A 72089-nucleotide genomic window follows, 5' to 3' on the forward strand; every position below is an offset into this window, starting at 1 on the left:
CACCTGATCATTCATGAACCGTTAGTATAGCTTAGAATGCATCCTGTGCAGGACGCATAGCTGCAGCTCCCGCTGTCTCCCGCATAGCTGCGCTCCCCACCTGCCTTCACTTGTCAACCCCCACCTAGGCTGGCACCCGGTGCACCCATGGATGCACCAGGTGCCAGGCTAGGTGAGGCTGAATGGTGAGGAGGCTGGGAGAACAGCAGGAGCCGGCAGCTATGCGTCCCACAGGACGCATTCTCTGCTTTGTGTGGGGCGGCAGAGATCTTCAATCAACTTAATTGAAGATCGCAAGATAAGAGGATACTGTATTTGTGGGATCATTTCTGAGGATATTGGCGTGGGAATTTTTTTTAAAGGTACAGGTAAGTATTTCTGGTTAATTAAAGTGGAATATAACCCAGTATTTCTTCTTTCCTCTAAAAGATTATTTACAGAATATAATATACTAGCACAATGTTTTTTTTTTAGTAAAACAGCATTTAAAGGGTTACATTACAGGACTGACTTTTTCTCTTGCAGGGGCTGCCACATCCGAACAGGTGATTAGCTTATCTTCTGTATACATTCTTTACTTGATACAATTAAGTAAACATTCTCTGGCTGTGCAGAAACTTATGCTAATGAGTCCTGGAGTGAAACACAGGTCAGAAATCACTGATGGCTGCATTTAAAACAGAATTACAACAGTTATGAATACAATGCACCAGCAGCTTTCAAAGTAAATAAACGGAAGTTATAATTTATAAATGAATTATAATACTTGTACACAAAAGCAAATATGATAATTGTATGGGTTATAAAAAGTAGGAAAACACATTTTTGTTGAATATTTTGTCAGAGTTTTAAACCGCTTTAAAAACATTAAAGGACTTTTTTAGTCAATGTGTTTTTATTTCATTTAACCCTTTGTGGAGATGGGTAAGGGGTACTTTGTATGCCTATACTCATTTCTCCTGGGAGGGGGGTGGGCATCAGGGGTCCCCTTCTTAAAGGGGACTCCCAGATGCCACCATAACCCCCCCCCCCCCTGGAGTCGACGAGACGTCCTCCTGGGGCACCGGAGCTGGGGAAGGGCTCGGGGGGAGAGGGGAAGGCTTGGCCGCCCCTCTCCCCCGGAGCCCCCCATACCATGGACCATGCGGGCTGGTATAGCTCAGGGTGCGAAGTGGCCACGTGGCCGGGGCTCCGCATTCTGGCTATCCCAGCCTGCATGGGGATAAGGGGTTACAGAGAGCTTGGTAGGGGGAACCCCACTTCATTTTTTTTCAGATTTTCCACACTCAGCACATAAAAATAATAAAAAAATGTTTTTATTTTTTTTCTAAATATTGTTTCCTGCTATCTTTTTAACATATCCTGCAAATTCTACCGAACGGTAAGGTAAGGGCCCGAAACTCACCAGCCCAGAGGCCCATAAACTCCGTACAAAGCTTGAAAATTTGGGGCCGCTCAACCGTACCGTTCGGCAGAAACCTGCGCTTTTGTACCCTCAAAACCTAGGCCCCAATGAAAGCCTATGGGAGATTTTAGCACTTTTGCACCCCCATAACTCTGGTTTGCAGTTATGTAGGAAACCCAAAATTGGAGTGCAAGTACAACAATATGCCTGCCTTCTACCTGCATGCGACATGTCATGAGCTTCAGACTTTGCTAACGGCCATGGCAGGGATTTACGTTTGTCATCAGTACCATGTCAAAAATAAACAGGGTTTTGGGTTAGGGGCCCAAAGCTCACCAGCCCTGAGCCCCCTTAAAGTCCGTACAAAGCCTAAAAATTTGGGGCTGCTCCGCCGTACCATTTGGCAGAAACCTGCACTTTTGTATCCTCAAAACCTAGGCCCCAATGAAAGCCTAAGGGAGATTTTAGCCCTTTTGCACCCCCATAACTCTGGTTTGCAGAGATGTAGGGAACCCAACGTTGGAGTGCAAGTACAACAATATGCCTTCTACCTGCATGCGACATGTTTTGAGCTTCAGACTTTGCTAACGGCAATGGTGGGGATTTAAGTTAGTCACCGGCATCAAACAAGCTTTTGTGACCCTAGGCTATGACCTCTTTGGCCTAGGGGCCCCAAACTCACCAGTCCCGAGCCCCCTAAAAGTCCCTACCATGCTAGAAAATTTGCCACTGCTGAGCCATCGTCCTTTGAAGAGATTTGAGATTTTTGAAAGTGAAATAGGAAGCCCAATCAAAGCCAATGGCAAAATTCAGCACATTTGCACCCCCATAACTCTGGTTTTCAGAGATGTAGGGAACCCAAAGTTGGAGTGCAAGTACAACAATATGCCTTCTGCCTGCATGCGACATGACGTGAGCTGCTTCAGACTTTGCTAATGGCCATGGCGGGGATTTACATTTGTCACCAGTACCATTGCAAAAATAAACATGTTTTGTGACCCTAGGATATGATCTCTTTGAGTTAGGGGCCCGAAACTCACCAGCCCTAAGCCCCCTAAAAGTCCCTACAATGCTAGAAAATTTGCCACTGCTGAGCCATCGACCTTTGAAGAGATTTGAGGTTTTTTAATAGTGAAATAGGAAGCTTAATACAAGCCAATGGCAAAATTCAGCATTTTTGCACCCCCATAACTCCTATTGGTTATCACCCGCTGACTTAAGCAGTTAATAGCAAAGGCCCCTTACATCCTAGCAACACCAAATTTGCAGGATATGTAAATAAGATAGCAGGAAACAATATTTAACACCCAATGGGCGTGAACGCGGCGACAGCCCCAGGACCGCCTAACGCAAACTGGTGTCAGGTCCTGGAGTCGGCTACTGCAGGAGATCGTGCACACATCTCCTGCTCAGGGGGCGGAGCTCCACCCTGCCTTCAGTATCCGAGCGGCGAACGCCGCTCGGGACACTGTTAGACGGTGAAGCCGCCGTCTTTACACTTAGTACAGCGCTGCGATCAGCAGCAGCGCTGTACTGGGGACACGGCTGTCCCCCTGGGGGACAAGAGAGTGATCGGTTCTCATAGGCAGAAGCCTATGACAGCCGATCACCAGGATTGGCCAGCTGGGGGGAGGGAGGGATTTTAAAAAATTATTTAAATAAAGAAATAGTAAAAAATCTAAAAAAAACCCACAACATAAATATTTATAAAAAAAAAGACAAACACTGTGGGGGGGGGGGGGGGGGGATCAGACCCCACCAACAGGAAGCTCTGTTGGTGGGGAGAAAAGGGGGGGGGGGATGACCTGTGTGCTGTGTTGTGCGGCCCTGCAGCTCGGCCTTAAAGCTGCAGTGGCCAATTTGTAGAAAAACAGCCTGGTCTTTAGGGGGGTTTAACACTGCAGTCCTCAAGTGGTTAAAAAAAATATTCTTTTTTTATGTGCTAAGTGTGTGAAATATGAAAAAAAGATGTCGTTGGCCACGGTCGCGTGGGGCTTCGTACCCTGAGCTATACCAGCCCGTCCATGGTATGGGGGGGCTCTCGGGAGAGGGGCAGCCAAGCCTTCCCCTCTCCCCCCGAGCCCTTGTCCAATCCATGGACAAGGGGCTCTTCCCAGAATCCCCACCTCCATTGCCCCAGGAGGAGGTGGGGCGACGACACCCTGGGGGGGTTCATGGTGGCATCTGGGAGTCCCCTTTAAGAAGGGGACCCCAGAATCCCACCCCCTCCCAGGAAAAATGAGTATAGGGGTACAAAGTACGACGAAAAAAAGTCCTTTAATGTTCTTAATTAACCAGAAATACTTACCTGTACCTTAAAAAAAAAATATAACGCCAATATCCTGGGTAAATGATCCCATGAATACAGTATCCTCTTATCTTGCGATCTTCAATTAAGTTGATTGAAGATCTCCGCCGCCCCCCCACATAGCAGAGAATGTGTCCTATGGAACGCATAGCTGCCGCCTCCTGCTGTCCTCTCTACCTCCACACCTCTCACCCTCACCTAGGTTGGCACCTGGTGCACCCATGGGTGCACCAGGTGCCAGTCTAGGTGAGGGTGACAGGTGAAGGCAGGTGGAGAGACAGCGGGAGCCAGCACCTATACGTCCTGCACAGGACGCATTCTAAGCTATACTAACCGGTTCATGAATGATCCGGTTCTTTTTAATGAATCGGCTCCTTTTTAATGAATCAAATGAATCGGCTCTGTAACTTTTTCTTTGAAAATTTTAAATCGATTTTCTCAAAAAGTATAAGGTCTTTTTGATAATTTTTTGTTTCCTCTTGTTCCCACTGTTCTTCTTAACATTCCCAGCAATTTTGGTGTTTCTAGCTTTTAAGGGGGCTTTGCTATTAACCGCTAAAATGGGCGGGCGTTTAATTTTCACATGGTCAGAAGGAGAATTTTAAATTTGATTTCCTCAAAAACTATAAGGTCTTTTTGAAAAATTGTTTTTTCCTCTTGTAGTCACTGCCCTCCTCTACATACCCAGCAAATTTGGTGTTTCTACTATGTAAGGGGACTTTGCTATTAACCACTAAAGTCGGCGGACATTAACCACTTCAGGATTCTGCGTACGCTTAAGTACGCCCCTGAATCCTGAAGTGGATTCCATGGAGCGGCCGTTCCATGTCAGTTCACAGAGGGTGTCTCCGTGAACACCCTGCGAGCCGCCGATCGCGGCTCGCAGGGTAAATATAAACACACGGGGAAGATCTTCCCTGATATTTACATATAGGAGATCGGCGATCCCCGGCCTCCGATTGGCCGGGGATCGCCGGCATCTGATAGGCTAAAGCCTATCCCATCAGGTGCAGGACGGAAATCCGTCCTGCGCCGCTCACAGGGGGAGGGAGAGGGAGGGGGAAGGAGGCCAGGAAGCGCTGCGGAGGGGGGCTTTGAAGAGCCCCCCCCGCAAGCGCAAGCAGCCGGCGGCGATCAGACCCCCCCAGCAGGACATCCCCCTAGTGGGGAAAAAAAGGGGGAAGTCTGATCGGCCTGGCTGCTATCTGATCGGTGCTGCGGGCTGGAGAGCCCACGCAGCACCGATCAGCAAATAACCACGTGGTACAGAAGTGGTTAAAGTCTATGGGAAAAATGCGAACAAAAAACTATTTTGAAAAAAATGTATGGGTCACTGCTAACGCGAACCACTGAAGTTTGCGCAAATAAATTCGCCGGCGAACCGTTTGGGCCATCTCTAATCATAATTAGTAACCATAATTTCACAATTGCATGTAAATTTGTGTAATTTTCTGCCGAATTCAGCAGTAAATAGCAAAGTCCCCATACTTGCTACTGTCACTAAAATTTCTACGTCTGTTAAGGGGAATATTGGGAACAAGTCAAAACATTTTTTTTTTTTTAAAAACTTGTACTTTTTGATAAAATCAATTTTAAAATTCAAAGGAAAAATTGTTTTTAAACTCGGCAAAGTGTCATTTAAGTGTAATTCCTTTGAATTTTAAAATCGATTTTATCAAAACAAGGTTGCTTGTTTCCACTATTTCCCTTACCATATGTACCAATTTTGGTGATGGTAGTATGTATGGGGGCTTTGCTGTTAAAGGACAACTGAAGAGAGAGGGCGTTGGAGGCTGCCATATTTATTTCCTTTTAAGCAATACCAGTTTCCTGGCAGTCCTGTTCTGATCCCCTGCCTCTAACAATTTTAGCCACAGACCCTGAACAAGCATGCAGCAGATCAGCTGTTTCTGACATTATTGTCAGATCTGACACGATAAGCTGCATGCTTGTTTCTGGTGTTATTCAGACATTACTGCAGCTAAATAGCTCAACAGGGCTGCCAGGCAACTGGTATCGTTTAAATGGAAATAAATATGGCAGCCTCCATATTCTTCTCACTACAGTTGTCCTTTAACCACTAAATTCAGCATGAAATTACATGTTATTACACAAATTCACTAATGGATTATGCATTATGCAAAATCAATTGAATTTCCAAATTACGTGTGGCCAATATTGTAAAATTTTGCGTAATCCTAATTAGCAGATTACAGCCATCATTAGTGGTGTGGTCTGTAACTAGCTTATAGTTCACCACTCATGTAGTATAGTGTAGTGTGTGGCTGCACCACTATAACAGCCAGCCAGCCTTTTACTGTGCTAAAAAAAAAGCAATTGAATGACCACACTGCACTCAAAGGGCTTAATTCACGAAGTCAAATAACATGCCTTATTAGAGTTAACACGCTTTATCCGAGTTAACACGACTTATCAGAGATAACACACTGTATCAGAGTTAATAAGCCTTATCAAAGTTAACACGCCTTATCAGAGTGAAAGCATCTTATCAAAGTTAACACGCCTTACCAGAGTAGCATAGCGAGCGCTACAAACTTATGCCTACTAATTGGCAATGACGAGAGCTCCACTCATCCTGCCCTGAGCCCCTGCGGGTCCAATCACTTTAAAGGTCATTATCCCTGCACTTTGATTGGCCCAATAGGCTGCCTGTCACTTGACAGGAAAATTCACAGACAGCCTATTTGGGCCAATCAAAGTGCAGGTATAATGTTCTTTAAAGTGATTGGACCCACAGGGGCTCAGGGCAAGACAAGTGGAGCGCTTGCTATGCTACTCTGATAAGGCGCGTTCACTGTTATACACCGTGTCAACTCTGATAAGGTGTGTTAACTTAGGTAAGGAATGTTGACTCTGATAAGGCATGCTATTTGTCTTAGTGAATGTAGCCCAAAGTGTTTAACATCACAGTCTTTGCAGTGCAATGTTAGGCTCACACACTATGCAAACAGCAGATTAAGTGATAGGAATGTAGTTTAAAATGTTGTGTTACATAACCAGACATTGTCATTCAAAGTGTTTCACATCATTGTTGAGTTTGTACTGCAGTTTTAAGTCCATACTCCGCATGCAGTGATTATTTGTGTTTACACATTTAAAAAAGCTTCTGCGTAAAATACGTACATTAAAGCTGGGGGGGGGGGGGGGGGGTGTTAGCCTTTGACACCCCTCTGCCATGTCACTACCCGGGTTTTTGGACAGTTTTGATACCCTTTTAAAAGAAATTTTGGCTGAAAATATGCCCTGAAGTTTTTGGAATCTTGCCTGCCATTAAAGTCTATGTGGTTCGCTGCAAACATTCTGTTTGCGACCTTTCGTGGAAAAGTTTGCAAACAGTTCAAGAACATTTATTCGCAATGTTCATCCATCACTACTCTTAAAGTAAACGTTAGGCAAAAATAAATGTAAAATGTATTGCTACAGTCTCATTTTTTCAAGTCATCATTAAATCGGTAGCCCCTTCTTGTTAACGGTCTGCCCTTTGTGCTTCTGCTGTAGCCCCTGTTCTGTCCACTTTTAGCACCCTCATTGTGTATGCTTCTGCATGACTGTGCACACTGGCCCCTTGCCAGAGTGTTTCTACTGATTCCGAACCACTCATGCCCAGGTCACTCTCAGCCTCAGATGCTGCGCTCAGCCATATAGGAGCATGCTCTATGAGGATGTGCATAGTGGACAGTGCATAAATGGAACCTCATTGAAGCAAGCAGATATGTTATATTAAAGAGACTCTGTAACAACAAAAAGATCCCCTGGGGGGTACTCACCTCGGGTGGGGGAAGCCTCCGGATCCTAATGAGGCTTCCCACGCCGTCCTCTGTCCCACGGGGGTCTCGCCGCAGCCCTCCGAACAGCCAGCGACTGTGCCGACTGTCAGTTCAATATTTACCTTTGCTGGCTCCAACGGGGGCGCTGTGGCGACTTTCGGCACGGAAATAGATGGAAATACCCGATCTCCGTTGGGTCCGCTCTACTGCGCAGGCGCCGGAAACTTGCGCCTGCGCAGTAGAGCAGACCCGACGGCGATCGGGTATTTCCGCCTACTTCGGCGCCGACAGCCATCAGAGCGCCTGCGCAGGAGCCAGGAAGGTAAATATTGCGTCACGGCTGTACGGAGGGCTACAGCGAGACCCCCGAGGGACGCAGGATGGCGTGGGAAGCCTCATTAGGATCCTGAGGCTTCCCCCACCCGAGGTGAGTACCCCCCAGGGGCCGTTTTGTCATTACAGTTCCTCTTTAAGCATGCTTCTTTTTCAAATTCTGCAGAGAGAGCTGGTGCTGCGCAGTTAATTGGGGAACACCGGGCCACCATCATAGCGATAGAGCCAGTACCGCTGTATGGGGTCCAAGTTGGGTCTGGACAGTGGCTCTGACACACAGCCCCCAGCTGTGATTATAAAGCTAAACCTTACTCCTTTCTGCTTCCCCTGGTCTCCCCCCTCCTTCCCCCAAGCCGCGCTGCCACTAACATTGCAGACCTGCAGATCAGCACAGCGTCTTCTCTGCTGTCATTTTAATCTCTTATTACCTGGATGAACCAGTGATTGCTAAATGTCTGTATGACTTTCAAAATAGAATAAGTAAATGAATGTTTTTATATATATAGTGGAAAGTACAATTCCATACCATTCATATTATTACTAGTGTTCAAATCCGGGTGTCCTCATTCGGAAACCGGGAGAGTAAGAAGAAGTTCAGGCACCCTCCACATTAGCTAATTGTGGGAAGAATTCTAGCTAAGTTGAAGTTGGGGGGAAGGGTGATGTGCAATTTTGTGAGGGGGGGCAGTAGGTTTGGCCAATGTGGGGCCCAGGGATTTCTGATGGCAACCCTGTGGGAACTTGAGGGTCTGTGAACTGTATGAAGGTCTGGGTACTGGGTGCACATAGGTGCACTGCAGGTGATCAGTAATTATTTAGCATAAACAAACCGACTGGGAGTACAGGTAATATTTGTTCACAAACTATGTCCCAACAAAGGACCTAACCTATATGTACAAAATAAGTGACGTAAGGAGTCACTGGTCAATCAGCTGGATTGTGGTCTTGTAAACCAGTGATCAACAGGTCTCCAAATAACATATATACAAGTATGGGGAGAGACTTGACACAAGTATCATAACTGTCAGTCTCACTTTAATACTGATACACATATATATGCAAGAAAGAAATAAAAGTACGTTGCTGTAAGGTGCGAGGTCTTTGCTGACCCCCCCCCCCCCAGTGCTGGCAATCAGTCAGAGGATACTGGGGTGTAGCTAGTCCCACCACGGCAGAGTACTGTTAAAAGTGATTGCAAAAGCACATGGCAAAATAGGAGTATGGTAACATAACTGTGGTGGAGGCTAAGTGTGAGACTGCCATCAATCACAGAGAGACCTGTATGCTTCTACACAGAGCTCTGTCTTGGGCTATATTGCTGTGGGATTTTTTGTGGTGGGGGGATACTTTTTATGATTTGTACACTGTGTGTTCTATTTCCTGACGAAGCTCTTGTTTTATAGAGTGAAACTAGTCCTAGTCGAATGACACTAGCACTGTAAATTGTATATATCACCCATTTCTACCCCAGCTCTATACCTTCTGTGAAGGCATTTGTTTCATGGCTACAATACTACTGTGTAGGAGCATACAGGTCTCTCTGTGATTGATGGCAGTCTCACACTTAGCCTCCACCACAGTTATGTTACCATACTCCTATTTTGCCATGTGCTTTTGCAATCACTTTTAACAGTACTCTGCCGTGGTGGGACTAGCTACACCCCAGTATCCTCTGACTGATTGCCAGCACTGGGGGGGGGGGATCAGCAAAGACCTCGCACCTTACAGCAACTTACTTGTCACGGACGGTTGCGGGGCCGCTCACGCGTCCTGGAACCGCCCGTGAAGAAAAAGCGATCGCACTCGATTCTCTGCATCGATTGCGCTTCAGATCAATAGAATCTGGGTTGATTGTGTAGGAGCATCTACAGTCTTTTCTTAGCTGAGAGAATCCCTGTAAAAGCCTGGGGGGAGGTGTTATTTAGCTTGGACATATTCCCTGTGGAAGGCAGAATAACATGGAGGCATGAATTCCCTTTTCTGTTCTGGAAACCAGGTGACACCTAGATGTTAATTAGCCAGAGGTGTAAAACACCAAAAGTTTGTTCAGCTAGAAGGAAGCTTCCCCCAGGAGCCAGCAAAGAGCACAGCAGGAGATCAGACTACCCAGCCAAACCGTCTCCATGGTTTAAAATGGTGATGCATGTGATGTATGGTTTCTGCTTATTAAAGGAAAACCGAGTATCACCCAGAGGTGGGAGGAGTGTATTCGGATTCGTTGAAATTGGACCAACGTCTCGGTATACATATCATAATCATACCTCGTTTGGTTAAGGAGTTATGGACCCCTCGGTAACCATACGGCCTAACACCCGCATCCAAGGTATCATATTAATCGGTAGGTTCTGGGGATCGAGAATATGTAATTATTATTTGGGTGCCGGCCGCGTAGGTCGGTCTATGGAAATGTCAGGGTTATGGGGCTTGTGAAAGCCCCTGCCCAGATGTGATTACCATAGTCCGGCCCGGGGGCCGACTCTGGAAGCCCGCCTCTGAAAGCAGCTCCATTAAAAGTACATGAGCTGCCCGGGCTAATTATTCCTCCATTTTTCCACCTTCATGAACACACGGCCACCGTGAGGAACAAGTGGTGGCCATTTTGATTGAACTTAGCTGAAACAAAGAACTCTGTGGAACTTGAAATCAAGGACTTGATGATTTTCCCACAAAAGGACATTTTTCATGAAACTAAGTATTTTTTCTCCCCTTTACTTTCATACTGTGTTATCTCATGTCTCAATAATTGTTGATTTTAATAATTTTCTGTATATATTAATTATTTATATTGCTTTCAATAAACCGACGCTATCGTCAGTTGTTGTTCCAGCTACCCTATTATTCAGCATACACAGGAACTGAACTCAGATCTCTGAAGAGATGCTACTATTGTTGATATCTAGACAGAATAGAGTGTGTTTAACCGTTTTATTCGCAGGACTAGTCAGTCAGCGGGCTCCTCTGTCCCATGGTAACAGAGGTGGTGGCAGTTATACCCGGAAATAGTGTGTAAGGTTGTAATTACCGTACCTCACAGGCTCCCTTCTGGTTTGTCTGCGGCCAATTCCCAACGGTTCCTACGCATTGACTGTGACCAGAGTTCGTACGATCCGTGCGCTGGCACCGTTTGGAAGGCATTTCGCGGTCTGACCACTAGGGCTCCTGTGACAGTACTTTTATTTCTTTCTTGCATATATATGTGTATCAGTACTAAAGTGAGACTGACAGTTATGATACTTGCGTCAAGTCTCTCCCTATACTTGTATATATGTTATTTGGAGACCTGTTGATCACTGGTTTACAAGACCACAATCCAGCTGATTGACCAGTGACTCCTTACGTCACTTATTTTGTACATATAGGTTAGGTCCTTTGTTGGGACATAGTTTGTGATCAGTAATTATTACCAACTTTAGGGGATGACCTTCAATCAATATTTTGATTAAGTCAATCAGTTGAGGTCAGTTGTTAATTCCATTTTGTCTAATCCAGTCAAATATCAAATCAATGAAAAAGATTATACAGTAGATGTAGATCTCGGTGGAAACCATAACTGGGATTTTTACATGTGACTGCATGGGATGAAATCATATAAAATAATCCTACCTAATAAAAGGCAAGTGTCCCTGCGTCCTGTCCCTGTGTCAGTGCTTTTACGCTACTGCGCATGTCCTGCACTGACAGCCGTTGGGACAGGACACAGGACGGACCAGGGGGTGGGTCGGTGGGCCGGATGGGTCCCCATTGGGCGGGTGCATGCACGGCCCATTTTTAAATACTACTACTACTAATAATAATAATAATAATATGTATTTTACAAATTAAACTCTCTCCTCATCATTTTTTTTAAATAAAATTAAAGTCAATATAATAGTTGGCAACTAATAAATTAATTCAGTGGAATGGCTTAGTAAAGAATTAAGATAGGTTTTCTTTGATTTCATTACTGCCTTTGGAAGAGTTATACTATGTGAGCGTATTGACCTGGGATAAGTTATCCTATATATTCCTTAGGAAAACAGCTGTTGTGTTGTCTCATCCATTAACAAATGCCTCAGCCTCACTTTATATCCAATAGTAAGCTGTTGTGTCTAATCTTTAAAGAGACACAGGCACACAAGGCGGCATGTTGCGTTTTTCATTCACAATGGCTGTGGTGGCACATGAGCTTTCTTCTCCTTAAAGTTTCCTGCAGCCCTCTTGACTGTCTCTGTCACCCTGTGCCAGATGGGAAGTGGGAGCCGGCCACACTCTTTGTGGTGGAGAAGCCCCCAGAGCCTCAGCTACTGGTTACTGACGCTTCATAAAAAATTCAGAGCTGATTTAACAAGTGTGCTGAAATTAAACGTGTGTCATGTTATCCTCCCTCCTTTCAACTTACAGAAAGCAATTGCAAAGCAGCCTGCTATTGTTCTCTGGCACCCAACTATGCCCATGAATGTGTATGTTAGAAATACGATGCCTCAATGCACTATTAAAAAACATTTACCTATCCTACTACCATAAAAAATATAGCATACTGACAACTTACCAAAAAAGCATAAAAAGGGACTTTGGAAGACTGCATGAAATGAACATTTTCTTCAATTTCACATCAGAATGTTGGAGAATAGGCAAGCAGGCTGGTACCAGAGCCTTTTTCAACATTACAACCAGTGTCACAGGAGAAAACAATTAGGGTCAAAATGTTATCCTTCCCACTTTACAAGAGTCTCTGTAGGATATCTCTCTTCAGCAAGGAATGGGCAAGCAAGCATGGACTTGGGAAGACAGAGTATTGAGTAGTTTTGAAGAGATCCTGAAGCTAAGAAAGGGTTACGGAAAAAAGACTATGGTGAAAAACAACATAATCACACAAATTCTACAGCAAAAACTGTCTAAATTTTCTAGATGTTTTAGCGATTGGAAATGTAATGCAAACCTGAACTGAAAATATAATGTCCTTATGATAAAATGAATTGTATGTGTGGTGCTAATGGTAAATAGAACATTGGCAACATAGTCCCATATAATTATTTTCAGTTGAAATGCTTTATTTTTAAGACTGCATTCTAAACCACAATCATGGCAGTCTGATGTAAAATCTGCTTTGTTCAGCTGCAAGAAAAACAGAACAGAAGTAAAGACCCTTTGAACTCTTTAGCACTAAAACCTTATCAGCAGTGCTGCTTCAGCCTTTCAGACAAGCTCATTTGCACAGACAACAACTCTAGTTTTTTTAAAGGAACCCTGAAAAGAGAAACGGAGTGGACTTGCCTGGACCCTCCTCGAGCCCCCCCAGCTCACAAGGTCCCTTAACGTCATCTGGGTCCCCTCAGTAGTCCTGCTGGTGGCTCTGTTAACCCAGTGACTTTGCAGAGTCACGCATGCGTGGCCTGTCCATGCGCTCGACTTGTTGCTGCGCTGTCACCATCAGCATCCTGCGCATGCATGGTTCTTGAAAGAATGAACCGCGCATCCACAGGATGCTTACAATGATGGGCGCATGATCGCGCTGGGTGCATGGACAGGCCACGCATGCGCAAAGTTGCCTGGTTAATGGAGCCACCAGCGAGACCTCAGAGGGGACCCAGAGGGCACTGAGGGACCTCCCGGGCTATGGGAAGCTGGAGGAAGCCCCAGGTAAGTCCAGATTCCATTTATTTTCTCTGTTCAGGGGCCCTTTAGCACCTGCAGTGCAGAAAAACAGAGGTACAGAGATTATTTCTTAGTAGGGCTAGTTTTATATGTTCCTATGTTTATCTCTTCATTTCCAATGGCACTTCAGGTACACTTTAATAGTGGAGGGGAGAGTAAAGTAAAGTAAAGTGTACCAGAGATGGAACATTAGGCTTCATTTAAACTTACCTGGGGCTTCCTCCAGCCTCATGAGCAGCGCTGAGTTCCTCGCCGTCCTCCTTGGTCCCCCCGTTCTGGCACTATGACTGCCAGTAATCTGGTCAGTGGCCGCCAGTGGATGTCTTCTGTACATCTGTGGCGCTCCGTAATAGTACTGTGCAGGCTCTAGGGGACGGGAGAGTGACAAGGGGTGCTTCTGTCGAGCCGTGCATTGGCAGAAGGCTGCGACTGCCCGAATTACCAAGAGTCATAGCGGTTTAATAGAGGTGCCGAAGAGGATAGCAAGGAACTCAGCGCTGCTCATGGGGCTGGAGAAAGCAAGTAAGTATAAATAAGCGCTAGTGGCTGGATAGTGTAATGGTTAAGGGCTCTGCCTCTGACACAGGAGACCTGGGTTCGAATCTCGGCTCTGCCTGTTCAGTAAGCCAGCACCTATTCAGTAGGAGACCTTGGGCAAGTCTTCCTAACACTGCTACTGCCTATAGAGCGTGTCCTAGTGGCTGCAGCTCTGGCGCTTTGAGTCCGCCAGGAGAAAAGCGCAATATAAATGTTCTGTGTTTGTTTGTTTGTTTAGTGAACCATCTCTGGTTCTTAAACTAACTAAGCTGCTAAGCATCCCTATTTGCTAATGGAGCCTTCTGTCATGTTAAAGAGCCTAGGTATACACGATACAATTTTCTGGCATATTTACTGCCAGACTGACTATTTCCAACAGGCCCGACCTGATTTTCGATCGATTTACCATAGAAGTGAATGGATAATTAATCAGAAAACCGATCGGAAATCAGATCAGACCTGTTGAAAATAGTCGATCTGGCAGTAAATCTGCCAGAAAATTGTATCGTGTGTACCTAGCATAAAGGGAAGTTTTACAGATATCAGACAAGGGACAAGAAATGGACACTTTTATGCTAGGTATACACAATGAGATTTTCTGGCAGATTTACTGTCTGATCAATTATTTCTAACATACCTGATCTGATTTCCGATCAATTCTATGATCGATTTTCCCGTAGAAGTGAATAGAGAATTGATCGGAAAATCAATCAGAAATCAGATTGGACATGTTGGAAATAATTGATTTGACAGTAAATCTGCCTTAAAATCTCATTGTGTGTACCTAGCATTAGAATCATTACTGATATCCATAGCATTGTCGAGGAAATAAGCTTGGGATAAAAAGCTGTTTTATCATTTAGTTTTCAATGAATACAGTATAGCCTCTAATTATGTACTTAATAATAGGATCAAATTAAATTGTTAAGGCAATGGAAAATTGATATATACAATAACATACACAGTATATATATATATATATATATATATATATATATATATATATATATATGGGCAATTTCATATATTTTGAAAATACATTTCGACATATGGCTCAGTTCACATCCACAACAGATCTCGAATGGCCATTGTTGTACACTTGGGGTCCAGAGCAGATGCGTTTCCACCATGTGTTTCTGTGGGAAATGCATCTACTTGTATGGAAAAATTGTGCAGGTCGGGAGTTTCAGTTGAGCTTACTGAAACAGATTCATTGCGTGTTGACAAGTGTGAACAGATCCAATTAATAACATAGGATTTGTAGACTGTCAGTTTTTGCAATTCAGCAAAATGTACAGAACAATGTCTGTTTTGCGTTCTGATATGAACTAGACCTTATTTTGCAGCCAGTTATGACTTCCAGTCATGTAAAATGATTTAAAAATGCATATTTACAAACATGGCAGTAGTATTACAAACCTTTATTGTACAGTTTGCGCTGTTCATATGCAGACATAACCATCTGAAGCAGCTGATCTCGGCGCAGAGCTACGCCAATCATTTCAGTGCTAGCGCTGTGTAGCTGATTTAGGTGCCCAGAGTTTCAGCCAGGCCTCACACGGATCAGCTGAAAAAAAGCTAATTCAGCCGCCGGCAATGGCCAGCACCTGAATTACGTGTCTCCCCCAAGTTGCTACAACTCGGAGGGGGAATAGTATTAGCCTAAGTTCATGCAGGAGCAGGGTAACCCGTATTTCGGCTTCACCCTGCTCCAAAATTACACTCAACCATAATAAATGTACCCCAGTCATCCCCCTTTGCTGCAGGTCCTCACGTAATCACTTGTCTCCCACAGCCAATACTCCCATAGGTTAGAGAATACAATATGGTTTAAGGCTAGTTTCACACTGTAACATTGTATTTTATTGTGTTATAATAACATGCAAATAACACAACCAGAAATAACATTTGCAGTGGTATGTGATGCAACACAGGCAAAGAAGCAACTGACCAATACGCACCTGCACTGACAAATACTGTGTGTGTCAATGTTTATGATTGTATTAGCGCACTGTATATTTTATATTGCACCAACAAAACCAATTGCATCACAGATGAGGTGTGAATGGTTCATAGACTTTATATCACACCGTGTTACAGTGTGTATCCCTTATAATGCAATGTACCCTATAAGTAAAGATAAGATCAGCACCATCCAATTCAGTAATTATTGCTCTTTTGTTAAAGATAAGTTAAAGATAGGTAAAACACATGTTACAGCAACATTTTGACAAAGGAGGCCACACTCCCAAAGGTTGCTGTAACATGTTTTACCTGTCTTTAACAAAAGAGCAATAATTACTGAACTGGATGGTGCCAATCTCTTCTTTACTCACGTGAAACTGGGCTCACTGTGCTGCTGAACCCACTGCTCAGGCACATCACTGCTGCTTCACAGGTGTGCATCCTGCCTTCCTTGAAACAAGTGTAAGAGTACCCTGAATTGTTGCAACCTAAAAACTATAACTGTCCCGGAGGGTAAGAATTTTGTTTTTCACAAAAATTCCATTTTCCTTTGAAGTTGCAGATTTGGCATTGCCTGCTAGAGATAAACAAAAATGGACGCTGTTTGGAGTTTGGCTATATGATAGCTGAACTCCATACACCCTCATCGCTATCTCCACTCCAATCCGGAGTCTGGCTATATAGTGGCTCTGTGCATTGCTGACGCTATCTTTTCTGTTATCCGCGTAGCTGAGCTCCACCACCTACTGACTTATGATGTTAGCCAGGGTTTGGCTATATAATAGCTAAACATCAGCACCCAAAGTATACAGCCGGTTCCACCATAATTTACATTGCGGTCTATGGCGGTGCCCAAGTTACCAGTCAGACTATTGTGCTCAAATTAACTATTTCTGGAAAAGAGGCCATGTAAGAGGAAGTCCTGGGAAACTATCCACTACTCTGAGGTAATTGGGAAATTGTTACTTGGTGTAGTGTGCAGGACAACAATATAATGACATGGTGATGAGGTAGAGCCATGCCAGGTGGCCACAGCAGAATAGTCCACATCCTTCGCACTCATAGAATGGAGAGAAGGGAGTGAAGGGTATAGATAAAGAAGAGGTACTAATAGGTACTGTATATACACACACGTACCATTAATGTCGTCATCAGGATGGAGTGTAATGCTGCAGGTGGCACTGCTGGGAGCAAACTCTGTATAGCAGAGTGATGTGTACTGTTACTATGAGGAGAAGGGGTGAAGGTGTGGTGCACAATAGAGTGCCTTTGTGCAGGAAAGGTAAGAAGAGGACTAATGCACTCCACTGAGACAGAGATTGCATTAACCACTTCAGCCCACAGGGTTGTTCATTTTTTGCATCTGAGCAACGTTCAACTCCCATTAATTTGCCAATAACTTAATCACTACTCATCCCAATGAATTGATCTATATCTTGTTTTTTTCCGGCACCAATTAGGCTTTCTTTGGGTGGTAAATTTTGCTAAGAATTATTTTATTCTAATTCAATTTTAACAGGAATATTAAGAAAGAAATGGAAAAAAATCATTATTTCTCAGATTTTGGCCATTATAGTTTGAAATTAATACATGCTACCATACTTAAAACCCATGTATTTTATTTGTCTATTTGTCCCACTTATTAAACCATTTAAATTATGTCCCTATCACAATGTATGGCGCCGATATTTTATTTGGAAATAAAGGTGCATTTTTTCAATTTGCGATCATCACTATTTACAAGCCTAAAATTAAAAAAATTATATTAATATACTCCTTTGACATGCATATTTAAAAAGTGCAGACCCTTAGGTAACTATTTATGTTGAGGGTTTTTTTATTGTAATTTTTTTAAAAAAAATTTAAATTAAAAATGTTATTTGGGTAACTTTTGGTGTGGGAGTAATTTTAAATGTAAAATAATGTATTTATTTAATAAAAAATGGATGTGGGTGTAGTTTTACTATTTGGCCACAAGTCCTGGGAGCAATTGATCTTGCTTCCAGGAATAAAAATGAGGATGGGAACCTTTTTTTTTTTTTACTCAGAAAAACCGCAGCCTCTGATAAGAGGCTGTCGGTTTTTCTGCAGGGGACTTTGATCAATGAATGGGATCTATAATCCCATTTATTGATCACTGGGCAAACGGCCCACGGCGGGAGCGCGCGCAGCCTATCTGGACGAGAATGTTCATCCAGATAGGCTTAAAAGGTTAAGATGTAATGGAGCCCTAGGCAGGGTAGTAGATTTGGGGCCCTCTTGTAGTCCTTTTGGGAAGCTGAAGTGAAGAGTGGCCAAAGAAGGGGGTAGGTGGGCCCCCTTGACACCCACTTTGAGCGTTACTGATGCCATTTACGTAGCATGCATTGAGAAATGAGTGCATCTCGCGTTGCCTAAACAATATGCATGTTGCTAGTGTAACACACATTAGCATGTATGCAGAGACGGCCTTAGGGTATGTGGGGCCTGGGGCGAATGTCATATACGGGGCCTAGAGCCATAATCGTAGTCCATATATGATCAGCAGGCGGGTGGACTGGGGCCACAAACTCAAATAAAAGAGGGGTGCTGTGCGGGACTGGAGGATGACTCAGTGATGGCGCGGGCACAAGGCAGCTGTAGGGGGCTGGTAGAAGCCCCAGGTAAGTTAAACTTTTTTCTACTTCAATTCACTTTAATATGATCTACACATAGTTCAAATCATGGACGCATTGCCAACCGTCCGTAAATTTACGGGCAGCCCATAAATTTTGATACAAAATAAGCTGTCCGTGAATTCCATAAGGAATTCAGCAGCATCCGTAAGGGTGGCCAGTCGGCCACCCGCCCTGTTGCAGGAGGACAGCTGCGCAGTGGAGGAAGAGTTGTGGGCAGCGGTGGAGAAGGGGGGCAATCTCCCCCCCTTCCCTCACCTTAGTGCTCTCCCTCCCTCGCTGACTGTCCCCTCCTGATCTAAGTGCTGAGTGGCGTTTGGCAGCGGGCGGGACTTACCTTCCGTCTCGCTCCAAGCGCCGGAAGTTCTGCTGCTCTGGTCTGGACCAGACTAAAGTAAAGGCAAATCATCCCGTGCCGGCGACGAGACACAGGTAAGTTCCACTTGCTGCCGCCTGCCAGCCACTCAGCACTTAGTTCAGGAGGGGAGAGCGAGCGAGGGAGAGCACTAAGGTGAGGGAAGGGGGGGGGGGGAGATTGTCCCCTTCTCCATCGCTGATGCCACAGCTCTGTCTCTACTGCGCTGCTCCCCTCCTGCTGGGGGAGTCACCTGGCTACCTATTGTGGGCACATATACCTCTGGCTACATATACTGGGTGCATATAACCCTGACTGCATATACTGGGACATGTACCTGTGGCTACATATACTGGGCACATATACCCTGGCTACATATACTGGGCACATATACCCTGCCTACATATACTGGTCACATATACCCCTGGCTACATATACTGGGCACATATAACCCTGACTACATATACTGTGACATATACCTGTGGCTACATATACTGGGCACATATACCCTGCCTACATGCACTGGGCACATATACCCCTGGCTACATATACAGGGCACATATAACCCTTACTACATATACTGGGACATATACCTGTGGCTACATATACTGGGCACATATACCCTGCCTACATATACTGGGGACATATACCCGACTACATATACTGGGCACATATACCCCTGCCTACATATACTGGGCACATATACCCCTGCCTACATATACTGTGGACATATACCTCTGGCTACATATACTGGGGACAAATACCCCTGCCTACATATACTGGGCACATATACCCCTGGCTACATATACTGGGGACATATACCTCTGGCTACATATACTGGGCACATATACCCCTGCCTACATATACTGGGGACATATACCTCTGGCTACATATACTGGGCACATATATCCCTGGCTACATATACTGAGGACGCTGGCTGTTTGCCATTATGTGCATTTACTGGTGAAAAGCTGTCTCTTATTATGTGCATAAACTGGTGAAAAGCTGTCTCTTATTATGTGCATTTACTGGTGAATAGCTGTCTCTTATTATGTGCATTTACTGGTGAAAAGCTGTCTCTTATTACGTGCATTTACTGGTGAAAAGCTGTTTCTCATTACGTGCATTTACTGGTGAAAAGCTGTCTCTCATTACGTGCGGTGAAAAGCTGTCTCTCATTACGTGCATTTACTGGTGAAAAGCTGTCTCTCATTACGTGCGGTGAAAAGCTGTCTCTCATTACGTGCATTTACTGGTGAAAAGCTGTCTCTCATTACGTGCATTTACTGGTGAAAAGCTGTCTCTCATTACGTGCATTTACTGGTGAAAAGCTGTCTTTCATTACGTGCATTTACTGGTGAAAGGCTGTCTCTAATGTGCATTTACTGGTGAAACGCTGTCTCTCATTATGTGCATTTACTTGCCATGCCCACTTTCGTTGAACATGTTGCCCCCTACCCATTTGACTGCCCCCTCATATGTGCCAGTCTAGAACCGGCCCTGTACCCCTGGCTACATATACTGGGCACATATACCCCTGGCTACCTGTTCTGGGGACATCTCTCCCCCTGGCTACCTGTTCTGGGGACATCTATACCCCTGGCCACCTATTCTGGGGACACCTATTTTTGGGGAACCACTGCTGTCAGATTAAATGTATTTTGGGAAACTGCTGCCAGATTATGTATGTTGGGGGAATCGCTGCTGCCAGATTACATCTATTTTTTGGGAACCACTGCCATATTATCTGTATTTTGGAAGAACATCTGCCAGATGATGTGGATTTTTGGTGAAATGCTGTAAGATTACATGTATTTTGGGGGAAGGGGAGAAAACACTATGGCAGAGCTCAGATTTCCCTGGCAGACCTTTTACAGCAATACTAAATATTTGGCCCCACCCATGACCACGCCCAAATTCTGTTGCGTGTCCACGCCCCAAAAAAAATCTTTTGTCAGTAAATTTTTAGGTATTTGTCAGTAAAAAATAATGTGAGAGGTTGGCATCACCGATGCAGTCCTGGGCTGGTGATATTAACTACTGACTGGCTGGCAAAAGAAATCTGAGGGTCTGCTGAACATCTGCATGGTGGCTGGGGGGGTCCACATGCTTCATGCCAGGAGGAATATATATATATATATATATATATATATATATATGTATATATATATATATATATATATATATACACACATACATACAATGGGTCTCCCAGGGCCACACCCAAACTCGCTCACTCACCCAAGTTTCTAAAAAAAAACCTAAGGGTCTTCCTGCAGAGAGTGCCTGGTCGGCTCAAGCTGGGCAGACCACGCAGCGCCCCTGCTTCATTGCAAACACGCTGCCTGGAGTGCTCTGCGCATGATGTCAATCGTGACATCATGCGCAGAGCGCTACCTGCACAGCATGATATGAAGAACGCGTGCCATCAGGTCTGAGTGACGTGACGGTGGAGGCGGAGCTGACCAGGGAATCAGGATACAGTAAGAGCCGAGCGCCAGACACGCTCTGACGACTGGCAGTGGCGCGGGGCCTCTTCAGGCCACGCCCAAAGGCCGCCTCGCCCCTGCATGTATGTTACGTTGATATCACGGTTGGCTCTCATTGCAACACACATGATACATTCCTGGTGTGAGTAATAGAAAATTGCTGTGTGCTACCTGTGCATGCCAATTTTAGCACTAAGCCAGAGGATGAGCATGACAAAAGAGTAATTCTTACTGTTAGAAACCTTTGCAAGAGTTATTCTACTGTCAAAGTAATTGGAGAGGTTATGAGTGTAGAACTTCCAGTATGTACTTGGAATCCTCAACTATTTCTCTCAGGTAAATATCTCTTCTGTCATAACATTTTATTTCAGGAAGCTTGAGAATGTTTAACTATCTCTTTATTGTATTTTCATTCTCCAGCCATGAAAGTACTTTGTCCTTTACTGTCTTTTATTGCTTTACAGAAGGTATTACAGTAGCAGGTCTCTCCTGGTAACAATGTTTTCTACAAAGTTATTTTTCTTCTTTGGCGGAATGCGATATGCCTATTTTTCTGTCGCTACACACTGGCAGGGCCGGGCCGAGGCATAGGCTGGAGAGGCTACAGCCTCAGGGCGCAGTGAAGGAAGGGGCGTACAATTCATTCACCTGTCATTCCTAATTGTGTTTGAAGCAGAAAGAAATAAGAAAAGGGGATACATGGCAGTGACTGCAAGCCAGATAACTAGATATTAAGGTGTTGGGGAGTTTGTGGGCCCTGTGGCGCTTCTTAGTCTAAAAGCAATCAGTGTGTGACAGCTGGGGTGGGAGGGATGGAGGGGCGCACTTTGGTGTCTCAGCCTTGGGTGCTGGAGGACCTTGTCCCTGCTCTGCACACTGGCAGGATGTAACATCAGCTATTTGTCTCTGTGTATCTACGATATCTATCCATCTGTCTGTCAGTTTTCTGAAAGCTGATGCATATTCTTCATTAAACTCAGGTCTTTATTTTTTGCCTAGAGTTTAATATACTAAATGTATCATGTAGCAAGAACAGAGCCCAAATCTTATCCTCTTTGATTCAAACAAGGGTAATCTAGCTAAAGTGTGGTCATGTGACCTAAAACAGCGAGAGAATTTACAGCAGACACTGTAGGCAGGACTCTGTGTGTACAGACCTTTGATGGATGTCGCCCATCTGGGAGCAGGACCTGATCCCCTTGGGTGACATCGCTGTGCAATAAAACACTCTGTGTGACCTTTCCCAGAAAGTACTAGCTCTGTGAGAATTACTTCTCAGGCCTTCCTAATTTGGTTTATCTTACAATGTAGAAATCCATAATTTTGCTTTTCCCTTTGGGTACACCACCAGAGCCTTACATGCTGTGTTTCCTCTGCATTTGTAGTGAAGTCAAATTTGCAAATTCCACTTACTGTATCCCTGATCCCAACCTCTTAACAGATTTTGCTAAATTATTCAGGATACTTAAAGAGAGTCTGAAGCGAGAATAAATCTCGCTTCAGACCTCATAAATAGCAGGGGCATGTGTGCCCCTGCTAAACCGCCGCTATCCTGCGGCTTAACGGGGGTCCCTGATCCCACAAATCCCCTCCGTAGAGCGGGGGAGCGCTTCCTGGTTGGGGCAGGGCTAACCGCCGCAGCCCTGCCCCACGCGCGTCTGTCAGCGCGTATCTCCGCCTCTCCCCCGCCCCTCTCAGTCTTCCTTCACTGAGAGGGGCGGGGGAGAGGCGGCGATGCGCCGCTGATAGACGCGACTGGAGGCAGGGCTGCGGCGGTTAGCCCTGCCTCCAGGAGCGACCAAATGTACGACCAAGTCGTGCGGGGGGGATTTGGGGGTGAAGGGACCCCCGTTTAGCGTGCGATAGCGGCGGTTTAGCAGGGGCACACGTACCCCTGCTAACTTTGAGCTCTGAAGCGAGATTTATTCTCGCTTCAGAGTCTCTTTAATTTTACCTTAGCTGTCTTGGTTTCAGTGGCATATAAGGGGTCTATTAACAGTATAATCTCCCGAATGATGGACCATATGATCAATCAGATCGGGTACCATTGATGTTGCTGCTTAACCTATTTTGGTTCCTGGACGTAGTTTCTACGTCCAGGAACCATGCGCGCTACCGCGCGCTCCCGCGGCCGATCGCGCGCGTGCACGCGCACCCCCGGCCGCAGATTCGGTAGCCAGGGAATCAATGTATCGGGCTATGGTGCCCGATCATTGATTCCTCTCCCCCGCGGAAAAAGCGACAGCTTCTCTCGGAAGCTGCGCCTTTTCTGGCCGTTCCCTTCCCGATGCGTCACTGTAAGCGTATGTTACGCTTAGATAAATTACCAAGGGGTGAGCAGCACAAACCGATTTTTATGCAATTCTATGCAAAGCATGCACGCAGCACAGGAGGTCCCCAGACTAAAGAAATATATAAGTACAGAGGGGCTGCAGCACACAACAGGAAAACAGTGACAGGGGCTCTTGGTTATGCTTTAACGCGCTTAAGCTCACTAACTGCGCCAAATTACCCCTTGGTAATTTATTTATAATTTTCCCCTGTGAGCCTGCATGATCACGCCCACCTCTAGCACAGTTAAGTATATGAATTAGTGCATTGCACATGTTCAGAGAGTTCGTTTGGTAGCTAGGTGAAGGGTGAGGTGTTTTTAATTTCCTTTTTTCCCATCTAGTTGACATTTTAGGGTTTTTGGTTTAGTTCCCACTAGACTGCTTATAAAAACTGGCATTTTGCATGGTAGAGTAGGACTCACCAGATTGGGGACACTTTGGCGCAGTTGGTGAGCTTAAGCGCGATAAAGCGTAACCAAGAGCCCCTGTCACTGTTTTCCTGTTGTGTGCTGCAGCCCCTCTATACTTATATGTTACGCTTAGAGTGACGTCATGTAAACAAACTCATGGCCGCCATCTTGCGGCCAAAAAGTAATACTACACCTGTAAAAAAAAAAATTTAAAATTAACACACATTTACATTATAAATCTATTGTTTACCTCCCACCCTCCCAAAACTACCCAAATAAAATGTTTACTATAAAAAAAAAACATTACAATAATAAAAAAAAACAAAAAAACATGTAAATATTTACCTAAGGGTCTAAACTTTTTAAATATCAATGTAAAGATGAAATATTTCTATATTTTTTTTATTTTAAACTTGTAAATAGTGATAGATGCAAAACGGAAAAAATGCACCTTTATTTCCAAATAAAATATTGTCGCCATACATTGTGATAGGGACATAATTTTAACGGTGTAATAACCGGGACATATGGGCAAATACAATACGTGAGTTTTAATTATGGAGGCATGTATTATTTTAAAACTATAATGGCTGAAAACTGAGAAATAATGAATTTTTTCCGTTTTTTCTTATTCTTCCTGTTAAAATGCATTTACAGTAAAGTGGCTCTTAGCAAAATGTACCCCCCAAAGAAAGCCTAATTGGTGGCGGAAAAAACAAGATATAGATCAGTGCATTGTGATAAGTAGTGATAAAGTTATAGGCTAATGAATGGGAGGTGAACATTTCTCACGTGAAAACGATGGAACCTGAATGGGTTAAAGGGGCACTATGGTGCAAAATTTTAAAATTTAAAATATGTGCAAATATAAACAAATAAGAAGTATGTTTTTTCCAGAGTAAAATGAGCCATAAATTATTTTTCTCCTATATTGCTGTCACTTACAGGAGGAGGTAGAAATCTGACAGAAGTGACAGAATTTTGACTAGTCCATCTCTTCATAGGGGATTCTCAGCAAGGCTTTTATACTTTATAAAGATATTCCCTAAAAAGGAATTAAACAATGATGATGGCCAGCTTCCCTGCTCGCTACACAGTTTTTTGGTGCTTTAAAAAATAAATAAATCCCTGAGAATCCCCTATAAAGAGATGGGCTAGTCCAAAACCTGACGCTTCTATCAGATTTCTACTACCTACTGTAAGTGACAGTGACATAGGAGAAAAGTCATCTATGGCTCATTTTACTCTGGAAAAAAAATTACTTTTTATTTGCATATGTTTGCACATATTTTTAATTTTACAATTTTCGCTGTAGTGCCCCTTTAACAACAAACCATTGTTTCAGAACAATTAATTTAGTCTGATCACATTGGTTATCAATTTAAAAATGGGCACCTTTAAATTTATATATAGTAATTTAACATAGAGATATATAGTAGGATATAAGTATGTAACCCTCATGTTCTGCCATGGCAATAATGTTATCTGCCCTTTTCCCCCAGAGCACTCTGGGAGATGAAGAAAATAACAGTCATCAGATCTAAACCTTGCCAGCAGTAAAGATGCCAGCAACTGTGATACATTTAGGAATGTAAATCAGGCTGAGGTAGCATTTTACAATAGACAAACATTGTCTAAATAATTTTAAAATTAATATTCTAAAAAAATAAAAATAAAAGCTATTTAATTAAGTGATTTACAATAAAGTGTCCCTTTAGGCTGGTTTCATACCAGGACGTTGCGTTTTAGGGGACGTTATGGTCGCATAACGTGCCCCTAACGCAACGCCTGGTGCTCCCTGCTTTGGACGTCAGAGTGAGCCGCGTTGTGCAGCTCACTCTGGCGTCCGTGATGCCGTGATGCGTACTCTTGTGCGCATGCGGCATCACGTGGTCCCGCTGGCCAATCGCTGCACAAAGCGGCCGCTCCAGGAAGTAAACACTGCACGTCACTGAGTGCAGTGAATATTAATTAGCCATGTGCCTGGCCGCTCTCCGCTCCTCCCCAACGTTACTGAGCATGTGCAAGCAGTCTAGTACTGCATGCAGTACGTTGTCTGGTGGCGCAGCGTTACTATGTAACGCAACGTGGGCACTGTGAACAGCCCATTGATTTTTCATTGCTGTGCGGTGGGGTGCGTTACAGGCTGCTCTAACGTGCGCCTGTAACGTCCCACTGTGAAACCAGCCTTAATCTAGAATATGTTTGCTGGATTACTAATGATATCCGTGATGAAAATATTTAGAGTTGCTTGGTGACTTCTAGAAATGCCTGATTGAAGAAGGTCCAATATATTCTCTCCCCTTTGAACATTATTACTTCTGCATTTTTAACCTTTTAATTTTATTTTATAGTACTTGCATTATAACATTTTTATGTTACTGCATCTATTACAGTTTCTGCAATAACTTTAATTAAGATAGAACTTTAGAATTCTTATTGCTTCCTTTTTTGTGTGAGTTATAAAGCTTATCGCTGGCAAACCACTTATCAACAAGCATTAACAGTCTCACTTAACTTCAAAAGCTACAGTGTTCTAGAAAAGGGGAAGTAGTAGGCAACTGGAGAAACATTATTTGTTCAGCTGTACTTTGGCGTCTAGAAGAAGTTGGGAAGATGTAATATTCCTGAATTACAAGTTGACTGCTGTCCCATTTCTGTTTCATGAAGCCCAACTTAACACATTCTTATAATAGAATTAAGCTTTTGTAAGTTAACAATTAATTACGTAGAGGCAATTCAAATCTTCAATAAAAGCCATATTTTAAAATATGAGTGTTCTTATAACATAAATATGTCAATTAAAAATCATATTATATCTGACCAATAATATAAGTAACACGTGTCTGGTGAAATTGTTAGATTAAAAACCTTGTTCAAAAGCCTTGAAAGTTTACAGGAGCAATCAAAGAAGGAACTGAAAAAAAAAATTATACATACCTGCGGCTCCCTCCAGCCGCTTTCAGGCTAATTGGCCTCTCTTCGTCCTCCTGGACCACCGCAATCCTCAGCTAAATTCCCTGTTAACTCTGCAAATCGGGGTGTACTGCTCATGGGCAGCCCAGCTGTGCTCACCCCATCGCACTCCCATTGCCGAGAACGTCCTCCGCTAGCGAAGTACTACTGTGCAGTGTGCAGGTGCAGATCGCTCCTGGCTGCGGGAGCATGAGAGAAGAGTGCCAGCAGCCAGATTGTGCCAACTGGCCCCGACTGGTGGAATTACCTAGCGGAGGATCCAGGTGGCCTGTGAAGATGGCGAGGGACCGATTAGCCTGGAAGGGGCTGGAGGAAGCCCCATGTATGTATCATTTTTTATTGTCTCAGATACACTTTAAGGTGCTTCTTTAAATGACAACATAGATAATATGGTGGCTACATAGCGTTGGCCAAATTCACAAAAGGCTAGTAAAATTGATGTATGCTCATAGCCTATGACCATTTTACTGGTGTTTATGCAATCAACGTGTACACAAGTGATATGTTGCTTGTCTGACATACAATGTATACATAACTATAGTTGTGCCATGTCCGCAACACACATTATGTTTCTTGTGTAAACACCAGTTAAAATGACATGCGCTATTTTACTGGCTTTTCATGAATAAACCCCATTGTTACTCAATAAGATAATGGAAAAATGAGTGTAAACCTAAATGTAAAAAACATTAAAAATAAAAAATAAGCAATAGTAATGAATGGCTCAAATATTTCTGTACTCCATTGTGAACTATACTGTTGACAAGAAAACGACTGTTTTTACCTTTTCTCTGCAGAACATGTGCATCCCTGTAAGTATGGAACACAAATGTTTGAGGCTTTTGTTTTTCTAGGTTACCACCTGCTACACCATACCTGTTGCTTACCAGATACTACAGTGGGTATATACAGTGAGGAATGTGAACTGAGAGTCACCTCTGAGGGGTCTGTATTCCAGTAGCAGACTCGATAACCTCTCAGGGTGATGACTGTCTGATTAGGAGTAGAATCATTATATGATGGAGCTTGAAGTTACAAGCTCTACCTCTATTACACTGATATGCTACAAAACACATTGCCATGGCAGCCAAACAAACCAGGAAGACCACCTACATCGCTATTACTATAATTGACATATCAATAATTCAATGGATCTCTCTCTTATTTAGGCAACTGCCTTTGACAATAATAAAGTATTATTAATTGTATTATTGTTATTGTTTTGCGTAGAAAAATATAAATGTGCCTTCCTAAAACAGAAGGTATTTGCAATTATTCAGCTTTATGAAAGCTGAATAATTGCATCCCTTGATGCTACTGAATATGCAAATCAGCTCTTTATGCCCCTGAAGGCAAGATACAGATCCATAGCTGCTTATGTATAGTGAGAATATAGCTTATACATTTTACACAGCCATACTAATGTAAAATGCATATAGTGGTTTCAGACTTGTTGGTCCTCATCAGTGCAAAGCATGGATGAATATGGCTCTGGTCTTAGTTTGTTGCACTGTGTATGCTGTAGTATCAATATTTTATGATTTAGTAACATAGGTGAGACTGTTTACTGTGGACCAGAAATATCAATATTAAAGCCAAATTCCAGACATATTTTTGATACTTTTGGATAAAGCATTGAAAGCTGTTACTACCGTCTATATTCCCATTGAAGATAATTTTCTCTCACACAAGCCTTTATTCAATTGACTTTTTCTACTGAATTTTCTTTTAGTAAATAATTGTTCATCTTCTCTTTAAAATAACTTTTCAGCACTTTGCAATTGAAAAAGTAACCAAAGAAAAAGTACTCTAAAAAGGATTTTGAGTGTTTTCTTGCTTACTGGTGATTTAAAAGGCATTTTATTGACAACGTGTGAAATTATCACCAAGAAGAAAACTCAAGAGAAAACTTTAAATTGCATATGAGCCACTGGGCCATATGCAATTCACCTTTTCACCTGAGTTTTCTCCTAGGAGATAATTTTTCATCTTCGATTTAAAATAACTTTTAAGCAATTTTCAACTAAAAAAGTACCAAAAAGTAGGTGAAAAAGTACTATCAAAATTATTTAAAGTATTTTCTTGCTTTCTGGTGGCTTAAAAATCATTTTATCGACAAGTTTAAAATTATCACCTAGGAGAAAACTCAGGTGAAAATATGAATTGCATATGGGCCACTGTGTCTCAGTGAGTATGTGAATGTAATGTGAACGTTGTGATGGTCACCAGTGATAGGAAGTATTATTAATATCATTGATTTATATAGCGCCAGCATCTTCTGTGGCACTGTACAACAGCAGACAAGGTATAACAATACAAAATAAACAGTACAACAGATAATACAAGACAATAGTGGATTACTACTAATGCAGTGAACAATTCAACTACAGATTTTTACTTATTTTTCTCTGCTTCAAACACAATAGGGGATTAATAGCTGAGTGAGTTGTGCGCCCCCTCCTACACTGTGCCCTGAGGCTGGAGCCTCTCTCGCCTCTGCCTCGGCCTGGCCCTGGGGTTGAGAGATATTTATACACATTACACAGCATTGTGAGACAAAAGGGCAAGAGAGCCCTGGCCAAAAGGCCCATACATCAGGAGATTATGGGCAGATTCGACAAACAGACAAATTTATCTCTAATCAAATCTGATAAGAGATACATTTGTTTGTTCATCGAAGCTGCCAGTGCCCATATACTGCAGGTCGATTCCCGTGTAATTTCAGCATGAAGACACAGACAAGACACAGAACATTTATATCATGCTTTTCTCCTGGCGGACTCAAAGCGCCAGAGCTGCAGCCACTAGGATGCGCTCTATAGGCAGTAGCAGTGTTAGGGAGACTTACCCAAGGTCTCCTACTGAATAGGTGCTGGCTTACTGAAAAGGTAGAGCCAAGATTCGAACCTGGGTCTACTGTATCGGAGGCAGAGCCCTTAACAAACCATAACCTAATTACACTATCCAGCCACCAGGAATCGTCTGTTCCCGCCTCGTCTGCCCCTCAGTGTATAAATGTGCCCACCCAGTGTGTGCATTTATACATTACCTGTCCTGTGTCAGCCTCCCGTGACCTCTGGGCAGCTATCCGTATACGCCACTGGCACAAGTGGCGTGTACGGAGGCCGTCCGGAGGTTACGGAAACTGCGCGGAGGCTGACACAGGACAGGTAATGTATAAATGCACACACTGGGGTAGGGCACATTTATACCTTAAGGCAGCAGCGGTGGGGGTTTCATCATTTCGTCAGTCGTTCTGAAGTTGGCTGCCGTACCGCACCCCCGAGCAACCAACTTCGGACCGACATCTTGCTCCAGGTGCGATCGACTAATGCGACACATTTTGGCCCGAAATTGAAACTGACTCCAATGAATGCCTATGGGAAAATCTGCATCAGAAAAATCGTGTTTAGTGGAAACAGGCTCATAGGCATTTAGTTTTTCTGCATCCATTCTGCATCCAATCTGCATGTAGTGGAAACAGGCCCTAAGTGTGGGTGAGTGGTGGATGTGTTAAGGGAGGCTGTTCTAGAGGACAGGAGAGGAAGTAAGGGATAGCAGTATATCTGATAGTGGTTCTCACCCATTTCCACTTATCTTTTTCTTTTTTATTACATTTTTTTTAATTATCACTGCCTGTCCCTGTTAGGTAGATTTTAAACATTTTCTTGTGAATACAGGAAATGATGACAATATCTCTGAAAGGGGGGCAGCAGTATTAATCTGTGCACTTATTTTTTCTTCTTAGTTCTTCATGTTCTTCCATTATGCTTTCTATTGTTCTATTATTTTTTTTAATTTGTTTGCTCTTCTATTAGCTTGATCACCATATGAATGGACCAATAAGAATGCACGATGGCAATATCAAATATTGCATTTCTGACTGCGGTGCTTATTTTAATTTTCCTGTGACATTCCTGTTGACCCACAAGATGGATCAATGTCCTGGTGGAAAACTCAAGTGAACTTCTGATTAGGCTCCTAATCAGCTCTGCAGCAATATGGCAGTATGTGGCGGGGTTAGACAGTGGACAATCACCTATCATGCTAATAGAAGAACAGAGGTGTAGAAGAAAGAAAAATTAATGAAAAGAAAAGGCCTTTTGGGAATAAGGGCCACTTATAAATAAGTAGAGAGTCAAAATGACTCAAAATTATCCCTTTTGCCTACTGTAACGTTTGCGGGTTTCTATTACCGAGGTCAGCGCACAAGATGCGCGCTGACACAGCGGAAATCCTCCACAAACGTGTAATTAGGAGAACCTAGGTTAGGTGCAATGCACCAGCAGAGGTCAATTCCCACCGGCAGATGGAGTCGTGGAGTGCAGAGGAATAAACCCTCTGCGCTGCCACAGATGCCAGATGGAAATTGTACAGATAAAGGCAATGCAGGGCTGAACAACCCTTAAAGAGAAAGAGCACAGAAACAGGATGAATGTGTGTCCACCAATCTAGTCGCCACCCAGCGACGGTAAACACACATCAGCAGAAACAAATCAAGAACGCAATTGCAAAGAATGGCGATTGCCAACAGACACCAGACAGAGAAGGACAGAGCACGAGAGTAGCAAAGGCACAGCAAACAACAATGAGAAGATAACAAAAATAACAAACGCTAGCTAAACGCGACCACCACACTCATTCACAACAGCGAACGCGTTTACGGCGCAGTCTCCGCAGGAAAAGCGCTACAGAGACAAGCACGCCACCCTGACTAACCCATGACAGACAAACAAGAAATAGAGATCGTGAACGCTTGCTAAACGGTTACCTCACCGAGCCTACAGCAAGCGTTCGTATCAGACAAGACAGACAAATGGAAAACAGGAATATGGTAGATAAGATCCACCGCTCTTCCACCAGAGCGAGTGCGATCCGGGTTCAGGAATAGACTTAGCAGGATCCACTGCTCTTTCCGCCAGAGCGAATGCAATCCCGACAGACAAACAGATGGGGCTACCAGTAGCAACCGCTGCTCTGGTTAGCACCCCTGAGGCAGAATACAGAAGGAGGCACTGCCTCTACCACTAGGGCAAGTGCGATCCAGACAGATGAACAGAAGGGGCTACCAGTAGCAACCGCTGCTCTGGTTAGCACCCCCAAACAAACAGAACGATTTCCTGTCGACCACCGCTGGAGACAGGACAATCGCAGCAGAGAGGCAACACAGACAAAACAGATAAAGCAACCTGACTGCACTAGAGGAGCTGCCTAGTGCAGTCCCAAGAATTACTCTAAGATAAACTTTAGCAAACAAACAGGGCTGATACTCTAGGAGAGTTCATCAGAAACAAACCATGAAGGATGACCAGCAAAGGATTCTGGGAGAACATGGCTTTTATACTGCCAGCCTTCAAAGGAGGCAGGTAGGCGATTTGCATAACAAATGTATGCAAATTCCTCAGCAGCAGAACAGGTCTGAAACCTGCAAAGCAAAGACAGGTCTCTTTTCCAGAGACCTGCAGCCCTCAGACTTAAGGAATGGTCAAACAGCTGTCTGTCTGTGCAGACAGCTGAGCGGATCATTACACCTACTTGTTTGGGCAGGGACAGACATCTGAGGGTCTCTTGTTAACAGGAGCTTTCACATTCCTCCACTGGTTCTGTTATTCCAGCCTCTACCATGGTTTATATATACTGCCTCTCCAAGAAAAAGGTCACCACTTGTATTTAATAAGGCAAATAGGTAAGAGCCTCCCATTGGATAATTACTACATGGATGACAATGTACTCAAAGATTGAGGTCAGCTGACTACCTAAATATACTGAATGACCAGTATATTTCATCAGTGAATTTCTTCTTTCTTCATAAGGCTCAAATTGAAAAAGAGTGGTACAGAGAGCATGAGACTTCCTTTGCACACATGGCTTGACCAACATAGAGTCCAGACCTTAACCCATTGAGAATGTTTGGGAATCTTTGGAAAGTGCTGAAGAAGTACTTGTACTGCAGAAGCTCGTCAAAACAATGCAGCAAGGAATGTGTGCCGCAGTCAAAGCTAAAGGTGATCCAATGAAATATTTGAGTATGCAACCTTTTTTTGGACAGGCAGCATATCTAAGAACATTATTTTATTATTGCAGTGTCATTACATCTAAATGGCCAGAGGGGCAATATCTGATAACTTTGTTTTGTGGGGCTTCCACCCTGCATTTTAAAGAGACACTAAAGCGAAAAAAAATATATGATATAATGAATTGGTTGTGTACTATGAATAATTACTAGAAGATTAGCAGCAAAGAAAATATTCTCATATTTTTATTTTCATGTATATAGTGTTTTTTCTAACATTGCATCATTCTCTAATATGTTACACAACACTCAGCATTCAAAATGATTCTTTCAGAGCAGTCTGTGAACTAATGACCTCTCCTCTGCCAGAGGAAAAGTAAATAGTTAACTAACAGTTGAGATAATAAAAGTCAGAAAACAGCCCTCTCCACGACTTTGAAAGTCGTAGAGATAATGGCTTTTTTGCATAGAGATAACAACTGGAGTTTCTTAACTCTTCCTGTACTGGAAACAATTAGACTGATGTATCTGATCTTAATGTTTTATTTCTTAGCTATACTACACATACAAATCATAATATCATAGTTGTTTTTTTTTCGCTTCAGTGTCTCTTTAAAAATCCTTTAAATGACCTTACCTGCAGAACTAATGTTACTAAATGACATCTGACTTAAAGGGAACCTTAACTGAATGGGGGGTAAAGAGTTTCACTTACCTGGGGCTATTAGCAGCCCCCTGCAGCAGTCCTGTGCCCTCGGAGCCGCTCTGGAATCCTCTGGTCCCCCGCTGTCACTTAGTTTCGTTTTTGACGACTCACCAGTCGCCGGCCGCCATGCGTATTATTGGACGCATTCACCAATGCAATTTGAGCTATTGCGGACCGCCACGCGTACAAAAATACGCGTTGCCGCATATCTACGCGTGTGGAATGCGGCAACGCGTATTTTTGTATGCGTTGCGGTCCGCAATAGCGCTAATTGCATTGGTGAATGCGTCCAATAATACGCATGGCGGCCGGCGACTGGTGAGTCGTCAAAAACAAAACTAAGTGACAGCGGGGGACCAGAGGATTCCAGAGCGGCGCCGAGGGCACAGGACTGCTGCAGGGGGCTGGTAATAGCCCCAGGTAAGTGAAACTCTTTACCCCCCGTTCAGTTAAGGTTCCCTTTAAGGGTCATCTGTACCTTTGAGGTCTGCTGGCAGCAGTTAGTTAACTCTAAAAAGTTGAAGGTTGAACACTCGGCAGTGCGGCCAATTCTTTATTAAATCTCACAGAAAGCCTCAATAGAGAAAAATATCTGAAAATAGCTTTTAAAACAAAAGACATGTTCAACTTGCAGAATAGACACAACTGGGTTGAGACAGTACTGGTGATCTCATACTAAGACACAAGTTCAGATGCAGCCTTTGTTTTACTAGGTTCTTACTCAAGGATACCGGCCTTTAACAGTATAGGTGATCAACACTTAGCTTATATGTACTGTTTTTGCTAAAAGTCCACATTGCTGTATGGAGTGTCATGTCTGTACAAGTGCTTTTACCCATGTGCTGTAAACCTCTGTGATGTTCTGTGGCTGTAACTTTTCCTTGTTTTGGAAACAATAAAAACTGATTTGTTAAAAAGAATAAAAAAAAAAGATATGTGTGAGTCTTTCTTTATGGCGGTTATTCACCCTCAAATTAGCTTAGCTTAACTCTTAAGGTGGCCATACACTGGCCCGATTCGCGGCCGTTTCGACAGCAGATTTGATCTTGGGATCGAATCTGCTGCCAATCGTTCGCGGTAAACGCAGCTGCCGATCCGATTTCCTCCCGAAATCGGATCGGTCCGTTGATCGCGCCGTGCGGGAAATTACCCTCGATTGCCCACGGGTAGGGAGCGCGTCGCTAGTGGCGGCCGATCTGATCAGGTATACTTTACCTGAAGCTGGCTCCCGGGAATCTTCTCCGCGCTGCACAGCTCTGTTCCGGCTCCATCCCGGCGCTTCCTGTGTCACTCCGTGACCAGGAAGTTCAAATAGAGGGCGCTCTATTTGAACTTCCTGGTCACGGAGTGACACAGGAAGCGCCGGGATGGAGCCGGAACAGAGCCATGCAGCGCGGAGAAGATGCCCGGGAGCCAACATCAGGTAATGTATACGGGGAGGGGGGGGACAGGCGGCAGGAGAAGCAGGCTGAAACCGATTCACAATCTGTTTGCAGTAAAGGCAGCCATACGATCCCTCTCTGATCAGATTCGATCAGATAGGGATCTGTCAGCTGGTCGATCTAATGGCAAATCGACCAGTGTATGGCTACCTTTAGGGTTACTTTTAGCAAACAAGCTACTCCAATAAAGTAATTATCCACTTGTCTCTCCAGATCTATACATGACAAGCAATTTTTTGTACATTATTTAACATTTCTTAATTTGGTTGTACCTAAAAAGACAGACACTTAAACAATTAAACTTTATTGCCAGTAAAAAAGAGTTTTCGGTGTGTCAGTTTTCTTATTAGTATAGGCGAAGTCTTCTAGAGTTGCAGTGTAGTCTGCTGTCTTGAGGTAACTACGCATACAGAGAGAGGGACGTTCAAAAGGATTGTACTGGGCATTATGTTCTTTACATAAAGCAATAAAAAGAACACATTTTATACTTGAAATATATTGCTATTTAAAATACCCCTTAACCGGAGTACTTGAAGAAGCCCAGGTTTGACTTAGTAATACATGTAGGCTTGTCTGCCTGAACACATGCCTGGATTGTTCCAACAGAGATGGCCCAAACAGTTCGCCAGTGGACAGTTCCCGGCGAATTTCCGCTGTTTGCATTCTTGGCAAAATGCGAACATATGGCGTGTCCGACCTGCCCCCTATACATCATCATGGAGCCAAACTTTGACCCCTTACCTCACAGTTAGCAGACACATGGCAGCCAATCAGCTAGCACCCCCTTCTGGACCCCCCTAGTTAAAAGCAGTTGTGGTGGCCATACTAATATATGAACAAGTTCCAAAATCTGCATTCCAAAGACAGCTGGATTGTGGGAGAAATGCAAGCTGGGGCAGGAGAGCTGTTTGGTAATTATTACATAAAAAGTACATTTTGAACCCTTGATGAGATGAGCCATTCATGATTTATGTTCACAAAATTCAGGAAAAAAATTGAATAAAGCCCATGGTGGGCTAGATCCTAATCCTGAGACTCCTTATGCTGCTTGTTGTCTGTGGGGTCCCACCCACTTCCCATTTAGGCTTCTCTTTTCTGGACAGCCTCCCAGATGTTCCCCTGAGTGTTGACGAATGATTTTGGACTGCACATGTGAATGTTCTGAACCACATGTGCACAGTGAATGAAAGCACGCATACACAAGTGCTGCCTTATGCTGTGCTCATGCAGTTTGAAACTTCCACATGCGTAGTTCTGAATTGTGCATGCACAGCAGAGGGCACTGGGCTATTTGATGGATAGCCTTTCCCAATTGCACAGTGGCTGTGTTATCTCTGTTATATGATCTAATCTGTTTTCTTCTGTCGGCTCTGTCGGTCTAGGCTGGAATGTGTGGAATGTGCAGGGCTGCTTGTGATTGGATAGAAGCTATACACACCCTCTGCAGGCCCCCTGCAGGCTCTGTATGACTCACACACTCTGCTTATGTGAGCCTATCACAAGCTCGTTAGTTTGTTTGTAAACACTGCCTAAAACTGTTAATTACAAGCCAGGATTGCAGCAGAGAGTGGCAGAAACAGCACAGAGGGGCCGAAGAGAACATAATGATTAGAATGGTATGCTTTTTGCTGTCAATAGTTTAGAGTACAGATTCTCTTTAAAGACTACTTCCAGTGTAAAACAGAGAGCCTGCAATTTATGATTGCTGCACAGATTGGCGGGTGGTTGGGCAAATTACTCACCCGCTAGGCCATAATTCAATTTAATGAAAGAGACTTGGCCCCCCTTGGCAAAGTCAAAGTCTTCTGAAGCTCTGTGGCCATCCCGACATGCTTGCCATGACCCGCCCCCAGGATTGGCTGCCACGGCCTAATTGATGGCTGCAGAGCTGGGAGCAGGCTGTGGCATTCAAATGGGGTTGGCAACAGAGCTTCTGAAGACTTTAGAAACATGGCACTATCATGTGTGATCACAACTCCACTAGTTCCCTCTCTGTTTTTTTTTTTTTTTTGAGACAAAGAGGTAGCCTAGCGCATTCACAGTAGACAGTTATTCAAGTCTTTGCCCAGAGCAAACATATGCTCATCTGTAACATTAACCTGCAACTGGCTGACTTGATGGATAAAAATAGTTTGTGTGTTAAGTGAACTGCAGCATGACCAAGCACTTTTCTATAGGTGATGATGAGAGACTCTCTAAACATGAGTCCAACAAAATGATTAACAGATCCCAGCATCATTCCTGATGATTCAACATGGCAAGTGTCAACCAACAATGGAAACCAAGACCAGAAAAACAGATAGGATTAGCACATCTGCTGAATGCTGAATTATTTATGTTGTAAAAGAAATGTTTTCTAGTTTAGAAAAAGAAGAGGGAATTATGACTCTAGTTCCTTTCGTTGTTTAATGTGGCCAGATCACATCACCCTGTGGTGTAACTAGGGAGCCATTGGCCCTAGTTTGAATTTGCAATTGCACCCTCTCCTACACTAACACCATATACAGTATATGAACACATTCTACAATCTGCTATCCAATCCAGCTGATTGTGGCAGAAATGCAATCTGGGGCAAGAGAGCAGTTTGGTAATTATTACTACGATTGAAATCCCACATATGGATGATCATTATTTCTACTACACTAATAAGCAAATTCAGTTTAATGGATGTACTACATGTACTACAGGCCACAAGAAAAAGGAAACATATATAGTAGGTGGTAGGGGCCATTTCATGCAGCTTTGAGGTTAACAAGAGAATTTATTGTTATAGCCAAATATTGTTATTATTTTTTTCAAAGCAAACCAAACCAAATGACTGATATTCAGGATAAGTTTAATTTTTAATTAACTAACATTGTAAATGGGGAAAAACTGTCATCAAACACTGATCAAAAAAAGACACATTGCTGCATCCTGCCCAAGTGAAACATATTTTACACATAGTTGCACATGCAAATTTTGTTTCATCTGAGCAGGATGCAGTGATTGTTACATACTCAATGCCACCCCCTGTGTGAGTGTCTTTTACAAGGGGATGGGTGCTGCAAGTCACTTTATTGGCTTTATATTAAGTTAGAGTGCTGTTGTATGTATTTTGATGTATATGGTGACAGGATGCAGCAGTCTATTTACTTTTTGCCCCTGGTGAAGCCAAAAATTGGAGGGTAAAACATGTAGGGTTTTTTCTTTCACATAAGTACATTTATTTAGTTGTCCGGATGTGTTCAGATATTTATGATGAGCACTTTCTTGCATGCAGGAAAAAATGCTGTGGATGTGAATGTAGGTGATTGCCACTTTCATACAAACAGCACTTCTTTAAAGACTTGTGTATGTATTTCAGTTTTTAACTATTCATTAATAAAGATTGAGTTTTACACACACTCCTTTCAAAATATGGTGGGCAGGGGTCAGTTTTAGGCAGGAGGAGAGGACAGCTCAACCTCACCATAGATGATAGTGCTGTGTGTGATACCAAGGGTGCTGGAAAGGTTAGTCACTCCATATATGATATCCATGAATTAAATTCCACACTCCATCCATGTGATGAAAATCAAGATCCTTTATTGAAAATGATTAAAATACAGCAATTAAGTTAACATGGCAGCACAAGAGTCGAAGTGTTTCTGACCCTACTGAGTCCTTATTTGTAGCTAAAATGGCATGGTGTAGGCAACACTTAAATGCCCATAACTCAGTTACTTGAAATGAAAAAGATACCATATCTCCATCATGGCAGGACTAAAAATGTCATTAGAGGGGTTACGGCAATTGGGGTTGGTAGTTTAAAAAAAAAAAGGTTTGAGGTTCTGTTCCTAAAAGGTCTAGTAGCGCAATTACGTTTGCAATTAATCAAATAGTTGGCTCCTTTGGTACCACAGTTGATATATTGTTTAAAGCGGAATATAACCCTGCATTTCAACTTTGCTCTAAAACATTATTTACAGTATATTATATGCAACCAGCATTTTTTTTACTAGACCAGCATTGGAAGGGTTACACAGAGCTTTAAAGTTCCTGGACAGAACTGCAGACGCATCCGAAGCTTACATAGATACATTTTGTTGACATAAATGTATCTAAGTGTGGCATGTGACTCACTCTCTCTGACTGAGAAGGAGCTGGAGGACAGCCAAAGAGTGTGTAACATTTATCACTTGTTACATTCTATTTAGATAAATGTATCTATCTGAACTTTTGCATATCTCTCCACAGAACTTTAAACCTCTGTGTTTAACCCTTCCAATTCTGGTCTAGTAAAAAAAAATGCTGGTTGCATATAATATGCTGTAAATAATGTTTTAGAGCAAAGTTGAAATGCAGGGTTATTGTAACGATCGGTGTAACACAGAGAGGATCTTATTACCGGTGATCTGCAGTATCACCGAGAATGCAGATATATACCCGATTATTGATGATCTGCAGTATCACCGATAATCAGATATATCTCTAACCTCTGGAAACCTGAGTAATATGAGTGTTTGGTGCAACCGTATACTTTGAAGAGAGCACCCGAGTAGAGGGTGCTAGGCAGTACAAGATACTGCTTAGAGAACAGGTTCCTTCCACTGGTCTGATGCTCCCCAAGGGGCGGAGCCAGGCTGAGAGTGGGAAGAATCAGAGAGTGAGTGACACCAAAGGTGAAGTGTCACTGACAGGACTGGAAACTATCTCCCAACAGGGAAGATAGTTCTCGAGGTCGGACAGGCCAGGTCGTTAACACACAGACAGATAAAATACAGAAACAGGAGACAGATGCGGAATCCTAAGACTAGCAGAGTTTGGCAACAGAGTATCAGATATAGCGAAGTACCTAATCAGAGATCAGAAGAGAGGTCAGGACAGCAGAAGGTCATAACAAATAATCGACAATGCCTAGACTTGGGTGTGAGCTCCTACATCATCACCACCCCGGAACTGGTCCAGAATATAACACAGATGTTAACCACAGATGTTAACAGGATTCCTAGACTAAGGTGTGAGCTCCTTGGTCATCAACACCTTGAAAACTGGTCTAACAAATAACTTAGATAGTAACACAGTTAATAACAGGATTCCTAGACTAAGGTGTGAGCTCCTTGGTCATCAACACCTTGGAAACTGGTCTAGCAAATAACACAGATACTGACAAAAGGTCTGAGTGCTACCACGTAGTGATCGCAACGGCAGACAACCAGCAAATGCCCAGCCACCAGTATATATAGTTCAGCGCTCTCCAGCGCCTCCCCCAAGTGCTGGACCAATGACAACTGTTTCTGGCGTCAGCTGACCAGCCTGGTCAGCTGATCCCCCACTGACTGACATAAAGCTCTTTCAGCGCGCGCGCGCGTCCACCTAAACCTATGTGGACTACAGCTCCCAGCCATACCAGAACTTTGTTGTGAAATGCCCGCTGCGCTGCACGCGGAATCCGCCGCCATGCCACCAGCGCATGCGGCGGTCCCTCCGCGTTCAGGCAGACACAAAGACGAGTGAGCAGTTGCATCAGCTGCCTCGCTGGACGCGGAACCCGCCGCCCTGCTAGAGGTGCATGCGGCGGTGCTTCCGCGTTTTCTCACAGTTATATTCCGCTTTAATAGGGAAAGATTTACTATTATTATATGACAGGTATAATTTGAAGCAGGCCAAGGAACACGCAAAAACAACCCTGACCAGCCCTCCCATGGATAAGGCAGCAGCAGCAGCAAGCTGCTCTGCCTGAGTGTAACTGTGCGCACAGTTTACAAAATAAACATTTTGGTTTATGAACCCACTCGCCTGCCCTGTATCTGCTCCACTTACATACTTACAGTCCCGTATGTGCTCCTGTGTCCACCTGCAATGGCGGGGTCTGCAGGGACAGTCCCTCTATCCCTGTATACAGAATTTACTCACACATCTGTCATCTGCAGTTTAAGTCTGGTTGTTGTCCTTAACATGTGATTCCTACTCCTATTTGTACTCAAAGAAAGACAAACAGACTACAGATGTGATTTGCAGGAAAGCTTGTGTGAAGAGGATTGGCCAACAGACCGGTGCAAGCCTATTGCTGGCGTACATGATGTTATAAAGGAGGGGAAAGTCTTACTCTAGGGGATTCTGACATCTCTGCCCACTGGCAAAATTATTTGTGCATTATTGCTGCAATATTTGTCAGAAAAAAGCAGGGTACCTTTTTTTTTAGTATTTAAAGAGGAACTCCAGTGAAAATAATGTAATAAAAAAAGTGCTTCATTTTTACAATAATTATGTATACATGATTTAGTCAGTGTTTGCTCATTGTAAAATCTTTCCTCTCCCAGATTCACATTCTGACTTGTATTACATGGTGACATTGTTACTGTGGGCAGATTATGGAGCTGTTTCTAGCTGGTCTGGCTTTAACAGACAGCTATTTCCTGTCTGAACATTGTTACATTGTGACAGTTTGCCCAGAGTACCGTAAGGTACCAGAGCCTCTTGTGGGAGGAGTTTCAGCACAAAATCAGTCATACAGCGCCCCCTGATGGTCTGTTTGTGAAAATCATTATTTTTCTCATGTAAAAGTGGGTATCAGCTACTGATTGGGATAAAGTTCAATTCTTGGTCGGAGTTTCTCTTTAAGTTAGTCGATTAGCTTCTTTTTAACATACAAACCCCTCTATTACTTATCTAACACCTGATCAGCATGTAGTAGTCTACCTAGGAATCGAACAATTGAGACAAATAAATTGCCTCCATTAATTTTGAACTGTTAGGTGCCAGTTTATGAGGTAAAGTTAATAATCCACAAGTCATACGCATCTAGTTAAATTTTATGAACCACACCAACCTGCTATCATGAACACTAATGTAGCTTTTGCAGCGTAGGTCAACATGACACGCCTCACAGATCATTCACATCGTGTGTATCCTGTAAACAGAAGTGAAAATTCATGCATGCAATAAAATGGAGCCACTTGATATTGATCTGCATCTCTCTTGCACTGTATGCTCTGTTCAGTCGCCGTTTACTACAGAGAGGAGAAAGTCAGACGTTTACACATGAGTTATCTAAACGGCTGAGGAAAATTCTAATAAAAAGTCTTCATGTAAAAGGTGAAAACTGAGTTTTGTTTATAGTCAGCATAGCTGCGAGGTTCATGGAAAAATAAATGTTTCAATTCCTTGCATGCAGAATAGTATTAAAAAGCATACTGTGATTGTATTAAAAAAATAAATAAAATTAAAACAATTTCAAGAAATCTACAGGAAACATAGCTGAACTGGTCATCTCCTTGCATGTGGGGTAATGATAAAATATATAGTGCGTTGAACTGGTCATTAACAAGATAACGCAAGTGAAGTATGGTTTGGAGTAAGTCGATGAGCAGATATGCCAGCATCAAACCAATAAATGGTGATTTAGCTAATACCTTTAATGACTATCTCTTTAAAGGGAACCTGAAGCGAGTAAAATTATTTAAAATAAACACATGGCGTAGCTGCAAATGAATATTACATACTTACCTCACCATCAGTTCCTCTCAGAAGATCACCATTTTCTTCTTACAGTGATCCCTTCCAGTTCTGACAATATTTTGTCAGAACTGAAATATACGAGTTGCTGTCAGTTATATATCAGCAGCTGTCAGTTACAACTGAATGTGCAAAGTAATGTCCATGTTTCCCTATGTCTCAAGTGGGTGATATTACAGTTTAACAGTGTGCTGACCAGGAAGCTGTTATGGGGTAATGGCCATTTTTAAAATGGAGGACGGAGAATTCCATTGATCACTGTGCACAAATGAGATGCAGGAGAGGAGAAAGATATTGAGTAGACTACACAGGAAGGACTTGTGTATGGTAATTTTGACTTTTTATTTTCATTTCAGGTTCTCTTTAAAGGACCACTATCGTGAAAAAAAGTAGGCAGTTAAAATCTGACAGAACCGACAGGTTTTGAGCCCGTCCATCTCCTCATGGGGGATTCTCAGGGTTTTCTTTATTTTCAACAGCATTTCCTGAACAGCAGTTAAACTGCCGAAATAGTAAGATGCCAGCCAGCCTCCCTAATCACTTGCACACTATTTTGTCAGTTAGACTTTGCAACTGCTGTTCTGGAAATGTTGTTGAAAACAAAGAAAACCCTGAGAATCCTCCATGAAGAGATGGTTCTGTGAGATTTTAACTGCCTACTTTTTTCGCGATAGTGGTCCTTTAACCTCCTTGGCGGTAATCCCGAGCTGAGCTCGGGGTATGCCGCCGGAGGTCGCCGCTCAGGCCCTGCTGGGCCGATTTTCATTCTAAAAAAAGGAGCACACGCAGCCGGCACTTTGCCAGCCGCGTGTGCTGCCCGATCGCCGCCGCTCCGCGGCGATCCGCCGCGTGCAGCGGCGAAAGAGGGTCCCCCCAGCCGCCCGAGCCCAGCGCAGCCGGAACAAACAGTTCCGGCCGGCGCTAGGGGCTGGATCGGGCGGCTCTGACGTCAGGACGTCGACTGACGTCCATGACGTCACTCCGCTCGTCGCCATGGCGACGAGGAAAGCGAAACAAGATAGGCCGCTCATTGCGGCCTATCTTGTTACTTTCGATTGCCGGAGGCGATCGAAAGTACGCTTCCGGAGCGCCCTCTAGTGGGCTTTCATGCAGCCAACTTTCAGTTGGCTGCATGAAATATTTTTTTTTTAATTTAAAAAAAACCCCATTGCAGCCTCCCTGGCAAAATAAATAAACCGCCAGGGAGGTTAAAGAGAAACTCCGCCCAAGAATTGAACTTTATCCCAATCAGTAGCTGATACCCCCTTTTACATGAAAAATCTATTCATTTTCACAAACAGACCATCAGGGGGTGCTGTATAATTGACATTGTGGTGAAACCCCTCCCACAAGAAGCTCTGAGTACCGAGGTACTTCTGGCAGTTTCCTGTCTGTGAACCTTGTTGCACTGTGGGAAATAGCTGTTTACAGCTGTTTCCAACTGCCAAAAAAGCATGCAGCAGCTACATCACCTGCCAACAGTAAAAATGTCTACATGTGATAGATGTCAGAATGTGAATCAGGAATTTTAAAGATTTTACAATGGGCAAACACTGACTAAATCATTTATACATAATTATTGTAAAAATGAAGCACTTTTTTATTACATTATTTTCACTGGAGTTCCTCTTTAAGGACTAACTGTACATAGTATGGTCTTGATCCATTTCTGTATCATGTCTAAAAAAGAAACTTAAAGTTTTGGCGGTCATGCATGCTGAGGATGTGATACTTGGTTCTTGGTCTCTCTGTATCTGATGATGCGGGGATCCCTGCACTTGCTGGCGTTTTGAATTTATCGGGAGGCTCTGCCTGTGGCCACTGCTGAAACTCGTTCCCTTTGTAAAGGTGCACTTAGCAGTTATACATGCTGGAGCACTTTATTTTAGGCCTTGCAATATCTGATAATGCAGGGGGGCTCTGGACTGGAGCACACCTTCGAGAGCGGCTGAGTCCCGCGTTGAACACGGGGTTCAAATCCATTTCTGCTGCGAGGGCGGTGGCAATTACGGAATTCTATTGGAATTGCAGGATTTCAGGGGTTGGGGAGGGGGGGGCGTCTTGTACACTGGAGGATACAGTACTTTTGTTCTTCTTTTGGTCTGTTTCTCTTTTCCCCTTCTTTATCTAATTCTATGAAATAATTCAATTTGGCAAATTCTGATTAGAAAACATGATGAGACTTTATGCCCAACACCAAAAGCGTGGTGATGAAGCCTATCAATATGGTTGGGCCTTCATAAACTGTGGCTAGCTAATCAGATAAAAAAAGAAAAGAAAAAAATAAACTTAAAGTTTTGAATGCTTGCAGTAAACCATGTACAGTTAGTCATGTGTTACCTGAATTCATGTTAGTTGCTTTGATGTCAACAAGATAACCAGGAAATGTGGCTATGTTAGTCCAATGTGTACTAGCCATACTGTATATGTTTCTCATCAGTTTACTTGACTGGTTATGGAATATGTCAAGCTGCATACATGCATTTTTGGACTCTTGTTGTCTCACTATCTACTTTTTACTATTTGAATTTCAGGACAAGCTGAGATTAATGTAGAGAAGCAACAGCTGACTTCATACTTCAAAAGGACACCTGAAGTGAGAGGGATTTGAAGGTGGCCATATTTATTTCCTTTTAAAAATGCACATTGCCTAGTAGAGATGGGCCGAACGGTTCGCCAGCGAACAGTTCCAGGCGAACTTCAGGTGGTTCGCCATGGCAGAGAACCAGGAACCTTTTTTACAAAAAGTTTGGTTCGCCTATAGACTTTAATGGCGCCGACTTTAGCGGTTAATAGCAAAGCCCCTTACATAGTAAAAACACCAAAATTGTTGGGAATATTAAGTGGAATAGTGGGAACAAGAGGAACATTTTTTTTTTCAAAAAGACCTTATACTTTTTGAGAAAATCAATTTTAAAGTTTCAAAGTAAAATGAGCTGATTCATAAAAAAAAGAACCGATTCATTAAAAAGAACCGGATGATTCATGAACCTTTAGTATAGCAGAGAATGCGTCCTGAGCAGGACGTGAAGCTGCCGGCTCTGCTGCTGTCTCTCCCCACCTGACTGCACCTGTCACCCTCACCTAGCCTGGCACCCGGTGCACCCATGGGTGCCAGGCTAGGTGAGGGTGACAGGTGAGGAGGTGGGGAGAGACAGCAGGAGCCGGCAGCTATGCGTCCGAAAGGATGCATTCTCTGCTATGTGGGAGGCGTCGGAGATCTTCAATCAACTTAATTGAAGATCGCAACATAAGAGGATACAGTTCGTTGGATCGTTTACCGTGGATATTGGTGTGGGAAAACTTTTTTAAAGGTACAGGTAAGTATTTATGGTTAATTTAGAATAATAAAATACTTTTCTCGTGGTTGTGTTTTTATTTCATTTAACCCTTTGTGGAAATGGGTGAGGGGTACTTTGTACCCCTATACTCATTTCCCCTGGGAGGGGGGGTGGTCATCTGGGGTCCCTTTCTTAAAGGGGACTCCCAGATGCCACCATGAAACCCCCCCAGGGAGTCATCGCCCCCACCTCCTCCTGGGGCACCGGAGGTGGGGAAGAGCCCCTTGTCCATGGATTGGACAAGGGCTCGGGGGGGGGGGAGGAGGAGGGGAAGGCTTGGCCACCCTTCCCCCCCCGGAGCGCCCCCATACCATGGACCATGCGGGCTGGTATAGCTCAGGGTGCGAAGCCCCAGTCGGCCGGGGCTCCGCATTCTGGCTATCCCAGCCTGCATGGGGGACAAAGGGTTACAGAGGCTCCGGAGGGGGGACCCCACACAATTTTTTTTTCAGATTTTGCACACACAGTACATAAAAATAATTAAAAAAAAAAAAAAACATTTTTTAAAGGACTTCCGAGGCCACAAATGTGAAAAAAGTTAAATACCTTTTCATAATCCAGATCCATTGAGGACGCCATCCGCACCCTCCCGTTCATTCCCCCGTGGCTCCCGCACTAAAAACGGCCCGGGTCTAATCCCGACCCCTCTGAACGGGTCGGGTTCTCAACTCATTCCCCCGTTTGGAGGGATCGGGGCCCGACCGGGGCCGGTATTACTGCGGGAGCCATGGGGGAATGAACGGGAGGGCGCGGACGGCGTCCTCCATGGATCTGGATTATGAAAAGGTATTTAACTTTTTTCACATTGGTGGCCTAGGAAGTTCTTTAAATATTGTTTCCCGCTATCTTTTTAACATATCCTGCAAATTTGGTGTTGCTAGGATGTAAGGGGCCTTTGCTATTAACTGCTAAAGTCGGCGGGTGATGATGATAACCAACCAGAATTATAGGGGTGCAAAAGTGCTGAATTCTGCCATAGGCTTCCATTAGGCTCCCTATTTCACTTTCAAAAATCTCAAATCTTTTCAAAGGGTGATGGCTCAGCAGTGGCAAATTTTCTAGCATTGTAGGGACTCTTAGGGGATCATGACTGGTGAGTTCCGGGCCCCTAGGCCAAAGAGGTCATAGCCTAGGGCAGCGGTGCCCACACTTTTTCGGCTCGCGAGCTACTTTAAAATTTGCCAAGCCCAGGAGATCTACCAACATTTAGGTAGCTAGGTATACGTGCCTTCAGTATAGGTAGATAGGTATAGGGGCCTTCAGTATAGGTAGCCAGGTATAGTGTAGTTAGGTGTAGGAGCCTTCAGTATAGTTAGCCAGGTATAGTTTAGTTAGGTGTAGGTGGCTTCAGTATAGTTAGCCAGGTATAGTGTAGATAGGTGTAGGGGCCTTCAGTATAGTTAGCCAGGTATAGTGTAGTTAGGTGTAGAGGCCTTCAGTATAGTTAGGCAGTTATAGTGTAGTTAGGTGTAGGAGCCTTCAGTATAGTTAGCCAGGTATAGTGTAGTTAGGTGTAGGTGGCTTCAGTATAGTTAGCCAGGTATAGTGTAGGTAGGTGTGGGTGCCTTCAGTATAGTTAGGCAGGTATAGTGTAGTTAGGTGTAGGGGCCTTCAGTATAGTTAGCCAGGTATAGTGTAGTTAGGTGTGGGTGCCTTCAGTATAGTTAGCCAGGTATAGAGTAGTTAGGTGTAGGTGGCTTCAGTATACTTAGCCAGGTATAGTGTAGTTAGGTGTGGGTGCCTTCAGTATAGTTAGCCAGGTATAGAGTAGTTAGGTGTAGGTGGCTTCAGTATACTTAGCCAGGTATAGTGTAGTTAGGTGTAGGGACCTTCAGTATAGTTAGCCAGGTATAGAGTAGTTAGGTGTAGGTGCCACTCACCTCCCTCCAGTTCCAGCGGCGGTGTCTGGGGCTCTTCCTGGTCTCCCCTCCTTCGGCCGCACTGGCTAGAGTCAGTGCAGATGCACGGCATAGAAGAAGACTCCGGCGAGCGAAGGGGGCGGCGGGCAGCGTGCGCTGACGCATTGTGCCCAGCACCGCCCCCCGCTATGACGTCGCGGCGTCCTCCATTCCCGCTGCGCCGCCCCTCTCCTCTCTACCTGTTCCGATTGGCTAGCGGCCGACAGGGGTGCAAAAGTGGTAAAATCCCCATAGGCTTTCATTGGGCCTCCTATTTACCGTTCCAAAATCTCACACCATTTCAAAGGGCAATGGCTCAGCAGTACCTAATTTTCTAGCATTGTAGGGACACTTAGGGGGATCATGAATGGTGAGTTTCGGGCCCCTAGGCCAAAGAGGTCATAGCCTTGGGTCACAAAAACCTGTTTATTTGGGCAAAGTCAATGGTGAAAATTCTGACGAACATAAATTGCAGCCATGGCCGTTAGCAACGTCTGAATCTCACGACATGTCTCACGCAGGTAGAAGGCATATTGTTATACTTGGAATCCAAAGATGGGTTTCCTACATCTCTGCAAACCAGAGTTACAGGGGTGCAAAAGTGGTAAAATCCCCCATAGGCTTTCATTGGCTCCCCATTTCACTTTCCAAAATCTCAAATCTTTTCAAAGGGCAATGGCTCAGCAGTACCAAATTTTGTAGCATTGTAGGGACACTTAGGGGGATCATGACTGGTGAGTTTCGGGCCCCTAGGCCAAAGAGGTCAGAGCCTTGGGTCACAAAAACCTGTTTATTTGGGCAAAGTCAATAGTGGAAATTCTGACAAACATAAATCGCAGCCCTGGCCGTTAGCAACGTCTGAATCTCCCGACATGTCTCATGCAGGTAGAAGGCATATTGTTATACTTGGAATCCAAAGATGGGTTCCCTACATCTCTGCAAACCAGAGTTACAGGGGTGCAAAAGTGGTAAAATCCCCCATAGGCTTTCATTGGCTCCCTATTTCACTTTCCAAAATCTCAAATCATTTCAAAGGGCAATGACTCAGCAGTACCAAATTTTCTAGCTTTGTAAGGACACTTGGGATCATGACTGGTGAGTTTCGGGCCCCTAGGCCAAAGAGGTCATAGCCTTGGGTCACAAAAACCTGTTTATTTGGGCAAAGTTAATGGTGGAAATTCTGACGAACATAAATCACAGCCATGGCCATTAGCAACGTCTGAATCTCACGACATGTCTCATGCAGGTAGAAGGCATATTGTTATACTTGGAATCCAAAGATGGGTTTCCTACATCTCTGCAAACCAGAGTTACAGGGGTGCAAAAGGGGTAAATTCCAACATAGGCTTTCATTGGCTCCCTATTTCACGTTCCAAAATCTCAAAGTTTTTCAAAGGGCAATGGCTCAGCAGTACCAAATTTTCTAGCTTTGTAAGGACACTTGGGATCATGACTGGTGAGTTTCGGGCCCCTAGGCCAAAGAGGTCATAGCCTTGGGTCACAAACACCTGTTTATTTGGGCAAAGACAATGGTGGAAATTCTGACGAACATAAATCGCAGCCATGGCCGTTAGCAACGTCTGAATCTCCCGACATGTCTCATGCAGGTAGAAGGCATATTGTTATACTTGGAATCCAAAGATGGGTTCCCTACATCTCTGCAAACCAGAGTTACAGGGGTGCAAAAGTGGTAAAATCCCCCATAGGCTTTCATTGGCTCCCTATTTCACTTTCCAAAATCTCAAATCATTTCAAAGGGCAATGACTCAGCAGTACCAAATTTTCTAGCTTTGTAAGGACACTTGGGATCATGACTGGTGAGTTTCGGGCCCCTAGGCCAAAGAGGTCATAGCCTTGGGTCACAAAAACCTGTTTGTTTGGGCAAATTAATGGTGGAAATCAGTGGTGCTCACTGCCAGGTCGTGATCACGCTTACGCGTGGATTCACAACCATTTTGACGCATTCCGCCTCGGACACGAAAATCCGTGAATAGATTTTCAACCACGAAAATCTGCTTCGGCTACGCGTGAATGCGGACAGAAATCCGCATTCACGCTCGTGAAACCCGGCGCTGAAGTCGTGGTTTGCGGAAATGCGTCAAACTATGCGGAAGTGACACATTGCAGGCCAATCAGAGTGCCCCAGCCAGGCCCTAGCAACCAATCACAGGAGGGGAGCTATGCCCTCCCCTTCTGAATATAATACGGCGGCCATGATGGAAAAGCTCTGTCCTTGCTAGACTGTGGTGCTGAGAGGATTATCTCCAGGCCATTGTTGTTTGAGCAAGTGCATTTATTGTGTTAAAAACAAAGCGTTTTTTTTGCTAACACTGCTCTTATACTGTACACAGTTAGCTAGTCAGTGAGTGATTGCTGTAGTTAGTTGTAGTCAGTGTAGTGTAGTGGGAGTGTGGGAGTCTAGTGATTATTTAACTGTGTGTAGTGCAGGCAGGTTCAGTGCTGCAGTGTAGTCAGTGTAGTGGGAGTGGGGATTATCTGTGTGTAGTGCAGGCAGGCAGGTTAGTGCAGCTGCAGTGTTCACTTGCATATTCCAGTGACAGTTATACACTTGTACTATTTGCAGGCAGCCAGTCACACCGCCGGCGCTGGCACTCTCTGCCAGCACTGTTCATTCATTCTGTCAGTGACCTTGTGCCGTGCCCAGTGCCCACTGCTCACTCGCTGGCATATGAGCATCTCATTACACAGTGTGACATCCTTGTGTGCCCACTGCATCCTTCAGTGACCTAGTTGTATATCCAGTGCCCACTGCTGTGCCCACTGCATCCTTCAGTGACCTTGTACTGTGCCCACTGCATCCTTCAGTGACCTAGTTGTATATCCAGTGCCCACTGCTGTGCCCACTGCATCCTTCAGTGACCTTGTACTGTGCCCACTGCATCCTTCAGTGACCTAGTTGTATATCCAGTGCCCACTGCTGTGCCCACTGCATCCTTCAGTGACCTTGTACTGTGCCCACTGCATCCTTCAGTGACCTAGTTGTATATCCAGTGCCCACTGCTGTGCCCACTGCATCCTTCAGTGACCTTGTACTGTGCCTGGTGCATCCTTCAGTGACCTTGTACTGTGCCCACTGCATCCAGTGATTCATTACTAGCAACATGTCTGGCAGGGTTTCGCGGGGTGAGAGGAAAGGGAGTTCAATTGCCTCAGCCACTTCTGGGACTGCTCCACGTCCAGGGAGAGGACGGCCAGCTGTATGTGGTCGTGATGCAGCAGAAAGGGGGGCAGCAAAGCCTGGGCCGAGTCAGCGGACGCCATTGTCCAAATATTTTAAAGTTTCTGGTCCCCGTGTGGTGGTTGAGCAAATGGAACCTGACGTACTCATGGACATCATGACTTCCTCCCAGACCTCTACTGTGAGCACCACTCCAAGCAGCAGCCAACGTCCCACGCTTGTTGTGACATCCACCCCAGCACCCACTGGTCAGCAGCCCTCCCAGGATGACAGCGTTCTGTCCCTCAGTCCGGCTTAGGGGAACCTGCTGATGCAAGAAGCTCAGGACTTACTGGGGACTGATGTGGCAGAGATTGAGATCGGGCCACAATCACAAGCGTTGTTGAGTTCTGGTGATGAAGAAGAGGGGTCTGTGTCTGGGGATGTAGGGACAGAAGAGGAGGCGGGGGAGTCAGAGGAAGAGCTGGATTATGATGATGCTGCTGATGATGACGACGTTGTGGACCCTAACTATGTGCAGCCTGCTGAGTCCGTGGAAGAATGGTCAGAGGCAGAGCAGGATGACGAGTCACCTCGGCCTAGGCAAGGATATCGCCATATGTCAGGCAGGGGCAGGGGCATCGGCAGCAGTGGGCGTGGAGGAAGTAGACAGGACACTGCTTCAGCCGGCACCACCACCATGCAACCCCCGGCAACTACTACCACACATTGTTCCGCTGCACCCTCTGCTAGTGGGGGCAGCAGTAAATTAAAGTCACCAGTGTGGGATTGCTTTTACTGATGACAAAAGGTATGCTGTGTGCAGGTTATGCAGCAAAAGATTGAGCCGTGGGAAAAGCCTGAGCAAGATGGGTACCTCATCCCTCCAGGGCCACCTGAGAAGCCGCCACTGCCACGAGTATGCGGACTTTAAGAGGAAGCAGGCACTGCTGGCAGGGGTTCCTGAGAGCAGAAGGCCCACCAGCGCAGCAGCATCATCCCTCCCTCAGGGTCGTGAATCCCCACAGCAGCAGCAGTAGTAGCACGCAAGCGCTCTTCCACCTCGGCTACTCAGGACACAGACATTGAGGCTGGCAGCCAGTGTTCGTCTCTCTCCTCTGTCTCCCCTGCATCCCAGCGTCGTCAGACCCTGCTGAGTGACACCTTTCAGGGTCTGACCAAGCCTCTGCCTCCAAGCCACAGGCAGATCCGCAAACTAAATGGCTTGCTGGCCCGGGCCATGGCATCACAGCTGTTTCCCTACTCCCTGGTAGAGTTGGGCCGAACGGTTCGCCTGCGAACGGTTCCATGCGAACTTCAGTGGTTCGCGTTCGCGTCCCGCAGGCGAACCTTTGCGGAAGTTCGGTTCGCCCCATAATGCACATGGAGGGTCAACTTTGACCCTCTACATCACAGTCAGCAGGCCCAGTTTAGCCAATTAGGCTACACTAGCCCCTGGAGCCCCACCCCCCCTTATATAAGGCAGGCAGCGGCGGCCATTACGGTCACTCGTGTGCTGTCTGCGTTAGTGAGAGTAGGGCGAGCTGCTGCAGACTGTCTCTCAGGGAAAGATTAGTTAGGCTTAACTTGTTCCTGTCTGGCTGCATACCTGTTCTGTGAACCCACCACTGCATACCTGTGCTGTGAACCCACCACTGCATACCTGTGCTGTGAACCCACCACTGCATACCTGTGCTGTGAACCCACCACTGCATACCTGTGCTGTGAACCCACCACTGCATACCTGTTCAGTGAACCCACCACTGCATACCTGTGCTGTGAACCCACCACTGCATACCTGTTCAGTGAACCTGCCACTGCATACCTGTTCTGTTCAGTGGACCCGCCACTGTATACCTGTTCATTGAACCCACCACTGCATACCTGTGCTGTGAACCCACCACTGCATACCTGTTCTGTGAACCCACCACTGCATACCTGTGCTGTGAACCCACCACTGCATACCTGTTCAGTGAACCTGCCACTGCATACCTGTTCTGTTCAGTGGACCCGCCACTGTATACCTGTTCATTGAACCCACCACTGCATACCTGTGCTGTGAACCCACCACTGCATACCTGTTCTGTGAACCCACCACTGCATACCTGTGCTGTGAACCCACCACTGCATACCTGTTCAGTGAACCTGCCACTGCATACCTGTTCTGTTCAGTGGACCCGCCACTGTATACCTGTTCATTGAACCCACCACTGCATACCTGTGCTGTGAACCCACCACTGCATACCTGTTCTGTGAACCCACCACTGCATACCTGTTCAGTGAACCCGCCACTGCATACCTGTTCTGTTCAGTGGACCCGCCACTGTATACCTGTTCAGTGAACCCGCCACTGCATACCTGTTCTGTTCAGTGGACCCGCCACTGTATACCTGTTCAGTGAACCCGCCACTGCATACCTGTTGTGTTCAGTGAACCTGCCACTGCATACCTGTTCTGTGAACCCGCCACTGTATACCTGTTCTGTTTAGTGAACCCGCCACTGTATACCTGTTCTGTTTAGTGAACCCGCCACTGCATACCTGTTCTGTTCAGTGGACCCGCCACTGTATACCTGTTCAGTGAACCCGCCACTGCATACCTGTTGTGTTCAGTGAACCTGCCACTGCATACCTGTTCTGTGAACCCGCCACTGTATACCTGTTCTGTTTAGTGAACCCGCCACTGTATACCTGTTCTGTTTAGTGAACCCGCCACTGCATACCTGTTCTGTTCAGTGGACCCGCCACTGTATACCTGTTCAGTGAACCCGCCACTGCATACCTGTTGTGTTCAGTGAACCTGCCACTGCATACCTGTTCTGTGAACCCGCCACTGTACACCTGTTCTGTTTAGTGAACCCGCCACTGTATACCTGTTCTGTTTAGTGAACCCGCCACTGCATACCTGTTCTGTTCAGTGGACCTGCCACTGTATACCTGTTCAGTGAACCCGCCACTGCATACCTGTTCTGTTCAGTGGACCCGCCACTGTATACCTGTTCAGTGAACCCGCCACTGCATACCTGTTGTGTTCAGTGAACCTGCCACTGCATACCTGTTCTGTGAACCCGCCACTGTATACCTGTTCTGTTTAGTGAACCCGCCACTGTATACCTGTTCTGTTTAGTGAACCCACCACTGCATACCTGTTCTGTTCAGTGGACCCGCCACTGTATACCTCTTCTGTGAACCCACCACTGCATACCTGCTCAGTGAACCCGTCACTGCATACCTGTTCTGTTCAGTGGACCCGCCACTGTATACCTGTTCAGTGAACCCGCCACTGCATACCTGTTCTGTTCAGTGGACCCACCACTGTATACCTGTTCAGTGAACCCGCCACTGCATACCTGTTGTGTTCAGTGAACCTGCCACTGCATACCTGTTCTGTGAACCCGCCACTGTATACCTGTTCTGTTTAGTAAACCCGCCACTGTATACCTGTTCTGTTTAGTGAACCCGCCACTGCATACCTGTTCTGTTCAGTGGACCCGCCACTGTATACCTGTTCAGTGAACCCGCCACTGCATTCCTGTTCTGTTCAGTGGACCCGCCACTGTATACCTGTTCAGTGAACCCGCCACTGCATACCTGTTGTGTTCAGTGAACCTGCCACTGCATACCTGTTCTGTGAACCCGCCACTGTATACCTGTTCTGTTTAGTGAACCCGCCACTGTATACCTGTTCTGTTTAGTGAACCCGCCACTGCATACCTGTTCTGTTCAGTGGACCCGCCACTGTATACCTGTTCAGTGAACCCGCCACTGCATACCTGTTGTGTTCAGTGAACCTGCCACTGCATACCTGTTCTGTGAACCCGCCACTGTATACCTGTTCTGTTTAGTGAACCCGCCACTGTATACCTGTTCTGTTTAGTGAACCCGCCACTGTATACCTGTTCAGTGAACCCGCCACTGCATACCTGTTGTGTTCAGTGAACCTGCCACTGCATACCTGTTGTGTTCAGTGAACCTGCGACTGCATACCTGTTCTGTGAACCCGCCACTGTATACCTGTTCTGTTCAGTGAACCCACCGCATCAGTGCGCATACCTGTGCAGTTAAGTGAACCCACCTACCTACGTGAGTGCACGCAGTGTGATATACCACTCCGTGCATACCCGATATGGACAAAACAGGTAGAGGAAGAGGTAGTGCCAGAGCCAAAGGAAGGCCACCCGGCAGGTCTGCGCGAGGTCGTGTAAATGTAATTTCGTGTGGACCTGGCCCACAGTACAGTGCTCGGAAGAAGGCACGTCCCATCACCTCCCAAGATTGTCAGGACGTGGTTGAGTATTTAGCGACACAGAACACCTCATCTTGCTCAGCCACCAGCGCTACTACTAGCACCACTTCCGCTGCATTTGACACTTCGCAAGAATTATTTAGTGGTGAAATCACTGATGCACAGCCATTGTTGTTACAGCCAGATGAATTTTCAGCAGCTCATATGTCTGAGTTACGCGGCAACACTATGGATGTAACGTGTCAGGAGGATGAAGGACCTACTGATGGTGCAAGTTTGGATTTGTCTGAGGCAAGCGAAGCTGGGCAGGATGACTACGATGATGACGGTAATAGGGATCCTCTGTATGTTCCCAATAGAGGAGATGAAGAGGGGGACAGTTCAGAGGGGGAGTCAGAGAGTAGTAGGAGGAGAGAAGTTGCTGAAAGAAGCTGGGGCAGCTCTTCGTCAGAAACAGCTGGTGGCAGAGTCCGGCACCATGTATCGCCACCTATGTACAGCCAGCCAACTTGCCCTTCAGCATCAGCTGCTGAGGTCCCCATAGTGCCCACATCCCAGGGTGGCTCAGCGGTGTGGAAATTTTTTTATGTGTGTGCCTCAGATCGGACCAAAGCCATCTGTTCGCTCTACCAACAAAAATTGAGCCGTGGAAAGGCCAACACTCACGTAGGGACAAGTGCCTTACGAAGGCACCTGGAGAAAAGGCACAAACAGCAATGGGATGGCCACCTGAGCAAAAGCAGCAGCAGCACACAAAAGCAAAGCCACCCTCCTTCTCCTCTTCCTCCTCCATCAGGTGCATTATCTGCTTCTGCCGCTTTCTCTCTTCCACCTTCACAGGCACCCTCCTCCACTCCGCCTCTGCCCTTGAGCGGTTCCTGCTCCTCTGCCCACAGCAGCAGTCAGGTGTCCGTGAAGGAAATGTTTGAGCGGAAGAAGCCAATTTCGGCCAGTCACCCCCTTGCCCGGCGTCTGACAGCTGGCGTGGCGGAACTGTTAGCTCGGCAGCTGTTACCATACCGGCTGGTGGACTCTGAGGCCTTCCGTAAATTTGTGGCCATCGGAACACCGCAGTGGAAGATGCCAGGCCGCACTTATTTTTCGAGAAAGGCCATACCCCAACTGCACCGTGAAGTTGAGCGTTGGGTCAAGGGTACACCTGACCACGGATGCCTGGTCTGCCAAGCACGGGCAGGGCCGCTACATTACCTACACAGCCCATTGGGTGAACCTGGTGGTGAACGATGGCAAGCAGGGCGCAGCGGACCAAATTGTGACACCTCCACGGCTTGCAGGCAGGCCTCCTGCCACCTCCTGTCCTCCTGCTACATGCTCTTCACTGTCCTCCTCCTCCTTGGCTGAGTGGCAGTTCTCCTCTCCAGCTACACAGCCCCAGCTCCGCAGGGCCTATGCTGCATGCCAGGTATGACGCTGTCACGCCATCTTAGACATGTCTTGTCTCAAAGCGGAGAGTCACACTGGAGCAGCTCTCCTGGCTGCTCTTAAGAAACAGGTGGATGAGTGGCTGACCCCGCACCACCTGGAGATAGGCAACGTGGTGTGCGACAACGGCAGCAATCTGCTTGCCGCTTTGCATATGGGGAAGCTGACACACATACCCTGCATGGCACATGTCATGAATCTAGTGGTTCAAAGATTTGTGGCAAAGTACCCTGGCTTAGCGAATGTCCTGAAGCAGGCCAGGAAGTTCTGTGGGCATTTGAGGCGGTCTTACACAGCCATGGCACGCTTTGCGGAAATTCAGCGCAAAAACAACATGCCGGTGAGACGCCTCATTTGCGATAGCCCGACTCGCTGGAACTCGACCCTGCTCATGTTCTCCCGCCTGCTAGAACAGAAGAAAGCCGTGACCCACTACCTCTACAACTACAGTAGAATGAAACAGTCTGGGAAGATGGGGATGTTCTGGCCCGACAACTGGACACTGATGGAAAATGCATGCAGGCTCATGCGGCCATTTGAGGAGGTGACCAACCTGGTGAGCCGCAGTGAGGGCACCATCAGCGACTTAATTCCCTACGCTTACTTCTTGGAGCGTGCTGTGCGTAGAGTGGCGGATGAAGCTGTGAATGAGTGTGACCAGGAACCGTTACGGCAGGAACAGGCATGGGACCAATTTTCATCAGACCCAACTGTTTCCTCAACACCTGCAGCAGCACAGAGGGGGGAGGAGGAGGAAGAAGAGAAGTCGTGTGCAGAAGACGAGTCAGACTCAGAGGATGATGAGCAAGGTGTTTCTTTGGGGGAGGAGGAGAAGGAGGAGGAGGAGGAGGGGACAGCGGCAGGAGAACAACCTCAGCAGGCATCGCAAGGGGCTTGTGCTGCTCAACCTTCCCGTGGTATTGTTCGCGGCTGGGGGGAGGAGGTTGACTTACCTGACGTCACTGAGGAAGAGCAAGAGGAGATGGAGGGTACTGGATCCGACTTTGTGCAGATGTCGTCTTTTATGCTGTCCTGCCTGTTGAGGGACCCCCGTATAAAAAACCTCAAGGGGAATGACCTGTACTGGGTGGCCACACTACTAGACCCTCGGTACAGGCACAAAGTGGCGGACCTGTTACCAACTCACCGGAAGGTGGAAAGGATGCAGCACATGCAGAACCAGCTGTCAACTATGCTTTACAATGCCTTTAAGGGTGATGTGACGGCACAACGCCAGCAAGATACCACTGCCACTAATCCTCCTCCCGTGTCCACGCAGTCAAAGACAGGACGCTCCAGCGATCTCATGGTGATGTCGGACATGCGGACGTTCTTTAGTCCATCGCCTCGCCGTAGCCCTTCTGGATCCACCCTCCACCAACGCCTGGAACGGCAGGTAGCCGACTACCTGGCCTTAAGTGTGGATGTAGACACTGCTGTGAACAGCGATGAGGAACCCTTGAACTACTGGGTGCGCAGGCTTGACCTGTGGCCAGAGCTGTCCCAATTTGCCATCCAACTTCTCTCCTGCCCTGCCGCAAGCGTCCTGTCAGAAAGGACCTTCAGCGCAGCTGGAGGCATTGTCACAGAGAAGAGAAGTCGCCTAAGTCACAAAAGTGTTAAGTACCTCACCTTTATCAAAATGAATGAGGCATGGATCCCGGAGGGCTGCTGCCCGCCCCAAGACTAAGTCAGTCCCCGCACACACAGCATCTCTGCCTGCACGCCGTGTGACTGGCTGCCTGGCCTGCCCCAAGAAGACTAAGTCGCTCCCAGTCCCTCCACACAGCATGTCTGCCTGCAGGCCGCTTGACTACCTTCTCCGCCACCACCAACAGGGTCCGGGACTCCAGGCGGATTGCTGAATTTTGCTGTAATAATTTTTCTGGTGCGTGTACATGACTGCCTAATTTTTCTGGCTGCACTGCGGGCAGCTGCAACAACAAAAGAAAAGGCATGTACATGCACCCATTCCCCTTCGTGATCATTACCTTGCCGTGGTGAAGGGGCTTGCGTATCACAATGAAGCAATGACCGGCGCCTAGATGAGTGTCTCGGGGGGCACACCCACGATAATAAGGTCGTTGCCTCATTGTGGTCAGACCAAATTTGATCAGCTGGACAGTCACTGTTCTGTCATTTAGCTACATCAGCCAGGCGACCATATGGGCTGTAAAGCCACCAAAACCTGCACTCTCGCCATGGTGCGCACCAGTCCAGCACGGCCGTCACTACACAAACAGCTGTTTGCGGTGCGTTACACGGTGAGTTTGGTGTGTCAGTGTGAAGCAGTACCTTAATTACACTACCTGATTGATGTATACACATGCAAGATGTTTGAAAGCACTTTAGGCCTGTCATTTAGCATTCAATGTGATTTCTGCCCTTAAAACGCTGCTTTGCGTCAAATCCAGATTTTTCCCCGGGACTTTTGGCATGTATCCCACTCCGCCATGCCCCCCTCCAGGTGTTAGACCCCTTGAAACATCTTTTCCATCACTTTTGCGGCCAGCATAATTATTATTTTTTTTTCAAAGTTCGCATCCCCATTGAAATCTATTGCGGTTCGCGAACTTTAACGCGAACCGAACCTTCCGCGGAAGTTCGCGAACCAGGTTCGCGAACCTAAAATCGGAGGTTCGGCCCAACTCTACTCCCTGGTGCAGGAGGGGAGCGCCATGCGGACGCTGCTCCAATTTGGCATCCCCGAGTGGCAAGTCCCCAGTCGCCACTATTTCAGCAGGAGCGCGATCCCAGCACTCCACAAGTTTGCGGTGGAAAACGTGGCCTGTTCCCTGGACTACTCTGTGGGCAAGCGGGTCCACTTGACCATGGACTCGTGGAGTAGCAGATTTGGGACAGGTCGCTACCTGTCCTTTACAGGCCACTGGGTGACACTGATGGAAGGGAGGGAGGACAAGAGCGCATCAGCCCAGCTAGTGGTGCCACCACGCGGGATCAGGGGGGATGCAGAAGGGTCCTGTCACGACACTCCCTCTGCACCCGGAAAGCAAGCCCGCCTCGGCAGCAGCAGCGCCAAGCCTCGGCACTGCCAAGCCCTTTTAAAATTGGTGACCCTGGGGAAGGAGAGGCTTACGGCCACCAACGTCCTGGCCGCCCTCAGGAAGCAGGAGCGGAGGTGGCTGACCCCCAGAGGCCTGGAAGTGGGGTATGGTGCAGCCGATAACGGGGCCAACCTGGTGGCAGCAGTGCAGCAGGGAAACCTCCAGCACATCCCCTGCTTGGCCCACATGCTCAATCTTGTGGTGCAGCGCTTCTTGCGCACCTACCAGGGGATGAGCGAGCTGCTGCAGGATGCCCGGGTGGTGGTACGCTTTTTCCGCCTGTCAGCCACTGCCTCTGCACTCTTGTCCACCTTACAGCAGCAGTATGGAAGGCCACAACACCGGATGATCATCGACATGCCAGTTCGCTGGAATTCGACTCTGGCCATGTTGGAGCGGCTGTGTCAGCACAGGCTGGCTCTTAGGGCCTACATGCTAGACCCAAGTGTCCCCAGCAACCAGCAAGTCCCCATGATTACTGCCACTCAGTGGACACTGATGCAGCAAGTATGCCTGGTGCTGAGTCCCTTCCTGGAGGCAACCAAGATGGTCAGTGAGGAGCGGGCCTCTGTGTGCCAGTGGGTGCCCTTGGTTTGTCTACTGGAGCAGGCAATGGACAATTTAATTGAGCGTGGGGATGAAGCCCTGAGGCAGTTGGAAGAACAGGAGCAGATGGCAGCACAGTCCAGCTCAGAGGAGGGCTCACAGCAGGTAGTGGAAGAGTTGGAGGTCCCTAACCTGAATGAGGAGGAGAAGGAGGAGGAGCAGAGTGCAGCAGGCGTTGTACGTGGATGGCGGTTTGAGGAGGACAACGACATGGCACAGGAAGAAGACAGGCATGCGTTATGGGACAATGGCGAGGACGAGGAAGATCTTGCTGGCAGGGCCCACTTGTTTCCCATGGCTGTGCACATGTTGCGCTGCCTTCGCAGGGACCCCCGGGTGATCCAGATGCGTTCAAGGGAGGACATCTGGATTACCTTGATGCTTGATCCCCGTCTGAAGGGGAAGCTGGGAGACTTAATGACGCCATCCACCACCGAGCAACGCACAAGGGAGTTGAAGGAGGCCCTTGTGCGCAGACTACTGGAAGCATTCCCCCAGCCTTCCACCCCCACTGTAACTGCTCTCCCAAGCCAGAAAGAGGTGCCTGCCATTGCCACTAGCAGCACAACAACAACCACCAGCAGCAGCAGCAGCAGCAACTGGCGCCCTGGAGACCTGAAGAGCCTAAGCAAGAGCCTGAATGCAGTGCAGCAGCCCTGAACAGAGGTGCCCGCCACAGCATCCACCACCAACCAGCACAAGCAACGACTGACCACCATGGTGTCTGACTATATGGGGTCATCCAGCGGGCTCAATGACACCGACAGCCCCGTGGAACCCTTGGAGTACTGGGTCAAGAGACTGGACATCTGGAGCGAGCTTTCCCAGTACGCCCTGGAACTCCTATCCTGCCCTCCTTCCAGTGTCCTCTCAGAGAGATGCTTTAGTGCGGCCGGTGGCGTGGTCACAGAGAAGCGCTCTCGGCTCTCTCACGCCTCTGTGGACAAACTCACCTTCCTGAAAATCAACCAGGCTTGGGTGGAAGGTGAGTTCCTGGCCCCTATTGTCGGACACAGGGGGACATGAAGTGGCTGCTGCATGTGCTGTTGTTAACTATGCCTGCCTTTATAAAGACAGTTACTACCTGCCTAGTGCCTACCTTGGTTAATTTTTTGGTGTTATGGTACTACTACCAGTAAGTTGCCATGGTCCTCCTTCTGAGCTGCTGAACTGACCGCCTGCTTTGTCCTCCTGACTCAGTCGCTACTACACTCTGCGTTCACACTGCCCGGGTCACTGGGTGCATTTAATTTTTTGGCCAGCACTATGACGCTGTGCTACTACTACTACCACCAGTATGTTGCCATGGTCCTTCTGTGCTGCTGCTGCTGCTGCTGAACTGAACGCCCGCTTTGTCCTCCTCCTCCTCCTGACTCAGTCGCTACCACGGTACCACCAATGCACTCTGTCTGCGTTATCACTGCCCGGGTCACCGGGTGCATTTAATTTTTTGGCCAGCACTATGACGCTGTGCTGCTACTACTAGCACCAGTATGTTGCCATGGTCCTTCTGTGCTGCTGCTGCTGCTGAACTGAACGCCCGCTTTGTCCTCCTCCTCCTCCTGACTCAGTCGCTACCACGGTACCACCAATGTACTCTGTCTGCGTTATCACTGCCTGGGTCACCGGGTGCATTTAATTTTTTGGCCAGCACTATGACGCTGTGCTGCTACTACTACCACCAGTATGTTGCCATGGTCCTTCTGTGCTGCTGCTGCTGCTGAACTGAACGCCCGCTTTGTCCTCCTCCTCCTCCTGACTCAGTCGCTACCACGGTACCACCAATGTACTCTGTCTGCGTTATCACTGCCCGGGTCACCGGGTGCATTTAATTTTTTGGCCAGCACTATGACGCTGTGCTGCTACTGCTACTACTACCACCAGTATGTTGGCATGGTCCTTCTGTGCTGCTGCTGCTGAACTGACCGCCCGCATTGTCCTCCTCCTCCTGACTCAGTCGCTTCCCGCTGCTGCACTCTGCGTTCACACTGCCCGGGTCACCGGGTGTATTTCATTTTTTGGCCAGCACTATGACGCTGTGCTGCTACTACTACCACCAGTATGTTGCCATGGTCCTTCTGTGCTGCTGCTGCTGCTGAACTGAACGCCCGCTTTGTCCTCCTCCTCCTCCTGACTCAGTCGCTACCACGGTACCACCAATGCACTCTGTCTGCGTTATCACGGCCCGGGTCACCGGGTGCATTTAATTTTTTGGCCAGCACTATGACACTGTGCTACTACTACTACCACCAGTATGTTGCCATGGTCCTTCTGTGCTGCTGCTGCTGATCTGACCGCCCGCATTGTCCTCCTCCTCCTGACTCAGTCGCTTCCACCAATGTACTCTGTCTGCGTTTACACTGCCCGGGTCACCGGGTGCATTTAATTTTTTGGCCAGCACTATGACGCTGTGCTGCTACTACTACCACCAGTATGTTGCCATGGTCCTTCTGTGCTGCTGAATTGACCGCCGGCATTGTCCTCCTCCTCCTGACTCACTCGCTTCCACCAATGTACTCTGTCTGCATTCACACTGCCCGGGTCACCGGGTGCATTTAATTTTTTGGCCAGCACTATGACGCTCTGCTGCTGCTACTACTACTACCAGTATGTTGCCGTGGTCCTTCTGTGCTGCTGAACTGACCGCCCGCATAGTCCTTCTCCTGACTCAGCCGCTACCACCACTGCACTCTGCGTTCACACTGCCCGTGTCCACTGACAACTCTGCTGCGATGTCATTGCTAATTGCTGCAAAAAAAACAAAAAAAAAATTACAAAAACCTCTCTGGGGCCTTTTTGGCATCAGCCACTCATCCTCCTCCAGCGGTACCTTCGCCGCCAAGTGCCATTGGAACTCGCCTTCACCTCTTTGACTGCTTAACGCGTATATCCCTTTTTAAAACCACTTATTACCAATTAATAGCCCCATTTAAAGTGTTGATTTCACTTTAAAATCCATTTTCTCTAGAAAAAAAAAAAATTGGAATTTTTTATGTTGAAGTTATGTTGCCCCTTATCACCTCGATAATCCATGCAATTTGGGGGATTGTAGCATGTATGGGGGCTTTGTTATTAACGTTAAAAGAAAATCCGCCTCCGGGCGGGAATCCACGCGTGATTACGCCATTCACGGCAGAAAATCCGCGTGGTTGCGTGGACGCGGCCGAAAATCCGCATGCGGCGGGGCCGAATGCGTATTTTTTTTTGCAACCACGCGGATTTCCGAATTCGTGGATGAGGCACATCCGAGCATCCCTGGTGGAAATTCTGACGAACATAAATCACAGCCATGGCCGTTAGCAACGTCTGAATCTCACAACATGTCTCATGCAGGTAGAAGGCATATTGTTATACTTGGAATCCAAAGATGGGTTTCCTACATCTCTGCAAACCAGAGTTACAGGGGTGCAAAAGTGGTAAAATCCCCCATAGGCTTTCATTGGCTCCCTATTTCACTTTCCAAAATCTCAAATTTGTTCAAAGGGCAATGGCTCAGCAGTACCAAATTTTCTAGCATTGTAGGGACACTTAGGGGGATCATGACTGGTGAGTTTCGGGCCCCTAGGCCAAAGAGGTCATAGCCTTGGTCACAAAAACCTGTTTATTTGGGCAAAGTCAATGGTGGAAATTCTGACGAACATAAATTGCAGCCATGGCCGTTAGCAACGTCTGAATCTCACGACATGTCTCACGCAGGTAGAAGGCATATTGTTATACTTGGAATCCAAAGATGGGTTTCCTACATCTCTGCAAACCAGAATTACAGGGGTGCAAAAGTGGTAAAATCCCCCATAGGCTTTCATTGGCTCCCCATTTCACTTTCCAAAATCTCAAATCTTTTCAAAGGGCAATGGCTCAGCAGTACCAAATTTTGTAGCATTGTAGGGACACTTAGGGGAATCATGACTGGTGAGTTTCGGGCCCCTAGGCCAAAGAGGTCATAGCCTTGGGTCACAAAAACCTGTTTGTTTGGGCAAAGTTAATGGTGGAAATTCTGACGAACATAAATCACAGCCATGGCCGTTAGCAACGTCTGAATCTCACGACATGTCTCATGCAGGTAGAAGGCATATTGTTATACTTGGAATCCAAAGATGGGTTCCCTACATCTCTGCGAACCAGAGTTACAGGGGTGCAAAAGTGGTAAAATCCCCCATAGGCCTTTATTGGCTCCCTATTTCACTTTCCAAAATCTCAAAGTTTTTCAAAGGGCAATGGCTCAGCAGTACCAAATTTTCTAGCTTTGTAAGGACACTTGGGATCATGACTGGTGAGTTTCGGGCCCCTAGGCCAAAGAGGTCATAGCCTTGGGTCACAAAAACCTGTTTATTTGGGCAAAGACAATGGTGGAAATTCTGACGAACATAAATCGCAGCCATGGCCGTTAGCAACGTCTGAATCTCCCGACATGTCTCATGCAGGTAGAAGGCATATTGTTATACTTGGAATCCAAAGATGGGTTCCCTACATCTCTGCAAACCAGAGTTACAGGGGTGCAAAAGTGGTAAAATCCCCCATAGGCTTTCATTGGCTCCCTATTTCACTTTCCAAAATCTCAAATTTGTTCAAAGGGCAATGGCTCAGCAGTACCAAATTTTCTAGCATTGTAGGGACACTTAGGGGGATCATGACTGGTGAGTTTCGGGCCCCTAGGCCAAAGAGGTCATAGCCTTGGTCACAAAAACCTGTTTATTTGGGCAAAGTCAATGGTGGAAATTCTGACGAACATAAATTGCAGCCATGGCCGTTAGCAACGTCTGAATCTCACGACATGTCTCACGCAGGTAGAAGGCATATTGTTATACTTGGAATCCAAAGATGGGTTTCCTACATCTCTGCAAACCAGAATTACAGGGGTGCAAAAGTGGTAAAATCCCCCATAGGCTTTCATTGGCTCCCCATTTCACTTTCCAAAATCTCAAATCTTTTTAAAGGGCAATGGCTCAGCAGTACCAAATTTTGTAGCATTGTAGGGACACTTAGGGGGATCATGACTGGTGAGTTTCGGGCCCCTAGGCCAAAGAGGTCATAGCCTTGGGTCACAAAAACCTGTTTGTTTGGGCAAAGTTAATGGTGGAAATTCTGACGAACATAAATCACAGCCATGGCCGTTAGCAACGTCTGAATCTCACGACATGTCTCATGCAGGTAGAAGGCATATTGTTATACTTGGAATCCAAAGATGGGTTCCCTACATCTCTGCGAACCAGAGTTACAGGGGTGCAAAAGTGGTAAAATCCCCCATAGGCTTTCATTGGCTCCCTATTTCACTTTCCAAAATCTCAAAGTTTTTCAAAGGGCAATGGCTCAGCAGTACCAAATTTTCTAGCTTTGTAAGGACACTTGGGATCATGACTGGTGAGTTTCGGGCCCCTAGGCCAAAGAGGTCATAGCCTTGGGTCACAAAAACCTGTTTATTTGGGCAAAGACAATGGTGGAAATTCTGACGAACATAAATCGCAGCCATGGCCGTTAGCAACGTCTGAATCTCCCGACATGTCTCATGCAGGTAGAAGGCATATTGTTATACTTGGAATCCAAAGATGGGTTCCCTACATCTCTGCAAACCAGAGTTACAGGGGTGCAAAAGTGGTAAAATCCCCCATAGGCTTTCATTGGCTCCCTATTTCACTTTACCAAAATCTCAAATCATTTCAAAGGGCAATGACTCAGCAGTACCAAATTTTCTAGCTTTGTAAGGACAGTTGGGATCATGACTGGTGAGTTTCGGGCCCCTAGGCCAAAGAGGTCATAGCCTTGGTCACAAAAACCTGTTTATTTGGGCAAAGTCAATGGTGGAAATTCTGACGAACATAAATTGCAGCCATGGCCGTTAGCAACGTCTGAATCTCACGACATGTCTCACGCAGGTAGAAGGCATATTGTTATACTTGGAATCCAAAGATGGGTTTCCTACATCTCTGCAAACCAAAGTTACAGGGGTGCAAAAGTGGTAAAATCCCCCACAGGCTTTCATTGGGCCTCCTATTTACCGTTCCAAAATCTCTCACCATTTCAAAGGGCAATGGCTCAGCAGTACCAAATTTTCTAGCATTGTAGGGACTCTTAGGGGGATCATGACTGGTGAGTTTGGGGCCCCTAGGCCAAAGAGGTCATAGCCTTGGGTCACAAAAACCTGTTTATTTGGGCAAAGTCAATGGTGGAAATTCTGACGAACATAAATCGCAGCCATGGCCGTTAGCAACATCTGCCTTCCAAGCCTTCCCCTCCCCCCCCCCCCGAGCCGTTGTCCAATCCATGGACAAGAGGCTCTTCCCCACCTCCGGTGCCCCAGGAGGAGGTGGGGGCGACGACTCCCGGGGGGGGGGTTCATGGTGGCATCTGGGAGTCCCCTTTAAGAAAGGGACCCCAGATGCCCACCCCCCTCCCAGGAGAAATGAGTATAGGGGTACAAAGTACCCCTTACCCATTTCCACAAAGGGTTAAATGAAATAAAAACACAACCACGAGAAAAGTATTTTATTATTCTAAATTAACCATTTTTCCCACGCCAATATCCACGGTAAATGATCCAATGAACTGTTTTTTTTAATTGTTATTTTAGGAAAGAAAATTACAGATGCCGATTGAGTTGGAGTACTAATCTTTTCCCCACTACCACTATTGGGCAATTATATGCTGACTTATTTATTTTACTACATATAGTTGTTTAATCCCCCCCCAAAAAAAAAAAAAAATTACGGTAGGTACTGGCTCAAGTGTGCTTAATAGACATGACTTTTGGTGTGTCAATTGAGCTTAATGGCTACAAATGTTTCTGCATTTTAAGGACAGCATAACCAGGAACATCAGTGTGACCTCAAGTAACGGGCTCAATTTTCTTCAAACTGAAGTTGGCCACACAAGTTAGATTTTTTTTTTTCAATTCGAGAACTACAATCCGTTTTTCCTATTCATTGTACAGTTTTGACATTTGTATTAAAATTTCCCTCCCCCCATTATGAAACAAAATACAGACAGTCCCCAGAAATACAGTTGTCTTCATGTACAAAATTTGCAATACTTTTTTATTACATATTTGTGTTATTAAAGGCAACAGTATTGTTGTAACGATTGGTGTAGCACACAGACATCTGATTATAGTGTGATCTGTAGAATCACCAATAATACAGACTCTATACCCGATTATGTGGTGATCTGCAGTATCACCAATAATGCAAGTATAGACGGCTGAGGAACAGAGGTGTAAAGTGTTTGGTGCAACAGTAGATTAAATGCATAGATCTCACTAGAGAAGCTGGTGAGTACTATCTGAAACAACAGTGCTAGACCTCACCAGGGGAGCTAGTGGGTACTAGCTGCAATAACAGTGCTAGCCCTCACCAGGGGAGCTGGTGGGTACTAGCTGCAACAACAGTAGTATAAATAATAGGTTTTACCAGAGGAGCTGGTAAAGTACTAACTACAGGAGTGACAACAAAGTTTGGCTAAACCTTACCAGGGGAGCTGGTAAGGTACTATCAGCACAAGCGACTGAATAGTTTAACTAGACCTTACCAGAGGAGCTGGTAAGGTACTATCAGTCACAGGAGCTGTATAACTTAAACTAAACCTCACCAGAGGACTAGGAGCTGGTGGGTATATAATCAAAAGAGCACCTCACCAGTGGCAAGGGCCCACTGGTGAGTAGAGAGCTCAGACAGGCAAGGTTTGGCAACTGAGAGGCGAATACAGTACAGAAACGTGAGGCAGAAGAGTAGTGAGTTATCAGGCAGAGGTTCAGCAACTAAGGTCAGGTAGGCAGAAGTACAGAATTGATGAGCAATAGCAAGGTCAGAGCATAGCCAGAATCATACACAGGTAATCAGTAATACAATATAACAATAGTCCTAGTCTTGTGTGAAATCCCTGGTTTCCTCCCAGATCAAAACACACCGGATACTAGTCTAAGGTCTGAGCGCTAACACGAGTGTATTCGCAACAGCAGACAAGTTACAAATGACCAGTGAAGGCTTAAGAAGCAGAGGAGAGCTCACAGCCGCGTCCCTTACCAATCAGCCAATCCGAGCGGCGTGAGTCACCTCTGACGTCAGCCAACCGGCAGGTCAGCTGACGCGCCTTCTTCTAGCATAAAGGTCCTGTCTCCACGCGCGCTCGCGAACCCTATGAGCACGAGACAGTACTGTCGGAACGGATGATGCCTGAGAACAGGGAACAAAGGCGGCTGCGGGTATACCCTGCGTGTCCGCAGCCGCCATAGTTGCAGATGTTACAATTGTACAAATTATGATAAGTTGATTCTGATTCTAATCATTTACTTCAAAAGTTACAATCAATCAGAAAAATTGTTTGTTAATTCTATAAATAAAAATTGTATGGTATGTGGCTACCTGTACTTTCCCATTTTCTAGAATCAATATATATTGGCAAAGACTGGAAGTTTTTTTTTTAAATTATGAACGATTTGTGCTTTTTCCTAATTAAACTCAAAGGGCTCGATTCACAAAGCGGTGCTAACCCAGTTAGAGACTTTAGGCGTGATAACCATTGCACCACGCTGGTGAAAAGCCAGTTTAGGCGTGATAAGTTTAGGCGTGAAAAATTTAGGTGTGATAAGTTTAGGCATGATAAGTTTAGATAAGTTTAGATCGCGAGCAAAGTCCCGCACGCAAAGCAGCGCCATTGAACTCTATGCGAAGTGCACCAGACTTTGCTAGCGCAAAACTTTTGATCAGCTGTGCACTGCGTTGCTAACCCAGTTGGCGCTTAAACTTATCACGCCTAAACTTATCACGCCATAACTTATCATGCCTAAACTGAGTTTAGGCATGATAAAGGGCTTTTCACCAGCGTGCTAACTGTTAGCACCGCTTTGTGAATCAGGCCCAAAATGTTACATGATTTGACATTTTTTCAGATTTTTTTAAGCACTCTTTTAAATTCTAAGCCAACAGTGAAAAAAATCACAATCTGAAAAATCAGTCTGCTGCTCTTAGTTCAAGTAATGCTAGATTGAAACTTGACCTGCCCAGGAGGAACACACATCAACCTCTACCAGCAGAGTAAACAAGATGGATAGATTAAGTTATACTTCAAGTTACTATATTTTCAGTATTGTAATGAGAAATACTTTAAAAAAAGCTCCAAAATTGTAAATGTAAAATATGATTCATTTCATTGATCAACAGCAATTATGTCTGCCTTCTGAAGTGTAACTGGATTGTTAGTCATAGGTAGCCATGTGTGCCCTCAGCATTAGGTAGCCCCTCAGTGTAGGTAGTTAGGTATGCCCCTAGTATTAGATAGCAGCCCCAGAGTAGATTACCAGCCTAGCTACTTGTCCTCCGTTCTACTGCAGATCAGTGCCTTTGTTCAGTTCTGCTTGGCAGTCTGTTGGCTCCGCCTTCTCATAGACTCCCAAGCCTGTGTGCGGGGAAAGCCTATACACTCGCAAGACTAGGGTAATGGGGCATGTCACTGTTACTGGACCCAACAGTTTAGCCTTACAAAAAAGAAGATGTACCAGTGTAACTCTGCATGTAGGTGAGCAATTGCACTTGCAAAGGAGAAGTTTGGAGCAGCGCGATCAGCATTTATTTATTTTTTGTTAGCCCTGAATGAGGATAGCCTTAACCCTCTGGGCGATAATCCCGAGCTGAGCTCGGGGTAAGCCGCCGCAGAGGATTTCTCAGGCCCTGATGGGCTGATTTGCATAATTTGTTTTTTCTTGCACGCAGCTAGCACTTTGGTAGCTGCGTGTATATACCGATCGCCGCCGCTCCATGCTGATTCGCCGCAACCTGCCGTGCCGCGCCGCCCTCCCCCAGACCCCGTGCACAGCCTGGCCAATCAGTGCCAGGCAGCGCTGAGGGGTGGATCGGGACTCCCTCTGACGCAACGACGTCGTTGACGTCGATGACGTCATCCTGATCGTCGCCGTGGCGACGGGGGAAGCCAAACAGGAAATCCCGTTCTGAACAGGATTTCCTGTTGGCTTTGATCGCTGGAGGCGATCCGAGGGGGTGGGGGGATGCCACTGCACAGCAGCTATCATGTAGCTAGCGCTAGTCTAGCCACATGATTAAAAAAAAAATTATGCTGTGCTGCCCCCTCGTGATATTATTGTATCGCCCAGGAGGTTAAGGAAGTGGGGAGTAGTGTGTGAGCTGGAGGATGTGGGGAACTGGTGTCTGTGATAGTAATCACACTGATTATATCATCAGTAAACACTACAGTGGTGCCCCTGAGAACCAATGATGCTCCAGACAATGACCTTGAATTACTTTGGTAAAAACAGTGTGTGTGTGTGTGTGTGTGTGTGTGTGTGTGTGTGTGTGTGTGTGTGTGTGTGTGTGTGTGTGTGTGTGTGTGTGTGTGTGTGTGTGTGTTTTGGGAGGAGAAATGCTGAAGATTTAATGCAGGGCAAGTGAAGTATGGTCTAACGGTTCTGATCCACTTCTGTATAATGCCTGAAGAAAAATCTTAAAGTTTTTGAAAGCTTGCAATAAACCATGTACAGTTAGTTATTAAAGGTAAGCTTGCAAGTGTTTCCTGTTTCTTCTGTACCATATCAAATGTGCACATGTATGGAGATGCACAACAGCAATACCTAGCCTTCCTGGCACCACTCCATGGTACTTTATCAAATGAACATATATCAGAATTAGTGATGTTCAATTCAAACTATACATCAGCTATGTATTTTGTACTCTGTAGCGTTGCTGGATGTCTTGATTGTTGAACTACTTATGCATCTGTGCTATATAAATAAATAAAATAATAATAAATTATATACATAGCTTTATTCTTCTATCTTTATTTGATTTTACTTGCATGTAATTTACATGATGTTGATGTTGACTCCGCGAAGAAGACTGGGACTGGTCGACGGAACTGGAGAAATAAGATACTGAGATGCGGAGGAGGAGCAGTGTTGATGAGAACATCTTACGGGAAAGCTATGTGTGTAATTGTGTAACAGTAGCCCTGCTCTCGCAGTCATCTTAGTTACTTTCAGTAAAAGGGGATGAGGTTTGTCTAGTGTGTTGTGTTACCTGACTCCACTGTATCTGTGCTCTGAAGTTGTGCTTAGTCGCACCTTAAAGTTCTTGTAATAAAGGACTGCAACTAGAGGAGAGCTCGGGAGAGCAATGCTTAATGTAGAATTTCCATGCAGCATATCACTTGAACAGAGTCTAGATATACCCTATACCCTTGTTCACCCTCCATTTGGATGAAACCTCTTTGCATGTACCTTGCCTAGTGTTGGGCGAACAGTGTTCGCCACTGTTCGGGTTCTGCAGAACATCACCCTGTTCGGGTGATGTTCGAGTTCGGCCGAACACCTGACGGTGCTCGGCCAAACCGTTCGGCCATATGGCCGAACTAAGAGCGCATGGCCGAACGTTCCCCGAACGTTCGGCTAGCGCTGTGATTGGCCGAACGGGTCACGTGGTTCGGACCCGAACGCGCTCTGATTGGCCGAACTGTCACGTGGTTCGGGTAAATAAATACCCGAACCACGT

The sequence above is a fragment of the Hyperolius riggenbachi genome, chromosome 1 (genome assembly GCF_040937935.1).
Source record: "Hyperolius riggenbachi isolate aHypRig1 chromosome 1, aHypRig1.pri, whole genome shotgun sequence".
In the NCBI taxonomy this organism is placed as follows: Eukaryota; Metazoa; Chordata; class Amphibia; order Anura; family Hyperoliidae; genus Hyperolius; species Hyperolius riggenbachi.